Consider the following 72,089-nt stretch of genomic DNA (forward strand, 5'->3'; position numbering starts at 1 on the left):
GGTTGTAAAAAACCAGAAAGCTGTCTTATCTACAGTTGATTCTTGGTCTGTGTAGATGATGGAGCAAAACCAGACAAATGTGTGATTTACTAGCCAGGTGCAGCTCTCCCTAGTAAAACAGAGTAGGGAGGATGGACACTGACTGGACAGGATTAACCATCCAGCAACTCCAAGTCCAAAAGAAGCAAATAAGTAAGAATAAGACAACTGTTGTAAAAGACAATGGAACACATGAAAGTAACGAAAAGACAGCTAGACTGAGTAAGGAGGAAGATAGCAATGGTTACAAAGGATAGATAAGGAGGTACCATTTAGAGTTTTAGCAAGCTAAGTGAAAATTATTAGAGCTATTATGATGTGTGTATGCAATTAGATTTGGAATAAAATGATTATAGATAAGGTAGTTTTAATAACTTGTGCTTGCATGATATTATGAGATAAGGTATAAAGGATGTGTGTTTATAAAAGGGAGAGTAGAGCAATGCAGGACACCCACCAGATCAGACCAGCATGGACCTGATGATGACAGAAACAGCCTACCTGCACCCCAGGACTCAGTAACTGATAGCGCAAGATTGTTATTCTATCTGTTTCACTTATGCTTTATGCTTGATTATGGCATAAAATTTTCTTATTAAAGCTTTAAATTAGTTAAGCTTAGTAATAGGTGTGGACTGCTTTTCACTCCATAAGCCTTTCATAGGCTTAGGGGCTATATATGTGTATCTGGTTGAAATGGAGTCCTAAATAGTGTTAACCATTTTGCTGCTGCCCCTGTGCAATGTTAGAGCACAACATATGAGCAAAATGTACGGTTGGACACAATCCAGTTAATGGGACAGGAACATGCCATTGGAATATTGGCACTGCAAAGGGAGCATATTCAGTACATGCTTACTGCAGTGATAACAATGGGCCAGAGTCTGGTCTTGTCACATTTTTATCACATAGTAAAACCCAACTCTTCATGTAAAGGCATTCTTGCAGAAAATAACCAAAGCACTCAGATACTACAATGATGGGTGTCAATAAAAGTATTTAATAGAGAATAAGTCTGCTCAGAGCTGTTAGAATGAGAGGTAACATTAACAGAAACATAATGCCTAGAAATTATGCACATAGAGTACATTAAAAATGCAGACACAGATAGCAATATAGGAAGTGCATTTTATGCTAGGAACCAAAGAGAAAACCACCACGGTGGTTAACTGTATCATCTTTGGTGTCATCTTAACAGAAGTAATTTCATATAATTTACTGCAAATAACTTCTCTTCAGCAGGTTTACAGAAACAGGAGAGTCACAAACAGTTAAGAATAGCCTCTTGATTTGCATGTGGTCATCTACATCTCAAATCTCCATCATTTTGAGGAACGTGATTCATTTTACTCTCAAAGTTCCCTATGTTCCATACAATTTTCTGTATCTTCAGTTTTGTTGTTGAAAATTATTTACATAATAAACACAAATGGCTATTTACACTAAAGGAATGCACTCCAAATAATTAATTTTCCTGAATGAATGATTTGTGTGTTCCTCATTTTTTGGATCTTTGCGTTACACTACATTCCACATTTGGGCCTTAGCAGGTGTTGAGTTATACCCATGGCTGTTGGTTGTTTTGGTGAAGTACACAAAAGTTGTCTATTTAACATTAAGGGCATCTAAAAACTAAGTGTCTGAGTGAAAGCGACTCAGAACTTTACCCTAGAAAACAGCTGTTCTGAGATCAGCCTGAGTGATACATTGGTGGGTCTGAGCTCTTGGATAGTTGCCAGGTGCACCTCTTAACAGAGACAGCTGCACGAGGAAACGTTAGAAATAGTTATCAGTGAGTAGGGGTCTCATCAAACAGCGGAAGTCTTCACTTCAGGACAGAATCAAAGTACAACACTAATCTACCCAAAGGGAGAGGAGTGTGTGTGAAGGGTGTCTCTATCCTACCTTGAAGAGTTGGCGTTTGGGGAGCTGTCTTTCCTTCTTCCAGATAAGGGTAGAGTTTGGGGGAGCTGTATGTCCGTGAAGGATGTCTCTCCTGGTCCATTAGAAGGTCTGGAGGAGGGCTGGTTTGCCTTGACTCCATAGGGTTTGGGGGCCCTCTATGAATGTTTTTCTTTCCCCCTAAGACAGAGGAGGACAAGCTACGGCCCCGGGCCACTCTCAGAAGCGGCTGCCCGCATGCCCCTGCGGCCTCTGGAGGAGCGGGGGTTCGGAGTGCTCCGCGTGCTGCCTGCAGGCACCGCCCCCGCAGCTCTCATTGGCCAGGAACGTGGAAGTGCGACCAATGGGAGCTTCGGGGGAGGTACCCACAGGCGAGGGCGGCGCGTGGAGCCATCTGCCCGCCCTGCCCCAGGGACCGGCGGCTTCCCGGAGTGGGGGGGGGGCGGTAGGGCAAACGGGGAGCCTGTCTTAGCCCCGCTGCATGCCACTGCCGCCCAGGAGCCGCTCCAGATAAGCGGTGCCGGGCCGCACCCTCTGCACTCCCTCCCGCACCCCAACCCTACGTTCCTGGGCCAGAAAGTTTGCCCAGTTCTGCCCTAGGAGTTCGGGCAAGAGCTGGGTGTGAGTCGGTGTCTCTCTTTGAGAGTTAGGACGTGTGTGGGGAGGTTTTTGTCTTGTTCCCTACCAGGGTCCTGGGGAGTTGTGTATAAGGGTTTCCCTCTTTTCCCGTCTAATGCAGTTGTGTGGCTCCCCTCCCCTCTTCTCACGGTTAGGGCGGGAGCTTGTCTCCCTGTCCCCTAAAAGGGAGGGGGGGGGGATGTCTCCTTGTCAGGGTTTGGGCTGAAACCAGGAAGAGGCGCCTCGCCTCGCCTTGGGGTGGGGGAGGCCGGAGGAAGCGGCCCAGCGGCCAGAGCCCCACGCTCCGCCCCGGCTGACGAGATCGATGCGCGACAGTTCGCCCGTGCCCTGACTTCCTGCTTCTGGGCCGGGGGAGACCGACGCCGGGATGGGGCTGGAGCGGAGGCTGAGAGCGGCTCCCACGCGTGCCAGCCGGGGGTGCGGGTGCTGAGCCCCCGCCGGCGTGCGGCGACAGCACCGTCTCCCCCTGGTGCGTCGGGGGCGCGAGCCATGGGCTCCCAGGACGTGCTGAGCGAGACCACCCGGCTGGCCTCCTCCAGCGCCTTGCTGCAGGTACCCGGGCGCCTCATGTCCCCCTCCCGGCTCCTCTGCTGGGTCCCCCTCCCAGAGCCGGCAGACGCGGCTCCCGCTCCCCGCCTTATGGTGGAAGGAGGGAGTCTCCTCTGCGGTGTCAGAGCGAACTCCTCCGAGCGGGGGCTGCCGGCGGCTCACGCTCCTGCGTCTTGCCATAGCGTGTGGTGACAATTGACCGAGCGCGGAGACCAGCTGGGTTCAGTCGCCCTCTCCAGTTCCCATCCCTTTCTCTGGCTCGGCTATTTTCATAACTGAGGTTCGCCTTCTCGAGTTTTGCAGGTTCTCTCTTGTGTCATTTGTGCTTGGCTTCCTGCACTGCCCACTGCCTGCTGTTTTGAGTTCCTACTTATCTCTGGGTCTGCTACAGATGAAAACAAAGCTGTTCTGCAGGCAGCCTCAAGGCTTGTACTTTGTCCCATAATAGGTTACTGGTGAGAGGCCACAATTAAGCAACATAAGACAAGCTAAATAGATAGCGTCATGGTCACTGATCAGGAGTCAGGAGAGCTAGGGTCTTTTAGCTCTGCCACAGACCTGCTGTAGTCATCTTATGCAATCCACTTCATCTGTGAAGCGGAGAAAATGCTTTCTTCCTTGGTTAGTAAGTTTGTGTATACAGTATATTGCCATTGCACCTCCATGTTCCCTATAAGTAATTTTTATTTTCCAGACTAAGAATGCATTTAGCATGTGAGTTGTTTCTAATTTCAATTATTTCTAGGTAAATTGATGCTGTATGGGTGGTTCTCAACCTTTCCAGACTAGTGTGTGCCTTTCAGAAGTCCAAGGCCCAAACGCCGCCACTCAGGCTGAAGCATGTAATTTAGCTTCTCAAGGCCTCCTGTGGCATAGGGCCCTGGGCAATTGCCCTGCTTGCCACCCTCTAACACTGGCACTGCACTTGTGGTGCCCCTAAACCTGTCCCCTGATCCCACTGTGGAGTCACAACCCCCGCGTTGAGAAGCAATGATGTAGATGAGTTGACGTATCATTCCCTAGTTGAGACCCATTGATTTAGATAGCAAATAGTAAAAAAAATAATTGGTCATGGGGTTAATCCTGTGAGATACTGGACATCTCGTCTGAGTTGAGCACATATCCTCATCAACTTCAGTAGGAGCTGAAAGAATTCAGTATCTTTCTGAAGATGCTTGGCTCTGCACAGGATCTGATTCCTTGTTAAGATTGATATTGGCCCATATTTGAAAGTATCTAATGCAACTTATTTTGTGTGTTTTCTTCACAGATATTGTTTCGGGTGATTACTTTTGGCTTAAATGCATTTACTCTCCGCTATGTATCAAAAGAAATGATTGGCCTTGTGAATGTAAGGTAATGAAGAATAGAATTGATGGTGATGATTCAAATATAGAAGTTGTTCTTTTTCTAAATACAAATGAAGTACCCAGGCTTTCCATAATGCAAGATTTTTAAAAAGTGTGCATGGTAGCATAATGAAGATGCTGGTGTCGGTACACTTTAAAGGCTTGAAGTAAGATTATATGTCTTGTATTTAAAAACAAATTCTTACCCATGTTGCTAGTAACACTTCAGAAAAAAACCTCTAATAAAGTACTTCTTGGTATTTTATGCTGTTCGCTTGTTGGAATTCTCTAAATCTGAGCAATGGAAGTATATCAATCTATTTCACTTTCTGCCTCATGGACTAGCAGGATGACTAAGTGAAATGTTTAGAGCTGTTTCCAGTGGCATTAGAAACATTTCTGTCTGAATTTTGAACTGTACAATGGTGTGCCTGTAATTTTGTGATAAGAGTAGCTTGGTAATGTTCAGTTTTGAAGTTATGAATGAGTAACTGTCTACTAGGTTCTTAATATTCAATGTTGAACATATGGGTTTTTGCAAATCTTAAGCAAATTGGGTAGAGTATTCCTTCCAACTTCCATGGGAGTTGCTTAAACCTTACCTGGTAAGATTAGAGCATCCATTTGAAAAACGTTGCTGTACTCTCATTCTTTTCCTGCCCTTCAGGAGAACTGTATGTTAACAATTTACCACGTGAGGAAAAAAAATACAATTTGCCTCTATCTGTATTAAACCTTATCTCATGACAACACATCTTCCCCCGTTGGGGGCAAATTGGTCAACCCTCTATTATGCACAATTTTTATTATAAGATCATCTATTAGAAATAAGTTTTTGCTTCATGGTATTTAAACTATGTTTATAAGTAAAGCAGCTTTGTCAGTTTAGTTTTTAAATGTCAGTTTAGCCGCTGTAATACTATACATGAAGACAAGCCCTCAAAAGAATCACTTTATCTTTTTATCCCCTTTGTTTAGGCTAACACTGCTTTATTCTACAGTTGTTTTCTTAGCCAGAGAGGCATTCCGTAGGGCTTGTTTGAGTGGCAGCACAAAGCGAAATTGGACCAAAACTATTAATCTTTTGTGGCTAACGTAAGTTTCCTTTTGAGATTCTTATTTATTCCAGTCTGTTTGTTTATAAAAGTATTCATTGCCAGACGTCTAAGCACATATAAAGACGAAAATATGTATTTACCTAACTAGACTGCTGTTCCAGGAAGTAGCAAATTATGATCTCCTCAGTTGCAGCCTCAAGACAAAGTTTCAAGGCATTAGATTAAATGGGGTTAAAAGTGTTTTGAGATCTACTGACGAAAAGTGCTGTATGAGAGTTGAGTTAAGTATTATTGTTCATAGTATGCTCTTAATATCCATGGACTTGGCCTCTTTTGGAGCTATACCAGGGAAGTAAATTCTATAGTCAAGATACACACAAGGGAAAATTTGATTATTTAGGAACATGAACTTCAAAAGTATTAGAACTAAATTCTTTAGAAGTTCTTTATACAGCATTCATCACCATAGTACCTGTACGCCTTCTCGTAGTGCCTTAAGCTTTGTGACTAACATCTGTCGTATGTGTTTGCCTATCTTCTCCCAATGGGGAGAAGTAAAACCGAAAATGAAGGTTTTAATTTATGTGGCGGATCCAAGTTTGGATCTAGAGCTTGATCCCAAATATCTTTGGGATTTGGAGCACTGCAAAAGCATTGTGGGTGGCCCCTGAGGGCATGGCTATCTTTGGTTACTTTAGAGGCTAATTAAGTACTAGAACTGCCTGCTCCTGGAGGAAGCAGAGTACAGCTTTTGCTTAGTAGGTCCAGTACAGGACCTTGGAGTGGAAGTGCGAATAGGAGAATGAGAAATCAGAGAAACACTTTGTCCTCCCCTCACCCACAAAACTGGCATGTTTAGATAAGATCAGAGGTTTGCTTATGTTTTCAGATGTGGAAGACACAAACTTAGGTGCCTAGCAAAAATGCCTAGCAGCCGAAACGTAGTGTGTGTTGTTTTCTTAGATTCTACAGGTTTGTCTATGCAAACATTTAGTTCATGGCAAGCTGGGGTGTGAATCTAGCCGATCACTAGCCTGCTGTGCACAAAGTGTCCATGTGAACCTTGGTGACGTGCACTGACAGTTCCTTAGTGTACTTTATGGGCCCTGCTTTGAAATGGGAGTAGATCAAAGCACACTAAGGAACTGTTAGTGCTTGCCAGCAGGGTCCACATGAACACTTAGCATGCCCCAGCTTGTTGTGAACAAAGTTGTAGACTTGTTGTAGACAAGCCCTTATTTAGTATTAATTTTATTATTGTTTAACTTACATTGCAGTAGTAGCTGAAACCAGCCAGTCAGGGCCCTGTTGTACTAGGTGATGTAAAAATCTTGTTACTGTCCATATTGCTTAAATTTAATTACAAATAGTTATTTCAGATATGGTAAAGCAGATAAATAAAAAGGCTTCTGTTTGTATTAAATAAATAATTAGTGTAGTCATCCATAATTGAATTGTGGTAGTAATGATGATTTGCTGTGGTTGTAATTGTTAATGCTAAATCTCCAAGAGAAAGCAGTATTTCCTACTTATTTGTGTGTTCCAAGGGCTTTTGCTATGGCTTTGTTTCCAGTCTGGGTTATCATAGGGCAAGATAAACTGTACAAAAAGAAAAGGAGTACTTGTGGCACCGTAGAGACTAACAAATTTATTTGAGCATAAGCTTTCGTGAGCTACAGCTCACTTCATCGGATGCATTTTTTCATCGGATGTAGCTCACGAAAGCTTATGCTCAAATAAATTTGTTAGTCTCTAAGGTGCCACATGTACTTTTTTTTTTTTTTTTTTTTTTTTTTTTTGCGAATACAGACTAACACGGCTGCTACTCTGAAACCTATTTCTATACTGTTACTTTATTAGCAGCATAATGCAGTAGTCATTAGTATTTTGTAACTTATTAAAAGATTTAGTACGTCTTTCTATATCCTTACTGAAGACTGGCCTTTTCAGAAAGAAGGGTCTGTCTTACAACCATGCAAGTAGTCCCCTAGAGGTGAGGAAGTTGTTTGCAGCCTCTTATGTGATGCACTTGAAGAGGTACTGAGTGGGGTAGGCCTATAAAAAGAAGTCAAGGGAGTTTGTTAGAGATCTCTTTAAAACAACAGCAACAGTAGGCAGGGTTTTGTTTTTTTTGGTGGGGAGGAGCAGTTAAAAAGTGGGTGGTAATGGTTTGAACTTTTTCTATTAGAATGTTTAAAGTATTTTTGTAAATATAATCACCACAAAGAAATTAAATCTGAATACTTGTATCCTGTAGTATCAATTCAAATATTTTAATTTTATATAGCAAAGTGAAAACTGCATGTTTCCTTCCTCTTTTGCTTGCAATATGTGATCACTTAATTTAATTCTTTTGCCATTGAGACAAGTGCCTCTATAACTCAGAAAAACAACTTATTTGACTTTATTTAGAGTTCCTTTGGGGGTTTGTTGGTCACTGTTCCTGGGCTGGATCTGGCTACAGTTACTTGAAGTTCCTGATCCTAACGCAGTTCCCTACTATAAGACTGGAGTAGTTGCATTTGGTCTTTCTGCAGTGGTTGAACTTCTAGGAGAACCATTCTGGGTTTTGGCACAAGCACATTTGCTTATAAGGCTTAAGGTTAGTAAAATGAGCACTATACATACATATATTGGACAATGATGGAGAAAATCTTGACTGAGGTAGTCAAAGATGACTGGGGTATTCAATCAGATAACTGTGAATGAAGTTAAAGACGAGTGTGATGAGATCCCTTTGGCCTTGAAAGTCTGATACCTAATATTTAACACATGTATTTAAATGTACATACATAATAAGTGAATATGCAGTTTGTGTACACTTCAGGTCTTCTGGCTGATGCAGTTGGCAGTGAATGTGTTTTTTATTTTTTTTTTTTTTCCTTTAGGTAATTGCTGAAAGTCTTTCAATAATCTCCAAATGCATTTTGACAGTTATTTTAGTAGTTCTGTATCCACAATGGGGACTTTACATTTTTTCTTTGGCTCAGGTAAGTTTTTTTTTTTTTTTTTTTTTTTTTTTCCCTCTGTGTTCTCTACTGTATATTTGTGATTTCACCAAATGCCTGTTTGCTGCTCCCTCTTGGATTTAGCCAATTAACTAATTCTGAAAGTAAGAGAGAGATGCTTCTGCAATATTGTACAGAATACTGTTCTTGTATATTGCTGTCTCCTACACACTTAGCATTGTGACTGACCCAGTTTAGTGCTAACGGAAACACGCATCAGGTTTTATGTATGCATGCACATTATCCAAATATGGACACTTATTATTCTCTTATTTCTAATTCACTTACACATGCTAATGATTGGTATGCTTAATCATTGAATTTGTTACTTTGAATTCCTACTGTTTGCAACAGGAGATGACGATGTGTGTACCAGTTCAACAAATATGTTTTATTTTTTTCCCCCTTACTGTAGTAAAGATCAGATGAGAAATGAGTATGGAAATAAGATCTTGAGTTCTTAAGCAAAGAATTTCAATGATAAATATGACCAAATAGATCAATGTTTATATGTAATAACTTTAATAACTGGCATTTAAGATTTGAGAATTTATTCCAAACTAAGAGAGCCTTTGTGCAGACTAAGCACTACCACCCTACATAAAAATAACAGAAGTATTTAAAGGCCTGTGCCGTATTGTGATAGGCACTGTAGGAACATAACAGACCTGCCCCCAAGACTACATCAGACTGATTTATAATCATAGCAGTTGTGTGGATGGTGAAATAATCTATGGACTGAATTGAAAGATAGCTGTTCCTCTGTTAAGTACATGCTTGAACACCTTACTTTAGGGCATAACAAACTGAAGCAATTACATATTTTTATCTTCATAACTCCTTTTAATTTAGGGTCTAATCCTGCAAAACTCTACTTCACAGTAAGAATTTGTAAGAGCTGGCCCTTAGATTGCAAATACCCTGCCTTTAAATTTTCTGCAAAATGTAGTTCACACCTGTGGTGTTACATAATATTAATGCTGTCTGTCACAGTAGTTGCCATCAATCCTTCCATTTAGGTCCCCTTTTACAGAGATTAGTATAATTTGGCTGCAGATTTTAGCTGTTTTGAATAATTTATAAACCTCTTCTCCCTATGTAAGTGCTAGTGGGACAGATCAATAAAATAAAATATTCTATGAATTAATTAAAGCTTTATAATTAGATATCTACTAACTAGGACAAATGAATTGGACAACAGAAGAGGAAAACAGTGCAGTGAAATACTTCTGGGGTCTCAGAGCTTTGGCTCCAAACGTCTACACTGCACTTTTTAGCCAGGGGTGGCCAACCTGAGCCTGAGAAGGAGCCAGAATTTACCAATGTACGTTGCCAAAGAGCCACAGTAATACATCAGCAGCCCCCCATCTTGCTCCCAGCCTCTCCCACCCACCGACAGCCCTGCTGATCAGCATCTCCCCTGCCCTCCCTGCACCTCCCAATCAGCTATTTCATGGTGTGCAGGAGGCTTGGGGGGGGGGGGGAAGCAAGGGCATGGCAGGCTCAGGAGAGAGGGTGGGAATGGGTAGAGTGGGGGCAGAGCCTGTGGCAGAGCCAGGGGGTTGAGCAGTGAGCACCCCCCGGCACATTGGAAAGTTGGCGCCTGTAGCTCCAGCCCCAGACTCAGTGCCTATACAAGGAGCCACATATTAATTTCTGAAGAGCCGCATGTGGCTCCGGAGCCACAGGTTGGCCACCCCTGTTTTAGCCCTTCAGCCTGAGCCCTGCGAGCCTGTATCAATTGACCTGGGTCAGCTGCAGCCATGCTGGAAATATTTTATTGCAGTGCAAACATAACCAATTTTAGGGGTGGAGTGACACAGATCAGGGCCAGTAATGTTAAAATGTCCTGATTTTTTTAAAAAAAAAAAAAGTTATGGGATTTTTGTGTTAAGGTGACTAGTGATTAGTAGTAATTTGGTTTAGAGCATTTGTTTGTAAACTATTCCTTCACTCAGTCTACTATTTGACAATTCAGAATAATTGTGAGGTATCCAATTATTATTTAGCTGGGAATCCTAGTATGTAGTTTAGTTTATGTTTCATATCTTTTCTTTCAGCTTTTATATACCAGTATTCTGGTGCTGTGCTATGTAATGTATTTCATGAAGTTTTTGGGTTCTCCTGAAGCAACAAAGAAATCTTTTCCAGTTTCTAGAATGACAGATCTGTTACCCAACTTGATTGAAGACCAGGTAAATTGCAGAGCTTAAAGTTTTTAATATTGTAGTCTTTCATGAATGAGGGAATTTCAAAGTTGGTTTTGCTGAATAAGGAGAAACTACTTGAGTAATACCCTCTTAAGTGTGACTTTGCAGGATGTAGCCTCCTTGCAGAGGAAACCGTTGAGCAAGAACAAACAAGTTGGGTAAATTATTCTTGTAATGGTTCTCTTTGTATTAATAAAGCTTTTATTACTATTTAAAACATGGCCACCACCTCACTCTGTGGTCAACACTCTGATTCCCCCAAGCTTCTCAAGCACTATTTATTGAAGTGAGAAATGAGCTCAGTTATTAACTAGCTAATTTCTTTAATGCAGGATTGTTTCACTGAAATATATTTTCTAGTGTTTTTTGCATAGACCTTTAATAAGAATGTAGCTGCATGTAACAATGAATAGAATGAGCATTTGTGATTGAATTCCAAGCAGGTTAGTTTCTCTCCAATCGGAATGATGATCTCACTATTACGCTGTGGAGTTTTGTACCCAATACCCAAATTTTTCCAACAGCTGGGAGGCAGAAGTGGGCACCTGTGCTCACTGGTCTGGTGCTCAGTGCAGTGGTGGCAGTCTTGCCTCTCATAAAACTGGCTATTAAGTCCACTCCCGAACTGCTGCAGTTTACTGTGACTGCTGCAGACTTCTTCCATGCTCTCTTCCTGTCTCCTGCTTGGTGTCCACCTGCCTGCCAAGCTGGCTTACCTGCTACAGGCTCAGTGGCCGTTTTTATTTGAGGCAGCACTGCTGTCCTTTGGTGCATATGAACAGCTGCAGACTCAGCTGTGAGGCAGAAGTTGCATCAGCTGCTGGGTCTTTCCCTCCCTTCCCCCCCCCCCCCCCCGAAATGCTGTCCAAAATGATGCTAAAAGAAAAGGAGTACTTGTGGCACCTTAGAGACTAACAAATTTATTAGAGCATAAGCTTTCGTGAGCTACAGCTCATGCATCCGATGAAGTGAACTGCATCCGATGAAGTGAGCTGTAGCTCACGAAAGCTTATGCTCTAATAAATTTGTTAGTCTCTAAGGTGCCACAAGTACTCCTTTTCTTTTTGCGAATACAGATTAACACGGCTGCTACTCTGAAACAAAATGATGCTGTTGTCCATTACTAGCCACACCGTGCATGAGACCTGCATGCACAGATGCCTGCTTCTATCTTCCTGCTGTCAGAAAAATTGCAACAATTTAGAGGGTGGACTCGGCAGTTGGTGTGTGCTCCTGTCTCCCCAGTGAGGCTGCAGGTGCTCCAAGTGGTGGTGGCAGCATGGCCTTGCATAAAAGCAGCAGCTGAGTCTGAAGCAGATGAGCCAACTTGGCAGGCACTAAGCAGGAGAAAGGAAGAGAAGGAGGAAAAAGTCTACAGTTGCCAGAGTAAGTTGCAGTGGTTTGGGGGGTTTTGGCATCCAGTTTTATGCAAAAGGGTGAAGTAGTGACCTTTTGCTGACTGCACTTTGTGCATATCTTGTGAAAAATTTTGTAGAAAGCCTTGTTTGCTTTAAACCCTGCATATGTATTCAAGAAGTCAATGGAATGTAAAATAACACCCATTAACTTTTAGCCTAAAATGGTGCTGCCAGTAAATCTGAGCAGTAGTGTGAGCTATAGACACTAACTAAACTTTTCATGTCAGTCATGGTTATTACAAACCATTTCAGGCTGCTTCACCTGATGAGCTCTAAGGCACAGCTAAATCTGTTATTAGTAACAAAAAGTGCTCGTAAACAATATAGAACGCTGTTCGCAGTGTTACTGTAGCTGTGTTGGTCCCAGGATATTAGAGAGACAAGGTGGATGAGGTAGTATCTTCTATTGGAGCAATTTCTGTTCAGCTCTGGGCTGAAGAAGAGCTCTGTGTAAGCTCAAAAGCTTGGCTCTTTTAACAACAGAAGTTGGTCCAGTAAAAGATATTACCTCACCCACTGTATCTCTCTCTAATCTAGAGCGTTAACAGAAATAGTGTTACTCATCTCAAGAATTTAATAAATCACTATTTTAAAAAATGCATTCACAGTTAAGCAAAAGGGAATCAAAGGAGGGTTTGTCTGCTCTGTCAATATAAGACCTCAGAGTGGGAATCTTTGCTCCAACTTGTCCTTTGGCTGTGATTTAGTTAATCAGCGATGATTTGGCCACAAATCTCAATATATTAAACCTTTCATTGTTCACAATTACTGCACTAGGCATCACCTTCTTAACTAGAGAGGAATTTAAATATTAATAGTTTGCTTCCTAGGACTTGGAGCACTTGCATGCCGTTCCAATTAGATGTAGACCTTATTCTCTTCTGCTCCTAAATATGGGAAGCATGATCATCAAATCACTTTCTCCATGCTTACTAATGCTCCTACAGCAGCACTGTGTTCTCCCTTCTTTCAGCTTTTCCCAGTTGTATCCAAGGCAGAACTTTATTGAGAATGACTTACTCCAGGGGTGGGCAAACTACGGCCTGTGGGCTGGATCCAGCCCGCCAGCTGTCTTAAGCTGGCCCTCGAGCTCCTGCTGGAGCAGTGTCTGGGACTTGCCCCTCTCTGGTGCTCCAGCCAGGGAGCAGGGTGAGGGCCACTGTACGCGGCTCCCAGAAGCCGCGGCCTGGCCCCCCTCCAATGTGGATTAAGCAATGTATTCACATGTTATCTTGCAATTCTGATTCTCAAAATCAACTCCAGTGGTTAAATCACAGTACGGATTTCTTTCTTGCAGACTGTGGTTGACTGGCAAGAGGCTAGGTTGACTTGGAGCTTCTTTAAGCAATCTTTCTTGAAACAGATGTTGACAGAGGGTGAGTATTATGTGCCCTCTTCATGCCTGTCCAAGGTTGGAAAGACCTTGGTATTGCTTGATTGGCTGTCAATTCAATAGCAAGAAACCACAGATAACTTTTGGTTGAAAAGAATCACAAAAGACTAGTAGTAGTGTGGTTGTGATACTGACACCCGCAATAGGAAAGGAGTCATCAGCATATTGGTGGCTCAGTCTTATTTTCCGTGCTTTTTCTAGTAGAGTTGGGCAGAACATTTTTTGACTGCATGAAATCTGTAAGGGTAAGTGTGACTGAATATATCCCTGTACATCTACATCCCTATATACACCCTACACTATTGTGATAATGTTGTGCAAGGTATGTCTTATAAGATATTATTTAAAAATCCATAACTTGCTGATCAATAATATGGCAAAATGCATATAGCAACATTATATGTGAAGTTATGAACATAAGCTAAATCATTACTGAAGTATGTTTTCCAAATGTTTGGGGAGTGGCTAAATCAGTTTCTCAGAGACGTAGGGGAACTGATGCCAGTCAGGTGTCAGCAGGTAACGGTTCATCAGTCTTGTTAAGTGACCCTTCTTTGGCAAGGAAGGGGGTAAGGACAAAAATCTACATCTTAGCAAAAAAGCATTTTTTTTCTTCACTGGATTGCCTGTCACCTTGCTTCCATCTGGAAATGCTTCTCAAAGGAGAACAGGCCAATAAAAGAAGGGGCAGATGCTCCAAGACATCTTCCTCTCTTCACTGTAATTCTTTGGCACCACACCTAAAAAGGCAAAAGAAAACAGCTGTTGGACTCTGGAGGGTGAGGGGTAGGGTGGTAGTGGTGGTCCTGACCTGAAGAATTTTTGGTCAGTAATCTTGTTGGAAGCATGTGGTTAGAAAGTTTTTCCCCCCCCCCCCCCCCCCCCTTTGCAACTGCGTTAAAGTTTCTTAAGTAGAAGCAAGTAAGTATTTTATCTTGTAACCATTACTGACTTTTATGCCTCATTACTTCGTTGTAGTTAATAAAATTGTGTTACTGTTTAATCTAATCCAATGTGTTTAGGTTGGAGGGTCTGGGTAACTATTTAAGGTAATAAGATGGCACATTATTCCTTTAAAGGAATAATAGATTAACTGTATTTGTACTGTCCTGGAGATGGTGGGGCAATGCAGGACAGTCATTTCTGGGGGATGATCTGGGACTGTGGGTGTGTTGGAGTCACCCTGCAGTATAACCAAGGCTGGTGAGAGCCAGGGTGTAGCTGGCAGACTTCAATTGTGCACAGACATTGAGTATGTAGCTTGCCTGCTGGATGGCTGAGTGGCTCAGGTGGGAGCTACTACAGCAAGGCATTGTAAGTAAGGCTACGATTTTTGTCATGGATATTTTTAGTAAAAGTCAGGGACAGGTCATGGACAATAAACAAAAAATCACAGGAGCTGTGACCTGTCTCTGACTTTTACTAAAACATCCCTGACAAAATGGGGAGGGAGGAGGGTCCAGCACCCTGCCCCCTCCCTGCTGCAGCACCTGGGAGCTGCAAGGACTCCATTGCCCAGGGGCTGGGAGTTGCGAGATGGGGAAGAGGGAATTCCCCTGTCACCTGCTATGGCAGAGGAGCTGGGGGGGGGGGGCCTGCCAGCGACAGAGGCTGGGGAGCCTTGGGAATGGGCTGAGCAGCCCCGGGGTTCCTCTGCTACTGGAGGCTGGGAGCTGCGTGCTCTCCCTCCACCCCGCCCCGGCCTGTGGCTCCATATTAGCTCCAGGGTTCCGCTGCTGCCAGCGGCAGAAAGCTACGGGGGGCTCCGGCTGCTCATGGTGGCTGAGCTGCTGCAGCAGGGACCCCTGCTAACAGTGGTGGCTGGGCAGCTCAGGGGTTGCTGCCAAGGGCAGCAGCTGGTCAGTTGTGGGGAGTCCCGCCACTCACAGTTGCTGGGCAGCTGTAAGAGGGTCCTCTGCTGCCCATGGAGGATGGGCTGCTGTGGAGTCTCCTGCTGCCGGCAGCACAGAGGTCGCTGGAAGTTATGGATTCCATGACTTTTTCGCAACCTCCATGACATAATTTTACCCTTAATTGTAAGGCAACCAAGGTAGCAGGGCAGGGATGACATGCTGCCTCCCCCCCCCCCCAACTAGCCTGGATTGTGCCTTGATATGTCACAGTAAATTTTTAGCATTTTTTTTAAATGTATATTATAGTAAAGCATGAGAACTCCACTGTGGTAGAGCCTCTGTGCTGTACTGGTTCAGCATATGAGCCTTTTGGCCTTGGAGACTTTTTCAGATTTGTTCTAACATTAATGAACGTGAGTTTGGCCATCAGTTGTAGCTGATATTTGCCCACTCCACATTTTGTCTTTTTAAAAACAAACACACACAAACCAGATGCTTTATGTAAGAAAATAAACTCAACAAATCATGAAGAGTGGAATGTATGGAACAGAATCAATTTAAGGATTGTTTTCTCACACACCCTTAAATGTTTCATCTTGACAGTGTTCACAAATTAACTATCTATACGAGATTTGGGGATATATGTGCCACAATGTAAACCCAGGATTAGTAGAAGTCAAATTAGCAGACCCTGGGGTTGTTAACCTGGGGCTTACATATTCATGTGGATGCTCAAACCTTAGGTTAACAAACACTGCATTATACTGGCCCAAGTCCAACTATGCATATCCCAGATTTCCTAGTGCCCTCCGAACTTGTGGCTGCTTTCCCCCTTTGTTCATAGTGCAGTATGGATAAACTTGACTGTTTAGAGGACAAAAAAAGTTGGCCCGTGGGATTGTGGGATACTTCTTGGTGGAATCCCAGAGCACAAGTCCATTTTGGCTGCATCTACACTGCAAAGCAATGGGGCTTGAAGCCTGGGTCTTTGCTTGACTTAGGCTCAGACCCTCCACCCCTGTGGGGTCTTGGGACCCTGAGTCCGAGCTCTGGTTTTAGCATGATTTGTGTGTGGATGAAAGGGGTTAGGCTTGAGCCTGAGTTTGAACCCTGGGTTTACATTGCAGTGTAGACATAGCTTTAGGGTTTTCTGTGGCAGTAGAAATAAATTTAAACATTGAGCAAGTCCAGAACATCATTTACGTAATTTCAGTTTAGGTTGCTCTTTATTCCTCATTTTCTTGCCTTTTTCCTAGTTAAAGTCTCCTGTGTATATAATAATATGAGTGTCCAGCATCTCCTGCACTGAGAAGAGGAAGTAAGTCTTAAAAGATGGATCACTGCAAAATACAGATGCTGGTGATACGTATTAATTATTGTATTTTATGATTAATCTGGAGCTTGAGAAAGCTGGGTCATGTCTGATCCATTTTGGAACTGTTCTGAAAGCTTTATATTAGTCGCATTGCTGTTGATTTCTGGGATGCATTAAACATGATGGATTTAATTCAAGAACAGATAGATTTCTTTACTGATCAGTGAAGACAAAATGTTCTTAAAGTGTCCACAGATTTTGTTGTTTCTCTTCCTAGCTGTCCAACTCAACACTTTGGGCTTCACTTTCAGAGCTGCTTCCATCTTCAATTCCCATTGACTTCAGTTCATTCCAGGCCTACAGTGTAATTAGTAACCATTCTTGAAGATATTTTACCTTTTCATTTGGCTTCCTCACAATATTGCCTGCTAGAAGTATATGAATAAAAACCGGAAAAGGATATGGGTACTAACATTCATTGTAAGTTGTTAATTTCTTTGTTTTGAATTTACAGGTGAAAGATACGTGATGACTTTTTTGAATGTGCTAAATTTTGGAGACCAGGGTAAGCATGATATATTACCAAGTGGTAACAAAGTTATTTGGTTTATGCTTTTACATAAAACTTTGAAATTAAGACACCACATTGAAAAGGTATTTTGAAACTTCAGGGATGATCTCAAAGCCTTAATGACTTTGTACTGAAATGATGGGGAAGTGCGAGATGTAGAGAGAGAAGATGTTGGTAGTTTATGATCAAAGGCTTTAATTTTATGTTTCTCTTGATGAAAATTTTTCCCATAGTAATTGAGAAGGCAAGAACATTGTACATTTTACAGTGTATCTTACTTAGCACTTTTTAAAAACGGTCTTTGCCTCCTTTTGAGGCTTTTGTGCCTTCACTTCTCTCTTTGAATGTATGCATTTATTGCATTTGATTTCTCTGCTTGTTATTCCAAGGCACCAGCAACTGAAATTTAAAAATAATCAATGTTGTTGCATTAGTGTAACACTGTATTTTTCCCAGGGTTGGGAAAATAACTAGGACCATTATTTCATTCATAGGTCATGGTCCTGAAAAGAGTTATGTATGTACTTAATACACTGTGAGTAGTCATGTTGTAGTAATGAACAGTAGTTTTTGCAAGATTGGACCCTACTCAACTTCTTATTGGGGGTAGAATTGTTAGAAGTGTGCTGTAGACTGTCATTCTGGTAGCTTATATAAAATTCTTCCATTTGAATGAAAACAAAAAAGGGCCTCGCGTTTGAAGATGGCTATTCTCGTTTTTTGAGTTCCTGAAGTCCTGATATTGTACCCATTCAGTGAAACAACATTTGTTTTACGGTGTCTACTGATCTTATCTCAATGAGTTTTTCCTACAATTATCCCCTGCTAATGTTAATGTAATTTGAGGGGCATTTGCACATAAATTAAGTTTCACTCAAACTTGTCGTTCTGTCCAAAAGTGAGATTTGCATTTCCAGCGGCTTACTACTATCAATGTGTTTAGGTCCAAAATCCTTATGGATCGGAATACTGCTTCTTTTAAAAGTGTTCTACTATATATGGAGAGACAAAGTGCTGTTTTTTTATGACCATTCACCAGAAATGTCAGCTCAAAAGGAGCTTGTGTGCATATAACTTTTTATGATCTAGAACTAGGAAGCTGAAAATAAAATATTTTATAAAAGTTAATATATTGTTTCTCTGTTTTTTGTTTTGTTTAAGGTGTGTATGATATAGTGAATAACCTTGGTTCTCTGGTGGCTAGATTTATCTTTTTGCCAGTAGAGGAGAGTTTTTACATTTTCTTTGCTAAGGTGCTGGAAAGAGGGATGGATGTAAAGCTACAGAAACAAGTAGGTTGAGTGTAATTCTAAATGAGTAAACATTTGCTATAGAACTGTGCTTTAAAATAAGTAAAGAACTAATCATAAAAATCTACTATTTCCTACAGGGAGTAAGGTTTTTTTTTTTTTTTCCCTTCAATATTTAGGGGAAGGGAAAGGGTGGGAAAGTCATTGCAAAAGCGTGTTCCTCAAAGACTGTAGAAATCAGAACAGACATCTGCACTGTCAAATTTCTTAATTCATTTTGGGTAATAAGGGTGCCAAATCTAATCAAGTTTTTTTGCAGGATCACGATTAAGAATGTTTTTTGGAGGATCAGAGTTGTAAAAAGAAGTGAAATAGAAAATAAAGAAGGATTGGGGAGGGGTGAAAGAGTATTAAAATACACCAACTGCTAAAATGCTAATAGGTCATCCCATCTCAAAAAAGATGTATTAGAATTTTTGGAAAAGTACAGAGTAGGGCAACAAAAATGATTATGGGTATGGAATAGCTTTGATGTGAGGAGAGAGAAAAAAGACTGGAACTTTTCAGCTTCGAAAAGAGATGGGGGGTGGAGGGGACAGGAATGTGATAGAGGTCTATAAAATCACAAATGGAATAGAGAAAGTGAATAAGGAAGTGTTATTTACCCTTCATTTACTACAAGAACTAGGGGTCACCTGATGAAATTAATAGGCAACAGGTTTAAACCGCAAGTATTTCTTCACACAATGCTCAATCAAAGTGTTAAACTCATTGCCAAGGGATGCTGAGAAAGCCAAAAGTATCACTGGGCTCAAAAAATAATTAGATAGGTCCATCAATGGCTGTTATGGTCAGGAATGCCAACTCCATGCTCAAGATGTTCCAGAAGCTGTGACTGGATGAAAGGGGGTGGACCATTCAATTATTATTCTGCTCTGTTCATTTCCTCTTAAGCATCTGGCACTGGCCACTATGGGAAGATAGGATACTGGGGTAGATGAACCATTGGTCTGGCCCAGAATGGCCACTCTTGCGTTCTTAAGTAAAAATCAATAAAGGGAATAAAACTACATAGTATGATATTTCCCAGAATGTTCGCTTCAATGTTAATACACTGCGAAATAGTTTTACATAAACCTTACCCAACTCATTTGCACACACCCCATTTAGGTTGTCTTATTCTAGGTTAACTGACAAAAATGCTCATAGTTACTTTGTGCAATGCTTTGAAAATATATGGAACTCAACAAGTACTATATAGTCGTATTGCCACTTACTACACTACAAAAAATAGGTTTTTTTTTTTTTTCAGTTTTGAAAAGAGAATAATCAGATGGGACTATAACTGAGCTATTTGAGATTATGAAGTGCATAGTAAAAACTGCCTTGTACTGCCTTTTCATGGTGGTAAATAACAATACAACAAGGGAAGTGGGAAGTAAATTATAGATGCAAGTCTATGTAAGAAATACTTCATAAAATATGAAGTTCAGCTTCTGGAATTTACAAATAATTTAATTGGATATTTTCAGTAGTACTTGTTGGTACACATGATAAAACAGGGTTAATAAAATCTCTTGCTTCAGGGCATTGGTTGATTGGTGCATGAGGTAACAAATGTATATTTTCTCATGTTCAGAATTGTATAATTAGACAAGTGCCTTATAAATTTTCACATTTCTGTCATCTATCTAATATAGGCCACTGTTACGGAAGGGACCCTAGAGTTAACAGACTGTTCTGGTATGGCAAATGCTGTGTTCCTGCACAGCAGTAAAAATCCTACCTCTGCCGCTCAATCACTGTGGCCTTGGGAAAATACTTTGCCCTTCTCAGTTTACCACTAATTCAGTGAGGCTTAATGTAGTGTACAGAGCTTTGAACATATAAAATGCCAGGTAGATGACAAGTATGTCAAGATTGAAAGTGTATGTTGTACACAAAATGTATAAAGATAACTCAAAACTTAACAAAAAAAAAAAAGAGGAGTATTGTGGCACCTTAGACTAACGCATTTTTTTGGGCATAAGCTTTCGTGGGCTAAAACCCACTTCATCGGATACATGCAGTGGAAAACACAGTAGGAAATATAGTAGTAGTGTGTATTTTTTATACACACACAACATGGAAAAAATGGGTGTTGCCATACCAACTGTAGCGAGACCAATTAATTAAGGTGGGCTATTATCAGCAGGAGGAAAAAAACTTTTGTCGTGATAATCAGGATGGCCCATTTCAAACAGTTGACAAGAAGGTGTGAGGGATTTTTTTTGTTTTTGTTTTTGTTTTTTTCTGATACAGACTAACACGGCTACCACTCTAAAAGCTTAAAGAAACCTTTACCATCTCTGTAAAGCAGTAGAAAAATGCTGTTCTTTTTTAAAAGTAATTCTTTGTGAAAATGTCCATGAAAATAAACTGCAGAATTCTGTAGCTTCTGATTCATGTAGATCATAAAATTCTTTCCTTAGGATGATATCGCAATGGCTGCAGCAGTGTTAGAGTCACTGTTAAAACTCATGCTTCTGGTTGGCCTGAGCATTACAGTTTTTGGCTACGCCTATTCTCAACTGGCTCTGGATATTTATGGAGGTTCAATGCTCAGTTCGGGATCAGGTAACTAATCACTTTTTGCCAGTTTTAGAAGTCTTTCTGAACAGAAGATGCAGATTTATTGAGTTATTTTACAAATCACACGTTGTCAGTCAAGAGCAAAATTATCTGATAAGTAGAAAAGCACTTCTATCTGCTTGTGCATGAGAAACTGAAGTACTTAAAATCCTGCGGAGTTTCTGCATTGCAGTCTACAGTATCATTTACTGACCTCACTTTGGATAATCTGCTACATCCGTTTGTTCAGTTATACACACCTAATTTCAGAATTTAACGGCACTAGGGAACCAACTTGCCAGGTAGCCATTGAGAACTGCCATGAAAGATAGACCATTGCTTAGAAGCACTATGTAATTACATTTGGCTCTAGACACATTTGAAGCTAATAATTTGTAGGGTTCTATTTTATTCTTTTTGCAGGGTAATCCTTTGGGAGGGGAGCGTTCCATGTGTTGCATTTTCAGATTTATGTAGCAATTAACTGGTATATTTATAATAATGGATATCTTTATGAGAATGGTGTTACAGATATATACAGTTTTGTGTGTGTCCAGTTCATCAGTGCAGCTGTAGGTTTCAATGATAACCTATTGTTATCCTTCATTTCAAGTCACATTTGACAGGGATTTAGAGCCAAATTCCTCCCTTGTGCATACGTATCCAGGTCCCATGGAGGCCTGTGGGTTAGTTTTATCTATTTGAGTCCAGAATTTGGTCTTTAGTATTCAAGCTCTTTATATATAAGTAGTTATCTTCAGTTTTAATCTGCTGGAGAGTTTAATTAGTGATCACATAATTTTTTTCAAGATTTCCCATGGTTGAAAGTTACTTTAAAAGGTAATGTGCGTTTGGTTCTTCCATAATGCAGTATTACCAGCCCCAAGAGATCAAAAATCATGAGTCAATCCTCCCCAGTCCCAACAAAAAAATTATTGTGGGTTCTTTTTATTGGTTTTCCAGCTTCTGAATCTTTAGGGTCACGTTATGAAGCCTTTCTTTGCAACCATGAGGGCTACAAACTTACTTATTTTTAAACATGGAAAGCGGAGATGCTTGCTTCATTACATGATTCCACGAGCCAAAGGTTGAAAAAAGCACCAAGTATTATGAGACTTGTGATAAGTGTCAGAGCTGTTGTCAAAACAAAGAAGGGTGTGTTTGCGTCTTGTGTGTGGCTTTTTTTTTTTTTTTAGACTAGCAAAAACATTTATTGGAAAACTGCTTCTGTACTGAGCATACTATTATTTGTAAATCTATAAAATTATGATGCAGGTCTGTGCAATCATATGTATTATTCAAAGCTGTTAGATTATTCAAAACAGTAATCACTGTCTCAGTACTAATCACTGGGGGTGATTTGGGTTTAAGATTTAACAGTTTCAGTGCAGCTTTACATGTTAAAGGGTAAAATGTACAACTGGAAAATAATTTCTATAGGCTGTTGGCTTTTCTTCATAGCCCAGAAGAACTGACACTACTCCTAGAGACTGGTACAGGTTCTTTTCCTCCTGGCTTTCTTCTACCTAACACAAAATCAGCACACCAACTGTCCCTGCCCCTAATCTGGGATTTGCTGGAGGGGCCAATGCATTCCCTATGTGTTACCTATCTACTGGCCACTTGCCTGAGAGTCACCCTGCTCCAGTGCCTGATACAGGTGTCAACCTGCTTCCTGTAACTTTCCTTCCCCCACCCTATCCATGGGTTTACTGCCAGAGCCTCCCCACTCCTGGCAGATCTCTTCCCAGCTGAGCTACCTGTTAGGTTTTCTAATCGCCTGATTCCTAGCTGATCTCTCTCAGTTGGGAGGTAGCTGATCTGTCAGTTGAGGCTGGGCGCAATTCCAGTTAAAAGGTCAGCCTTCCTGAGACATTTCACTTCAATCTGGAGACACTGATAGTGCCACAATGGGATATTAATAGTCTGACTGACAAACACTTATATCTTTAATACTGAAAAATTACAAGGAAAATGGAAAACCTTCCAACACAATTTATTACATGGAATATATAGGAGCTTTATAGTGTGAAACATTGTCCTTTGAATACCGCTAATTGAATAACAGGAAGAAAGTTGCAATTACTTTATTTAATTTCAAGATAATTAATTTGAGAGACATTGTAGCTCCATGAAGACCCTTGCTTATCTTTAAGGAGGTAGGTCGGACACAGGCTTGTAACAATTGCTGTTGCTTCTGCTGTCCCTTAATCTGCAATTTGATAGTATGGTGCAAAATACAGTCAAAGAAGGTGAGCAATAAATATAAGCACTTAAATATTACCACCTGTTCCTCAAGAACTTTGGACTCTTGACAGATTAAGATGCATGTTTGGAAGCCCACATTGGTTTTTATAGAGTATTTTTAGCAATAAAGAAACATGACATGCATCAGTTGCCAATACATCTGTTCTGAGTACATATTTTATCACTAATCCTCTTAGATTTTTATTAATTTCAGGAAAATGAAATTTCTGAAAGTGTGTTGTTATAGAATAGCAGCAGTTAGCCTTTTTTATCAAGAGAGCATTTTCTATCCCCTTGCTTGCATCACTTGCTATCCTATTTCCCCCTCTAAAATGTAAATCGTCAGTTATGGGGAAATGAAAACGGGTGTTACTCACTGTGGGCCAAATCTATCAAACATTAACTGTACTTAAGGTATTAGCCTCTTCACTTCAGGAGGACTACTCGTATGTGTTAAGTCACTCTCAAGTATATTCACAGGATTGGGGCCTATCAAAGTGAATTCCTAAATGTGACATGCTGGCATTTGTATCTACCCTGATTTTCCTTGAGTATCTGTCAGTTGTGTTAAATTATTTCATTTACCTTTTTTCTCGCGTGCTTGTAGCCTGACTTTGATTGCCTGTATGTGCATCTGCATAGAGTTGAAGACTTTGTCTTCACCTCAAAGAAATGTGCTGTACAGTGGCTGCTCAGGAAATTACTCCTGAGAACTGAGACAGAGGGATAGTGCACAGTGTAATAACCCTGATCAATTAAGTCTGTTTCTGGGATATGAATTCATTTGCCAATATTCATTTTTTGCTACCAAAGCAAACTGAAATTTAGCTGCAATTTTGTAATTTTCTCACCTTTACGAGTTCACATGGGAATCTTTCTTTTTTTAAAGGACATTAAACCAGTTTCCAAAACAGGGTGTAGAATTTTAACTCCTTTATAAATCACCTATGTCCCATTAAAAATATTCATGTAACTCCCAGTTAGCACAGTTTCTATCTGTTTCTTATGACAATATATCTTGGCTGGAGTACATATCTTCTCCCTTGCTTCTACATCTTGAGGATTGGCCGCAGACTTATTCCCCAAGTCCTCTACAATAGTCAATGCTGGATTTAACAAGCTTTCTTCTTTATTAAAGAAATCTCAACTATTAAAATATCCTTTTGACTATGGGGAAAAAAAGATCTGAGCTACAAGTGGTGTCCTTGGCTTTTTGTTTAGTCTACTCATTGTCTTGTAATGGTATTATAGGAACATGTCTGTGTAATTTAGCTTCAAGATTGAACTTGAAAGTAGCTGTAATGGTAAAATCATCATTGAAAACATTTGTGGGATTGATCTTTGAGCACCAGGAGATATAAGAAGTATATACATGAGCCTTCATTATAAGAATATTGGTTCATTTATTATTTTATTGTTGTTTTTTAGGTCCCGGTCTCCTGCGCTGCTATTCTTTATATGTCCTCCTACTTGCCGTCAATGGAGTAACAGAATGTTTTGCATTTGCTTCTATGTGCAAAGAGGAGGTAGACAGGTAGGCAAGAAGGCTTGTGGATCCATTAATAGCCCCTAAAGTGTTCCTGAAAAACAAATTTGCTGCAGGTGCGACTCTGTCAGTCTACAGTGCATCTGTACCTAGAGGGAAGGCTTAAGGGGGGGGAGGGCAGGAAAAACACTTTGGAAATTCAAGTGCCTTTTTACACACTATTGTTTCACCACTTAAGCTTCAGTTTTGATTTTCACATTTTCAGTGCCAGTTCTAAAGCAGTGATACATTCTCAACTAATATAAATATGATCAAAATGTTCAGACTCTGGTTCCTAAGATTACACACCTAAATCCATATGTAGGTGTTTCAGTAAGTGACTTGATTTACGCTTTGCAGCCAGCACCCACTCTTCCCTTTGAGGTTAAAGGGTGTCCATAGCTCCTCAGCACTGCTGAAAAACAGGCTACTTATTTAGCAGTCTAAATATAGATTAGATGGATAATCTTGGGCACATACAAGTTTGGACATTATATACACAGAATACATATCTAGTCTAAGTATGAAATGGAAGAAAATATTTGAGGGGGGGGAAAAATCCTAAACCTTAGTTTCCATACATGTGCACATTGAGTAGTTTTAAAAGTATCTTCCAATAATAGCAATAATTTTTTATTATAAAGTATATTGCTTTAGTAATCTCATTTAAAAATTTCAGTTATAAAAATATTCCATCTCAGGTATTTTTCTGAATGAATGAAATTCCTGTCTATATCTTCTTATATTTCGTTGACTATTTTAATAGCTAATTATTTCCTATTTTTCTGAAATCTGTGCTGATGTGCAGCAGAGGCTGTTTTTGTTGACTGGGAGAAGGGTTGATGCATAATACTTATGACTACCAGCTTTGGTCACTGTTAAGTGGCACTAGAAAAAAATGTTTGGTTCCAAACTTTTTCAAGGAGAGGGTTTGACTATAAAGCATTTGCCAATCTCAATTATAGATTTGACTCTCCTTTAAAGAAAAATATATAAGCACTAAATACTGTATTGTACAGCATGTCTTATCTTATTAATTCTAGACAAGTGAACATAAATATTTGGCAGCACAGAAGACGGTGTATTAGGCAGTATATCAGTTAATTAGGTTCAGGGTTTTTATAATACATCATGAAATAGCTGTCTTGTTAAATAATATACGTAAGACTCATTGAACTTCAAGTTTTGTCAAAAGTTTGTCAAAGGACTCTTTCATGGAAAAATCTAGGTCCATCCCCCACCCCCATCAGCTCAATTTCTGTGGCATATTGGTGAGTTTAAAAGTGACATGGTTATCAATATAAGAGGACTGCCAAAATAGTGTAGTAATATAAGAATATTCATGAGACTATTTTTGGATTGGCAAACATCCTGCCTTGAGGAAACAGGTTTGTATGTCATGTGACTTGGCATGGAGAAAATTTTCACATTATATTTTAAACATGTATACTGTTTTGACCAAAGTCTTTATTAGATTAAATGATCAGACTTTACAGGTTTGAATGTCTGAGCCACTGATCCATTTTAAATGTCAATTTAATTAAAAGTTTAATTTTCCAACTGTGAACTTTTTATTTCACTTCATCAAAATAATCCCCAAAATTGAAACTTTAAAATTCGTTGCTGCTATTAGATTTTTAAAGCTAACTTTTAACACATTTTGTGATGATTATCTGCTTTAGTGAGACTGTATGCCTATCATGTCTCTTTGGCAATCTAGGCAAAAATATGGCAGCATACACTGCATTTTAACCACAACCTTATGGCAGAATAATTGCTGTCACGGTATAATAATTTTCTGTTGATTTGAAAAAGTGCTATATTAATTGCATCTCATTTTAAATTTTGCAGTTTTTGTCAGATGTACAATGTGCATTTTAAAGCTGCAGATTCGTGATCTGTGCTTAATTGGGAAATACAACAGCTGCAGAGTGCTCATCTAATGGAAGACAGCAGAACTTGACATTATCAGCTGTACTAATGCTGCCTTGAAGTTATTCACTGTAGTCTTTTAGACTAGGGCTGTAATGTTGAATTAATCCCTATTTTCCTGAATTAGTTCACATCTATTTTAGCTGTCTTTCTGGGTGTGACTTTGAACTAACGAACTTGTTGCAATTCAGGATGATCATGTGTCAACTGGATATTTTTCTATGGATACTATAAAGAAATAGAAGTTGGATCAAGTGAAGTGAATTTTCATCTAAGTTTCTGTAGGGGCAAAATGGTTGGTATAGCTCTCTGCACACTGATTGCACGTATACTTCATGTTGGAGTAACCACATGTCCAGCAATCCGGGAGACTGTTCCAATGCATAAGTGCTTGCTGAAAATTAGTAGATGTTACACACATGCAGAGAGTGGTGTGTATAATATAAAATATTGAACTGTGCCATATTAAAAATTACTACTGCACTTTAGTTCAAATTAAAATAGATTAATATTGCTTGCCAAAAGTGTTTTTATTTAGACTATAGCCCTTTCCCAAAATTGGTTATTTTAAAAAACTATATAATCTCAGAAATTAAGTAGGCTATAACTATCCAGTTATATATAAAGTTTTAATGACCATCTGGCTTTGTTTTTTTAAATCAGAATCTTGTTCTGTTCTGTTAGGAGGTGGGCTTCATCTCCCAACTTCCTTCACCCTCTCTATTTATAAAGGCTAACACACTGCTGGCCTTACTAAAACTAGCAACAGGCCTTTATTCAGCAGTGTGCAACAACTCCCTGTTACAAGACTTTTGAACTCTTGCTTTTCATATACCGAGAGAGATTTTAGACTGAATCAGCTGACTTGCATGATCTTTTCAAAGTGCTGATTTGTAAGTGAAGTAAAATTTTTAACCAAGGTTTACAGAAGTTTACGAATGTGCCTTCTTGTTTAAGAATTTTTAATATAGGGTAGAAATCTTCGGATTTTGCCACCTTAATTAGTCTGTCAAATCTGGTAAGAGAAATTGGAAATGTATGGTTCACTATTAAAAATAAAAATCTCACACTTAATGTGGCTCCTCCTTTGTTTTTCTCCACACGCTTCAGTGAGCCTCTTTTATGAACACCTCTTAATTTGACCCCTACCCTACTGTTTATGTTCAAAATTAACCATAATTTGGTTTCTTCTTTTAGGGGAAAAAAATTGTGGGACTCTTGCTGACATGGGTGTTAATGGATAAATATTTTCACTGCATACATTGCTTAACTCAGACTAACAAATTTATTAGAGCGTAAGCTTGCATGAGCTACAGCTCACTTCATCTGATGTCTCTAAGGTGCCTCAAGTACTCCTTTTCTTTTTGCGAATACAGACTAACACAGCTGCTACTCTGAAACATTGCTTAACTTGTTTCTCTTTTTTTCCTTTAGGTTCAATTTTGTTATGCTGGCCTTGTCCTTCACATTCTTGTGCGTATCTTATTTCTTGACTCAGTGGCAAGGCAGTGTAGGCTTTATCCTTGCAAACTGCTTCAATATGAGTATTCGAATAGCACACAGCATTCACTATATCTACAATTACTTCAAAGAGAGCTCTTACAGACCTTTGAAAGGGCTGCTACTCTCGCCATCACTAATTTTTGTTTATATTATAAGTGGAGTAGTCACTGTTTTTTCAGAGGTGAGTGTTTCTCAGATTTCACTATCATTCTTGTAAAAGTTTGCTCATATCAAGTAATTAGAAAATATAATTAGTGAGATTCTGATAATAAAAAAACTAAAGGACATGCAAGTAGAGTATGAGCATAGGCTAATAAAATGTTACAATTTTGCAAGGCTGATTATATTGTATATACGTATATGAGACAAAGGCGCATGATGATAAATGCAATTTATCACTTGGGTATTACCATACATAATGGTGTGTATGTACACCTGTGTTTGTACAGAATATCTATCAATGCCACGTGGCAGGGGTCTGATAGATTAATGAATCATACCATCTGTTCTCTGCTTACTAATCAGTCTTCATGGATCTTATTTCAATATCTCCAATCTCCCAACAGCTTCAAACAGCAATCAATAAAAAAAAAAACTTGCCACAAAAATATTCCCTCTTTTTTGCCCCTGCCCCGGCACTCCCTCACCAGTATGTGACATTCCTCCCCCATTCACACCTACCTAGGGTAGAAGATGGGCAAGGTTCAGTCCTGCACCAGCTGCAGATTTTCTGTGGCAATGATTACATGAATTAAGTCGAATATCCCATGGCTCTGAGGGGTAGAAACTATATTGGAGTTTATATTGGAAAGGGAGATTCTTCTTCGAGTGCTTGCTCATGTCGATTACGTTCTAGGTATGTGCATGCCCATGTACACGGTCATCAGAGATTTTTACCAACTGCAGGGTCAGCTCTGGTGCCCCCTTGAGTGCTGCGCTCATGCATTGGTATATCAGGTGCCGCCAGCCCTATGCCCTCTGTTCTTTCTTACCGGCCATGAAGGTTGGTCGGATCACCTTGTCTTGCACAGCAAGAGTGTTAGCAGTTCTTAACAGCCCATTGTTATTCCCTTTCTATATAGTTTGTAGGTACACTTTAAACAAGTGTTTAGTGGTTAGAGTCCTGGCTGGAACTTCACCCTGGAGTGGGTTATGCTCTGTTCTCCAGGCTTTAAGCTGTGTTCATCGTGCAACAGGCCGATGCCTCTCAGTGATCCTCCCAGCAGCTGTTTGAAGTGCTTGGGGGAAGCACATATAAAGAAGTGCAGGATTTGCAAAAACTTTCATCCCAGAACCCAAAAGGAGAAGGACATCTGCTTGAGAGCCCTCCTAATGGAGACCATGCTGTGCCTGACGTCGGAGCCCTCCCCACTGGATTTCACTCCTAGCACCTTGACATTGGTGTGACGGCCCTGCTGGCATTGGGATCCTCCCAGCACTGATTTGCCCCCTCGCCGGTGCCCAAGAAGTGTCCAAAGAAAAAGGGCTCCCTGGCACTGTCCAAGGAGGGGAAGGGGGCTCTGGGCAAAGGACCTAGTTCAGGCCACGTGCCTGCCCCAGAGCTACATGCTACGGTTGGACCCCCTAGCCGAGCCAAGGATCTGACTCTCTGGAGCGGTAGAGGATCCTGACTTCTAGGGGACCTTCATCGCCTGAGACAGCCCAAGTGGCTAAAGACCTGGTGGGCCTACTAGTATCTCAAATGCCACGCTAGGTGCTGGCAGTGACTAAGGCCCTACAGCCCAATGACAAGCCAATCATGGAACCACCCCAAAGGGTAGGGGAGCACCTTTGGTCCCTGAATCACAGGCATTCACCCCTGTCCCCACAGCCCAGGACATCAGTCTCTGGCTAGAAGGCACAGGTCCCTGGTGCCGCACTCTCCTTCCATAAGACACAGATCACCGGAACCGACACACAGGTCCCCACGCTCCTGGTACCAGCCAGCCTCCCACCTACGATCACCTTAGCACAGATCTCTATCACCCAGGCTCAACCCGACTCAACCCGGACCTTTGAAACACCCGGGGCCCAAAGACGGGCGTTTTGAAGGTGCGACCTAGTACAGTTCCCCAATCAAGTACCTGGATTTACCCTCCTGTTCTTTCCTCAACTGCGTGTTCCCCTTTCGGTTGACATGGTCACGAGTGGCATCTGACTGTTGGATGCTCAACACAATATCCTTGGCCATATCCTACAGTTCTCGACTGCTCCCCCACCTCCCTTCTCTGTCTCTCTTTAGGGGCCCTTCTCATGAGCAACTCCTCGCTCGGGGGTGGGAAAACCTCCTAATGTTGGGACTGGTTGAGGAGGTCCCTCGGGATATGAAGGGAAAAGGATTCTACTCCCAATATTTCCTAATCCTGAAAGCAAAAGGGGGCCCAAGACTCATCCTGGACCTGCCGCACCTCAACAAGCATCAAGCAACAAACATCTCAAAAAGTTGAAATTTCACATGCCCTCCGTGGCCTCCATCATCACTTCCCTGGATCCGGGTATACTGCCCTCGACTTGAATGACACACACTTCCATTTTCCCAGGACACAGACAGTTCCTCTGTTTTGTGTTGGGCCAGCGCCATCTCCAATTCACGGCACAGCCCTTTGGTCTCTCATCAGCCCGGAGAATATTTACAAAGTGCATGGAGCCAGTAGCCGCTTACCTGAGGTGGTGTGGTGTTCAAATTTACCCATGCCTCAATGTCTGGCTGATCAAGGGCTGGTCTCAGCATCAGGTGTGGCGGCACCACATATCACAATCTAGGTCTATTGATAAATGAGAAAAAAAATTGATATTAGTTCTGGTGCAGCGCATAATGTTCATAGGAGTGAGCCTTGACCCTACTCGGGCCACGGCCTTCCTCCCTGAAGCCTGATTCTGTGCTATGTCAAACCTAATCTCATATATGCAAGACCACTCTCTCACCACCGCTCTCTCATACTTGAGGCTGTTGGCACATGTGGCAGATTGCACTTATGTGGTCTGGCATGCACGGCTCCATCCCAGGCCCCTACAGGCATGGCTGGCATCGGTCTATGTCCTCAGGCACAACATAGACCAGGTAGTCAAGGTTCTGGACCACATATTGTTGTCACTTGCTGGTGGTTGTACCCCGCATCGGTGTTGGAGAGAGTCCCCTTTGTGGCCCCATCAGTTATCCTGGTTTGGATCTGGGGTGGGGAGCCCATCTGGGCATTCATGGTATGCAAGATCATTGGTCAAGTTGCGATCGCTCTTTACATATAAATGTCAGGGAGCTCAGAGCGGTACGTTTGGCCTGTCAATATTTTCTGCCTCATATAAAAGGCAGGATGGTTCAAGTCCTGACGGGCAATACTTCAGCTATGTTCTATATCAACAAGCAAGGTGGAGCCTGGTCCTCAGCTCTTTGCCAAGAAGCCCTCAGGGTCTGGAACATTTGTTCAGCCTGTCATTCATCTCATGGCCACACACCTCCCTGGGATGAGAAATACTTTGGCAGATCGCCTCAGCAGGACCTTCTCATCTTGCCACGTGTGGTTGCTCTCTCCGGAGATAGTCAGCATAATTTTCCAAAGGTGGGAGACTCCCCAGGTGGACTTGTTTGCATCCAGGCACAATAGAAAGTCTCATTTTCTGTTCGATTCGGGGGACTGACAGAGGCTCCCTGTCAGACACTTTCCTGCTTTCGGGGGCTCTGAAGTACACCTTCCCTTCAGTACCGTTAATCTAGAAGATCTCTAGTTAACCTCATGAAGATCAAGCAGGACAGAGGGAAGGTAATCCTGACAGTGTCATCTTGGCCGCACCAGCACTGGTTTGGCACGTTGCTGGACCTCTCGGTGGCTGCCCTGTTACAGCTACTGCTCCAGCCGGCCCTGTTGTCTCAGAACCATGGCAGACTATTGCAGCTGAACCTGATGGCGCTGCACCTGAATGCCTGGATGCTACATGGTTGAATACAGATGAGCAGCTGTGCTCGGCCGGTGTCCAACAGGTTCTGCTGGGTAGCAGAAAGCCCTCTACCAGAGCAACCTACGTGGCCAAATGGAAACGGTTTACATGCTGGACTTCAGATAAAGGTATTCGACCCCGAGAGGGCCTCACTGCAGTTAATCCTGGATTACCTCCTGCATTTCAAACTCTAGGGTCTCTCTCTTTCATCTATTAAGGACCACTTGGCCGATATTTCTGCCTTTCATCCTCCAATCAAGAGCAGGTCGGTTTTTGCCCATGACATGACTGCCAAGGTCCTCAAGGGCCCTCGCACCAGAGACCCTATTCCTCTGTGGGACCTAAATCTTGTGCTGTTGCGGACCACGGGAGCTCCCTCCTCTCCTGAAAGGTCGCTTTCTTGGTGGTAATAATATCTGCCCACAGGGTCTCTGAGATTAGGGCACTTACCTTGGAGCCACCCTACACAGTGTTTACAATGACCAGGTTCAACTGTGACCACATCTGGCCTTCCAATGCAAGGTTGTTTCACAGTTTCATATGACTCAGGATATATTCTTGCCTGTCGTCTTCCCTAAACCTCATAAGTCAGAGGAGGAAGCACAGGTTGCACTCTGGACATCAGAAGGGCACTAGTTTTTTCTACATTGAGAGGACCAAGTCTTTTCATAAATCGCCACAGTTATTTGTCGCAGTGGCTGACAGGATGAAAGGTTGTCCAGTGTTGACCCAGAGAATCTCATCTTGGATTAGTGCCTATATCTGCTACTGTTACAATGCTGCCTTTGGTGGACCAGTATTGCAAGCTGTACGACCATGAACTCTGAGTCCACCTCCATAGATACTGCTTGTGAGTCACCTAGAATGGAGTCGACATGAGCAAGCACTAGAAGAAAAAATGGTTACCTATCCACCTTTCATATCTGGTGTTCTTTGAGATTGTGTTGCTCATGTCCATTCCATTACCCACCCTCCTGCCCCTCTGTCGGAGTTGTCAGCAAGAAGGAACTGAGAGGGCATAGGGCTGGTGGCACCTGATGTGCCAACACATGAGCGCAGCACTCAAGAGGGTATCACTGCCAACCCTATGGATACTGCGAAGGCAAAAATCTCCAATGGCTGTGCATGTGGGCACGCACACAGCTAGAATGGAATTGACATGAGCAACACATCTCGAAGAATAACAGTTAACAAAAAGTAGGTAACCATTTTTCCCCAGATTTCTAATATGTCCATTTTTTAAACATAGGTGGATATATGGTTGCAAAAATGAAGGAATGTGTAGCCTTAATCTTAACACACATAACAAGAAAATAGTTTTCCTAAGTGTATCAATTAATTTCATGTGTGCATATTGAATGCTATATGATGGCGTATAACTTCTACAATGATCAGGTATATATCAAATGTTTTTGTTTTTCATAGAAATTGTATTCTAAAAATATTAATAGGGCCATTATTGGCTATAATATTTTGTAAGTTCAAATTATGCTAGCCAAATCTATCTGATTGCCTTGCCTGAGACTGGCAGCCAGGTGACCACCTCAGTAGTACTGGTATTGTGGTCAAGAGAAGTATTAGAGCCTACTTGTCATCGATGTAGAGCATCCACCTCTCTATCAGTAATCTTTCTACAACTGCTTGCTTACTTTGTTTTCTTTGTAGGTATTCTTGTGCTGTGATAAAGGCTGGCTGACAAGGCTGATTCACATCACTGTGGGAGCTCTGTGCTTCGCAGCAACACTTATCACTATATTCTTCACAGAGACCAAGCTGATTAACTTTGTTAGAACTCAGTTCCTGTCACGATATACCAAGAAAGAAACTTAAAAAGATCATGTACGGAATAATTATGTATTTTTATGTTTGCTACAAAGGTATATTTTATATATGAAATATGCACAGGATAAGTTTTACACTGTGTAGCTGAAATGGAAATATTTGGCAACCAGATACTATTTCCATTTTCAAATAATTTAAACTCATAACAGCTTCGAACATAAATTATACCAACCCTGAGCCAGGTAATTCTCCTTGTCATTCTTATCAAAGCTTTTTCCTTCATAACAGTATTGCCTAACTTTTGTTTTTTAGCAGAATGAAATAACTAGGACTTACACTGATGCAAATCTTCCTTTTGTGGGATGCTCCCATTGTTACAAATGGGACTACAAAGTGTGATGGTGTTTAAAAAATAGACTTTACCCACTTTTACACAACTATCAAATATTAAAATGGATGAATGACCCTTCAGAGTAAAAATAAAATGAGTACTTGTGGCACCTTAGAGACTAACAAATTTATTTGAGCATAAGCTTTCGTGAGCTACAGCTCACTTCATCATCGGATGCATGACCAAATGCATCCGATGAAGTGAGCTGTAGCTTACGAAAGCTTATGCTCAAATAAATTTGTTATTCTCTAAGGTGCCACAAGTACTCATTTTATTTTTGTGAATACAGACTAATACGGCTGCTACTCTGAAACCTTCAAAGTAAGTGAGACCACTTAATTATTAAGAAAAAATTATATATACTGTGTTCAAGGAGAACAGCACTGGACAGTTGAGCATGAACTAATAGTAACTTAATAGTATACAGAAACAACATTATTCAGTACAAAGAAATTGACTTACTAATGTTGGGAAACATGAAACAATTTGGAACAGAAAACTTCAGACATTTTATGTTATAAACAAATAAATGGAATACACAAACTTGTATACATATGCATGTGGATTGTGCAAGAGAGCTTGTTTTTTTGCATACTGTTTACTTACCAGAGTATTGACTAGTATGCCAAAAATATACTTCAATGTTCACTAAAGTACACAATATTGTATTTTGGAAGGAAGTTCTGCAAAACGTAAGCCCTCTCTGTTTTTTCTCCTGGGTGCAAGTCACAGCTGAAATTTCCCAAAGTCCAGAAGCTCAATAGAGTTAAACTTAAATTCTATAACTTTTATTTTATCTCTATTTTTAGATAATTTTATAAATACTAGTGCAAACAAAAATTTAAATAAAAATATTCCCCCATAATCTTCATGTGTGAAATATGTCCCAAATGGATGGCGCGTGTGTGTGTAAAATATATAAATAAGCTTCATTGTTAGATGGAAGTTTATCTTTTCACTTGCTCAGAACTTTCTGAATAGTTTCCATGGATAGACTCATGGGTTAACCGCAACCCATATGTGACTTTTTTTTGTTGTTGAAAACTGGAGGCTTTGGAATTAGATAAATACTAATGAAGCTTAAAACACATTTAGCATACTTCTAAGAATTGAACTCTGAAATTTCAGATTTCGTAAGTGGCAGGTTTTTAATGATCAACATTAATTTTGCTAAGTTTGGGCAGATCAAAAAAATCAAGTGATGAAAAATATGTGCTGGTGCATGTACAGTGTGTGGTTCTTACTGAATTTTTAATTGTTAGTTGTCTGAGACACACTGGAGTTGTGTAAAATCCAGTATGGTAATGTTATGAACTTAACTCAAAACTACAAAAACACAAGCTTAGAACTAAGCTATAGAGTCCAAATTGTCATCTCCATTTCTAGAGAAAGATACGTGAAAATGTCATTAACCGTCAATTGTGCAAAAGCATACATTTTTGGCTAATTGCGCTTTGGAAGACTTGGCCAGAATACACTTTGACATGCATGTTATCCCAGGTTAGTTTATGAAATTCCTGCAAAAGTTAAAGCTGAGCCTGTCACAGTTTACACCCTGATTAAGTAAAGCATTATTAAGCACTATGCTTAACTTCAAGCACATGTTTAAGTCCTTTGTTGAAATTCAGCTTCTGTTCAGCACATGCTTAAATGCTTTGAAGTGGGGCCTAAATATCACAAGTACTTGGCCCTTGCTGTTGACCCGCCATCCCTTGAGGGTGATATGGTAATCTTATGGTGTGGGTGAGAGGCAGGGGGAGTAGACCTGCTAATAAGGCTGTGCTGCCAGTAGGAAGAAGTCTAGGGACCAATGTGTGGATTTCTTGGTCCTCCATTTAGTTGTTCTAAAATCCCTGATGCTTCCCAATGATTCATTGGAATAGCAAAGGGTTTGAAGGCAATGGGCCTCATCCCAATCCCTCTTCGGGAAAGGAACTCCTTCTGACACTATCTCCAGCTGCACCAGTTTGAACTCTCAGGTTTTACTAAATTATTTTGCTTTCCTCTGGAGGTTTTTCTGTAAGAGGGCAGGATTTGGCTTGTAATAAAGTAGCATATACCATAAAAATACTTCGGCAAAATGTCATGGATTTGAGAGAGAGACCTTTACAGACCTAAAAATATATTTTTTCAGAAACTTGGGTGCATAGGGTCTTTCCTTCTGTTGTTGGTGGTGTTTTCAACTCTTAGCTGGAAGGTGGTAGAAGCCTAGTGCTCTGCTGCTTCTGTCTTTCTGGGTACAAAGTTCTTCTGATTAAAATGAATGCAACAGCTTCATTTAAATGTGTCCCTTTGAATAGGTTTGGCTTATTTTTGTTTGTTTGTTTGTTTTTCCCTCTCTATTCTCTTACAACTTTTTTCCTGGCTTCTAGCTTATTACAAATACATTGTGGAGTACCGGGCCTTGGATTGCAGAATGTCTAGATGTTTTACATTTTGTTACATATTTGTAGAGTTTTATTACCTTTGGGTATTACTTCATCATTTTAAAAGCACAAGACAGGAGTCAGACTTCAGGATTCTATTCCAGGCACTGTCATTTTATTGTTGTATGACTTGTGACTTCACTGTGTTTTCAGCATCCTAGTCTGTAAAGTGAACTATAACTACATCGAGTATTGTGAAGTCTGAAAAATTCGTGTTTATGTAAAGTATTCTGAGTACCTCTGATATAAGATGCTTTAAAAGTATGAATAAGTTGTTGTTGTGTTTTTTTTTTTTTTTTTTTTTTTTTTTTTTTACCCTAATCTTGCCTGCTTTCTCCAGTGTGCCACAAAAGCTTTTCTTCACATCTGGCATTTTACCTTTGCTACTAACCATTTTCCATTGATGAGATGAGGGTGGGAGACCTTAACATTGTTCAGGAGAGATGATGTGCTATTTCTAACAATTTTGTCTAAAATAAGTAGTATACAGTTTGTAGTTGAAATTCTGAGTAATTTTCTTAAAAAGAATCATTGCTTTGATTTCCTACTGGAAAGGCTTTGGAAGGTTCTCTTTTTAACAATTAAACACGTCTTGCCTCCGAGTTAAGTAGTTCAGGTCCTGACTGTAAATATTTACTGCAGGTTTAACCACTATTGATGACCAAACCAGAGGATCTTTAATTTAATTTTGTCAGTCAGCATTGATCAGTTATTCTTGTCTTTTATAATACCGTATCTATTTCATAGATTTTCAAAAATTTAAAAAATTAGGTCACCTGGTCCATACCCTGGCCAAAGAACATTTGATTTGCAACTCTGATTCTTCGTTCAGTCTTTTTAAATGACACTAACCTTCATAGGTTCTGATGTGGGAAAAAATATTGTGGAGTGTATATGGGGATAGGATTGAGTAGAATACATTAATAGTGATCGGCCAGTTGCCTTCAGGAAAACATTAATATGGTTCAATAAACTGTTGCTCAGTTACAGGCTTGGAATATATTCCTTTTTACGTTAAAAGTGTGAGAAAATTGTGAGAAACTGTGAGGCTGAGAGATAGGAAGTGTAGGCCTTTGAAGCTGCCTGCTTCAGTTCCTTGATTTTTGCTGGCTTTTAATGTGAATGCTGTTCATAACTTTCCTGTATAAAGTAAATGATAAATTTTTGTTGCAAAAGTAGTGGTTAAAATTTCAACCAGGTGCTGCAACTTATTTTCAGTCCCCCTGTTGTGGATCCCTGGTGCCTCAGATGCTCATAATGCCTATGTCTTTGGTTCCTTGACTTTTAGACAGGTTTCAGAGTAGCAGCCGTGTTAGTCTGTATTCACAAAAAGAAAAGGAGTACTTGTGACACCTTAGAGACTAACAAATTTATTAGAGCATAAGCTTTCGTGAGCTACAGCTCACTTCATCGGATGCATTTGGTGGAAAAAACAGAGGAGAGATTTATATACACACACACAGAACATGAAACAATGGGTTTATCATACACACTGTAAGGAGAGTGATCACTTAAGATAAGCCATCACCTACAGCAGGGGGGGGAAAGGAGGAAAACCTTCCATGGTGACAAGCAGGTAGGCTAATTCCAGCAGTTAACAAGAATATCAGAGGAACAGTGGGGGGTGGGGTGGGGGGGAGAAATACCATGGGGAAATAGTTTTACTTTGTGTAATGACTCATCCATTCCCAGTCTCTATTCAAGCCTAAGTTAATTGTATCCAGTTTGCAAATTAATTCCAATTCAGCAGTCTCTCGTTGGAGTCTGTTTTTGAAGCTTTTTTGTTGAAGTATAGCCACTCTTAGGTCTGTGATCGAGTGACCAGAGAGATTGAAGTGTTCTCCAACTGGTTTTTGAATGTTATAATTCTTGACGTCTGATTTGTGTCCATTCATTCTTTTACGTAGAGACTGTCCAGTTTGGCCAATGTACATGGCAGAGGGGCATTGCTGGCACATGATGGCATATATCACATTGGTAGATGCGCAGGTGAACGAGCCTCTGATAGTGTGGCTGATGTGATTAGGCCCTATGATGGTATCCCCTGAATAGATATGTGGACAGAGTTGGCAACGGGCTTTGTTGCAAGGATAGGTTCCTGGGTTAGTGGTTCTGTTGTGTGGTGTGTGGTTGCTGGTGAGTATTTGCTTCAGATTGGGGGGCTGTCTGTAAGCAAGGACTGGTCTATCTCCCAAGATCTGAGAGAGCGATGGCTCGTCCTTCAGGATAGGTTGTAGATCCTTGATGATGCGTTGGAGAGGTTTTAGTTGGGGGCTGAAGGTGATGGCTAGTGGCGTTCTGTTGTTTTCTTTGTTGGGCCTGTCCTGTAGTAGGTGACTTCTGGGTACTCTTCTGGCTCTGTCAATCTGTTTCTTCACTTCAGCAGGTGGGTATTGTAGTTGTAGGAATGCATGATAGAGATCTTGTAGGTGTTTGTCTCTGTCTGAGGGGTTGGAGCAAATGCGGTTATATCGTAGAGCTTGGCTGTAGACAATGGATCGAGTGGTATGATCTGGATGAAAGCTAGAGGCATGTAGGTAGGACTAGCGGTCAGTAGGTTTCCGATATAGGGTGGTGTTTATGTGACCATCGCGTATTAGCACCGTAGTGTCCAGGAAGTGGATCTCTTGGGTGGACTGGTCCAGGCTGAGGTTGATGGTGGGATGGAAATTGTTGAAATCATGGTGGAATTCCTCAAGAGCTTCTTTTCCATGGGTCCAGATGATGAAGATGTCATCAATGTAGCGCAAGTAGAGTAGGGGCATTAGGGGACGAGAGCTGAGGAAGCGTTGTTCTAAGTCAGCCATAAAAATGTTGGCATACTGTGGGGCCATGCGGGTACCCATCGCAGTGCCGCTGATTTGAAGGTATACATTGTCACCAAATGTGAAATAGTTATGGGTCAGGACAAAGTCACAAAGTTCTGCCACCAGGTTAGCCGTGACAGTATCGGGGATACTCTTCCTGACGGCTTGTAGTCCATCTTTGTGTGGAATGTTGGTGTAGAGGGCTTCTACATCCATAGTGGCTAGGATGGTGTTTTTAGGAATTTCCATCCCACCTACAAGATCTCTATCATACATTCCTACAACTACAATACCCACCTGCTGAAGTGAAGAAACAGATTGACAGAGCCAGAAGAGTACCCAGAAGTCACCTACTACAGGACAGGCCCAACAAAGAAAACAACAGAACGCCACTAGCCATCACCTTCAGCCCCCAACTAAAACCTCTCCAACGCATCATCAAGGATCTACAACCTATCCTGAAGGACGAGCCATCGCTCTCTCAGATCTTGGGAGATAGACCAGTCCTTGCTTACAGACAGCCCCCCAATCTGAAGCAAATACTCACCAGCAACCACACACCACACAACAGAACCACTAACCCAGGAACCTATCCTTGCAACAAAGCCCGTTGCCAACTCTGTCCACATATCTATTCAGGGGATACCATCATAGGGCCTAATCACATCAGCCACACTATCAGAGGCTCGTTCACCTGCGCATCTACCAATGTGATATATGCCATCATGTGCCAGCAATGCCCCTCTGCCATGTACATTGGCCAAACTGGACAGTCTCTACGTAAAAGAATGAATGGACACAAATCAGACGTCAAGAATGATAACATTCAAAAACCAGTTGGAGAACACTTCAATCTCTCTGGTCACTCGATCACAGATCTTAGAGTGGCTATACTTCAACAAAAAAGCTTCAAAAACAGACTCCAACGAGAGACTGCTGAATTGGAATTAATTTGCAAACTGGATACAATTAACTTAGGCTTGAATAGAGACTGGGAATGGATGAGTCATTACACAAAGTAAAACTATTTCCCCATGGTATTTCTCCCCCCCCACCCCACCCCCCACTGTTCCTCTGATATTCTTGTTAACTGCTGGAATTAGCCTACCTGCTTGTCACCATGGAAGGGTTTCCTCCTTTCCCCCCCCTGCTGTAGGTGATGGCTTATCTTAAGTGATCACTCTCCTTACAGTGTGTATGATAAACCCATTGTTTCATGTTCTCTGTGTGTGTGTGTATATAAATCTCCCCTCTGTTTTTTCCACCAAATGCATCCGATGAAGTGAGCTGTAGCTCACGAAAGCTTATGCTCTAATAAATTTGTTAGTCTCTAAGGTGCCACAAGTACTCCTTTTCTTTTTGACTTTTAGAGAGGCTCAAATTATTTTGCAGATATGCCGCAAAGACCTGAGGCTGAGCCTGGAGGAGGGCTAGTTTGCCTCTTTCTCTTCTGAAAATAGAATAATTATGTTGTGTGCTGATATCAGATTGCATTGAGAGGAATGAGGTTGAAGCAGTTGTTGCATTCTAAGGGTGTAAAATAAGGATACTATTAAATAATTTTTTTTACTGTTTTTGTCTTAGTGCATATTCCAAAGAGCTTACAGTTTCTTATATTTATGTACAATACCTAACACAAAGAAGACCTGAATGTAGTTGAGATATCTAGGTACGGTTATACAAATGAATCCATTTTCACACATGAAGTCACCCCGCAGACTTGGAAAATTGCATAACTTTTCCAATGGAATTTAATGGGAAAATACATTTTGTAGTATTCCTGTGAGAAGCATGTTGAGCATATTTGCTCTATTTTCCCTTTTGCTTCTGCCTAACTTCATGGACTTATATATATAACTTATATATATAAGTCCATGAAGTGTGTGTGTGTGTGTGTGTGTGTGTATATATATATATATATATATATATATATATATATATATATATATACTAATATTTTCATAACTAAAAATAAGTCCAAGTTTTTTATATTATTTATATATAATAAAAAACTTGGACTTATTTTTAGTTATGAAAATATTAGAATTTATTAAAAAATTTAATCTATGCTTAATGTTTTTAGCAAGAGTCTTATGTAAAGTCACCTTGATTTACATAACTCATAATGAGTTTACATACTCTAAGGAATTTGAGGTTGCTGACATATTTTAGTTGGATTATACAGAAATCTTTTTTGTGTAGAGCCCAATCCTGTTCCTGATGACTAAAGGAGCAGGACTGATTGCCAAATATGAAACTGTTTTCTAGTGTTCTGTTCTGTGTTTTACCCATAGCAGGTCAGATCCTGCTTGTCCTGCTCCCAATGAAATCATATATTGTGATGAAAGTGATCAAGATTTGTCCTTATATAAGTAACAACTGAAAGCCCAAAACTGTTGTGAATTAACCTTCTGAGCCAGTCAGATGCAGGTTAAATATTATTCCTATGACTGTGCACATAGTTAAATTGCCAGACTCTCTTCTTTCTGACATGTGTTTGCAGATGAATTAGTCCTTAATATTATAAATATCTCCTTTGCTAATTAAATCTCAAGGATAGCAGGAAATATGTTGTTTACAAGAATGTGAAATTAAGGTGGAAAAATTCATAATATTGATTTGCATCATCAGTCAGTGCTCAATTACTTCAGTGCAATCAGTTCCACTACTTAATATTCATTTTTAACTGAAAAATCATGGTATATCAGAGCCGTATAACATTAATGGAATAAATGGATTCATCAATGAAGTGCTACCTCATTTTTGTACCTAATCAGCAATATTACAGAAGTCACATTAAGGCTTTTAATAATCTTCAAGATAAATGGACAGAAATTGTCTTTAAATTTTGTATCAAATGCTGCCCACTTTTTGTATCATTTTCTTTTCTTACACAGTGCATTGTATTGAAATTTAAATTTCACTGAAATAGCTGCTGTTAGTGCACAAATTGGCTTTCAGGGTGGGGAATAGGGCTGTGTGATCCAAGGAGAGTCCTGCTGGTTGTTCATGTAGGGCTGCCAGGAACACTTTGTTCTTTTTTTTTTTTTTTTTTTTTTAAATTCCCCTAAATACTGTTGATTAAACAATTATATCTATTTAGTGTTTGCTTTTCTTGACTGGACAGCAAGTGCCTTTGTGAACACAATGTTCTATTTGTACAGTGTTAAGCACACTTGGTGATCAAATAATAAATGATAATGATTCAAATACAGTAGGAATACCTAAAAAGTAATACAGAGCCGCACTTGTCATGAAAAATGTATGTCCTGAAGGCAGGGGAGGTTCATAATATTTAATATATTTTATACTGTGATGTTTTAAATTATATTTTCTGGTAGGTACACATCCAAATTTATAATTTGGTATGGAGATTGATGAAAATGACGCAAGGAGGTATGTATACAGATGAATGTTGTATCAAAAGAAGTAGTGCAACTACTTAACTTATCATGTAAATATATGCAGTTAAGAACAGGTGATTAGTGCAGTGTTGAAATATCTTTGCAGGAAAGTAGGTTTTTGGTGTAGAATAGTATAAATCACAAGGTATAGAGGCCTTTTTTAATAATTTTTTTCTACAGATTGACTGTGTGTTCCAGAATGCGTGTTTCAGGGTGAATAATAGAGGCACTCATTGTGTGTGAGTGGTATGGGTCTTTGTGCTAGTGCTCTTATTTTTGTAGAATATTAGCTAAAGCCAAATGGTGTTTGAACTGATCTTGGAACTTTCAGATTCAGTGATTAGTTCCATATTATTTCATCACATCTGTCACACGGGGTAGGAAGGGAGCTGGTGTCACAGAGATAAAGTGACTCTCCCAAGATCATAAAGAAGGCCAGTAGCAGAGCTGGGAAGTAGAACTTCTCTCTGAAGTCCTAGTCCAATGTCCTGTTCACTAGATCATGCTGCCTCTACTCTAGACAGTATCTGAACAGTTTTTTTTCCAGATCACGATTCAAGAAATCATGACACATATTAACTCTTAGGCATCCGATGAAGTGAGCTGTAGCTCACGAAAGCTTATGCTCTAATAAATTTGTTAGTCTTTAAGATGCCACAAGTACTCTTTTTCTTTTTAATAACTCTTCTGTTAAGGGTGTTGGTGTAATGACCACAGACTATTCAAGTAATCTGGTTCATTCTACACCTCAAAAGCTTATTCTTCTTGCCTTTATCATTTACATTTCTGTGGACATCTACTGAGAGTATAAAGGGCAGGCATTGCTGGGCTAAGGATTCACTTTCGTTCTGGACTGCTGTAGACCTAGCAAAAGCTTTAATTCCGGTGCTTAGGGAGAATGGTCTAATGCAATTTCAGGAATGTGATTTCTATAAATGTAAAATCCTTCACTATTTAAGACAGTATTCTTTAGATAATTCAAGAGCCATAGGAGAATAAAGTTTAAGGTTTTGCTGAATTCAAGCTTCAGAAAGGTTGAATGAAATATATAGTTAACATGTCATTCATATACTCTGGCATAAATGGTTGTCAGTACCTTGTTTATAATGGTAGATGGTGTCAGTGGAGTTACAGTAGCGATAAAGTTGTGATTTTTAAGAAATGACTGAAGTAGTACGCTTCTTACAGTTGCATTGCTAAATATGAAGTCCATCCAGACAAAGCTTGCTCACCAGTTGGGGTAGTAATGCAAACCACACACCTGTGGGCACTGACTTTCCCTGCCTTACACTCCATGTAGTTATTTAGACTTGTGCAGCTGATGTAAAACCCTGCGATTTTGATTTTGGAAGTTACGTATATACTTTGCATTCACTTCGCATTGGAATAATTTACTCTACCATGTGCAAGGCAGAGCCTCTACTACCTCAGTCCCTTTTTCTTTAAAAAGGTTCGTGTTCTGTTTGGTTTGTAAGTTATTTTGTTGAGCAGACCCTTTACATTTGTTGCATTTTGCAGCTAGGGAAGGAAACATTGGAATGTGCTGAGTCTGGGCCCCTGGTGCTAGGGAAGGGTGCAGTCCAGAGAAGATAGGGAGAGCCCAAGGTAGCCTGCGGCTCCATGGGGTCTCAGTGCCCCTACTCCCTGTGGAAAGCCCCACCATCCAGGCTGCAGTCTCTCTCTCTCTCTGCTGCTCTGCCTACAGTCTTTGCTTCCAGTCTGCAGTGCCAGGACTCTGGCATGGGCTCCAAATTTGGTGGGGATGTGGGTGCCCCAGCCCCTTACCTCCTGTGGTTTCTGGTCAGAGGTAAGTTTGCAGCAGGGCTGCAGCCAGGGAAGACATATTCCAGCGCTTCCTTGCATGAGTGCAGCCCTGAAAACCTGCCTGTGGCCAAGGACTTTCTTCCAAAAATTAGTTGCTATGAAGTATCATGCCTGTTGCCAATATCTGAGTTCCATTAACATTAAAGTCAAGGGGCCGGGTCATTTCTAAGCAAAGTGCTGCTATTAAGTGAAAGCTGTTAACATCAAGATTGCTATTAAGTGGTATGCACTGTACCTTAGATAGATAGAAACCAGAAAACACCTCCCCCCCCCAGCTTATTTTAAATCATAATTAATCTTAAACCAGTCTCCAGAATCAGGCTCCTTCACAACATCATGAGTGGTGAACACGTGGGGTTGGAGATCTATAGGGCTGAGTTGCAACGTGCAACACTTCAGTCAGAGCTTGGTAGAATGTGGCCATTGCCTATGGAAAGCGGTAGGGGCGCTGCCTTCTCAGCTGGCATCGGAATTTTAAACCCTGCATTTCCTGCCTCCCGCCAGTGGAGAGAGTTGAGCTGCGGGCTTGGCTCAGCGGCGAGCTGCACACTCTACTCTTGGTCTCAGGGGAACAGTCCCAAGGAGCCACGACCCCTCAACCATGGTGGGGCATGTGAGGTACGAGGGGGTGGACTGGGGGGGCTGAAGGGCAGTGGGGTGCAGAGAAGAGCTGGGGGTGAGGGTGGAATGGCTGGGGGGGCTGAAGGGCAGTGGGGTGCAGAGAGGAGCTGGTGGTGAGGGTGGAATGGCTGGGGGGGCTGAAGGGCAGTGGGGTGCAGAGAAGAGCTGGGGGTGTGGTTGGCATGGCTGGAGGGGCCTGAAGGGCAGTGGGGTGCAGAGAAGAGCTGGGGGTGTGGTTGGCATGGCTGGAGGGGCCTGAAGGGCAGTGGGGTGCAGAGAGGAGCTGGGGGTGAGGGTGGAATGGCTGCGGGGGGCTAAAGGTTGATGGAGTGCAGAGAGGAGCAGGAGGGTGGTTGTGGTGGTGGCATCATGGCTGGGGGACTGAAGGGTGGTGGGATGCAGAGGAGCTAGAGGCCCCTAGGAGGGCAGTGCGGTGCAGAGGAGGCTTTAGAGCAGTGAGCTGTTCGGATTGAATGCCAAGGGGAGAGGATCCCAACACAACAGGGGAAGTCGGTGGAAATAACTCAGGATGAGTAGAGAGATATATTCAGGAATGGAAGAGAGTGGGGCAGTGAGGGATGGAGCTAGCTTAGGAAGACTACAGGGAGGAGGGTAGATGGTAACTGGGGAGAGAGAGAGAGAGAAAAGGAAAGAAAGGTAAGTGAGGAGAGCTAAGCAAAACCTGAGGCAGGCAAAGTTGATTACTTGTATTTTATGGAAAATTAAGGGCCAAAACATTTATAAACCATGCACATCAACCCTGATTTAATTTTTAAATGTCACTGGACAACAGGAGGCATGATTCTTTAAGATGGAGGTGGACAGGCAGAAGGGAGAGCTGGTAGAACTTGGTTGTGAATGGAAGGTGGGCAGGAGCCTAGTGTTCCTATATTCGAGCTGTTGTCTTTGGATTTTGTCCATGTTGATTGCATATTTGTGAATATATATACTTTTCTGTAACTGCATTTGGAGGTTGTGTGTATAATATATATGTTATATACACACAGAGCTTTGCATCTACATGTGATGCAAACTACATGAAGGTGATTGGGACATGCTGGCTATGATGGGGTTCATGTATGCACTTGTGTAATGAATGGACCCTAGCTTGCCACGTGCTGGTTATCCCCGTGCTGTAGTGCAGTCAAATACTAGATGGGCTTTTACACTTTTTTTTAGCATCAAATGTTTTATGATGTTATATTCTTCTAAAATGCAGGAAATTGCATGAGGTGTTACAATTTTTTTTTCTGAGGGAGGGCTTTACATTTTCCTAGAGTTTCCCCTCATGGTTCATCCTTTCAATCATGAAGTCTCTCTCATCACTCCCCAGCCAGCTACCTTCCGCCTTCGCTTGTTCTGCATTTAGAAAAGGACTCCCGCCACCCCCAGAAAGCGCTCCTCTTTGTTCCTCTGTCCTCCCCAAGTTTCCTCTGTTTCTCTGAGTGTTTTCACTGCAAACAAAGGTGCGTTCTTAACTTGGGCTAGCTAAAATAGTAGCGAAGACATGGCAACTCAGCTTTTAACTTGGGTCAGCCCCTTGAGTTAAACCCTATAGGGGACCTAGGGTTGAACTTGAGCTACTATGCTGATCAAGCACTCGCTTTCCCAGAGCTCCAATCCAACCCCTTTGCAGACAGAGAATTTGGAGAAAACTGGCTTCACATAGGATGCAGTTACTCTTGCTCTTGCCAGGTGAGATCTGTGCAGGTGCTGATGGTCTTTATTGATCATCCTCTTCATGGGTAGACAAGCAGGGTACCACTCCCATTCTCTTTAGCACAATGAATGAGGCAGAACACAGTAAAAGACCGTCATAAGACAAGGATACAGACTTAATAAAATCAAATAGTAATTTGTAAGTTTTACGTAGATTCTTGAAATCGTCATACTATCTCTTTTTGTCTTATCTATTTGTATCTGGGGAGCAATGATGGCCTTTGGGAATGTACTAAAAATTGTCAGTAAGGCAGGGTTGAACAAAGGGAGTATGACAAGTGCTGATTGCACAGTGACAAAAGGCAAATGTACTCCTTGAGAGGATGCATCTCCCCTTTCTATTGCAACATGCTCCTTGGGTCAAGTGTAAAGTTGCCCAGCCTTTTTGTTATGTGGACAAACCAATTTTTCTTCTTCGAGTGCTGTCCCTGTGGGTGCTCCACTGTAGGTGAGGGTGCATCCCGGCGCCGTGGATCCGAGATCTTCGGTAGCAGTGCCTGGTCGGGATGCGTGCGCGCAGTTGGTATCTCCCGTCTTGTTGGAATCTTCCTGAATGCATGCATCCCGCACCCTCCTCAGTGTCTTCTCAACCATCCTCGGCTGAAGATGGGATTCGGGGCAGTGCTGCTTCTCCTCTTTGTTACTGTTTCCTACAGAGACCAGGGACCATAGAAATAGTTATTAGTTACATCCCAGTTGTTTCCCTTCCTTTAGAATGGTTACATAGTTTAGTTACTTAGTTTAAAAAGTAACAAACAAACAAAACACCACTTTTCGCCTCAGGCTTGTTTCCCGCTGAGACACTTTCCGCTGCCATTTCTAATTCAATATGCCAAGGGCTACAGGATTCAAGAAGTGTGTTTCCACTCAGGACTCCATGCCAAGATCTGATGGGCGCTCACAATGTGTGAAGTGCCTTGGCGAAACGCGCGTCCCTGCAAAATGCCTTCACTGTGCAAGCCTCAAGACCAGAGCTCGTCGCGACAGGGACCTGCGGCTTAAAATGTTACTAATGGAAAAATCTCTGCAGCCGCCTTTGGAGACGGGGAAAGTTTAAACCCTCTCCCTCACGCTCCACAACCGGATCCGAGCCAATTGGGAGCGTGGCTTCACCCTCTCTGTAGCAGATGCAAGAAGCCCAACAGTCTCCGAGGAGAGACTTCCACGTGATCCTTACCCTCTGTATTGACAGCGCAGAAGGCAGGTGCCTCGGGCTGTCACAGCACTTCAGCGGTGCTGAGAAGGCTTCTGCGGCCCCGCGCGCTTCAGCGCTGAAGATAGCGATGGTGTGGACTGCGCGCTCTGCTCCGGTGCCGCCAGAAACACTGGCACCGACCCCCTCCAGGCTAAAAATAGCCGCAGTGCGGACTGCGCGCTTTGCCCCAGTGCTGGGAAGAAAGTCGGCACCGAACCTGCCTTCCGCCCCCCGGCCCCAGCCGCGGACCCCCCTGCAGGGCTGCTCCACACACCCCGGGGCACCGGTGAGGCTTTCAATTGACAATGTGCTGGAGCACAGTTCAGGCTCAGCGCAGCCCAGGGAGCAGGAGCAACAGTTTCTCACTCAAGGTGACCACTCAGTACCATTTGAGTCTAACTCCCCGCTCCTGGACACACAGGGCTCATTTTTTTGAACAGCCGCTCTCCCCACCTGAACTGGCTACCTTTTACTGATAGCGAACCTGATGTACAGCAGCAGGCGGAGTTCTCCCCACCTGCCTCTCCTTCTCCAGTGGAACCTTTTCCACCTCAGGTCATGGCTCACAACCACCAGTCTCAGTTTCCCTACTTCACCCCTCCGCGGACGGCACCTGGGTTCTCCTACCCTATGCCTTGGCATCAGTGGTACCCTTGGCCACATCCTCCGACTGCTCACCCTAGACCTCTTCTGCCAAACCAGTACCTCCTTCTGTGCCTCGATCTCCAGCTCAGTCCACTTCTAGAGTGCCTGAACCCCCTCCTGAGAACATGAGCTACGGACCATATCCTGACTCACCGACCCCTGACTCTCCATCAGCTCCAGACGGAGCCCTCTTCCCTCCGCCTCCACAGAACGTGGACGACTGTAAACAATTTCAAGAACTTTTCAAGAGGGTGGCACTCTGTCAAGACATCCCCTTTAGAAGTGGTTCAGGAAACACAACACAAACTCCTCAGAATCCTTCAACCCTCTGCACCCTCAAAGATCGCGCTTCCCATAAACGAGGCACTTTTGGAGCCTGCTGACACTCTCTGGCAGACTCCAGCTTCTTTATTACCAACTTGCAAAAGGCTGAACGTAAATACTGTGTTTCCACTAAGGATGCTGACTTCCTATTTTCTCATCCACAACCGAACTCTCCTGTCATGGATGCAGTTGCACAATGGACAAAACAGCCGCAATTTCAGCCCACTCCTCAAGACAAGGACCTTAAACGCCTCGACGTCTTCGGTTGCAAGATTTACACGTCCTCCACTCTACAATTCAGAATTGCAAATTATTCTGCCCTCCTTGCCAGCTATGATTTCGATAATTACAATAAACATTTCAAATTTGCCTTCTACATTTCAGAGGACAGGAGAGCAGACTTCAAATCAATCCTGGTTGAGGGCCAATTTAATTTCCAGAACGGCCCTACAAGCAGCTCTAGACACAGCAGCTTGTACTACTGCAACTGCTGTGGTTATGCGCAGATCTTCATGCCTCTCTGCATCTGGCATCCCTAAAGATCTGCAGACCACACCACTAAAGATCTTTCCTCCACACCATTAAAGGTTCTAGAGCAATGCTGTGCACCCTGGGCATTCACCCATCTTTTCCCAGGAGACGACAATACCAACCCTACCAAAGACCACTCACACAACAGTATTATCAGCCTCAACCCAAATCATCCGACATAACTAGGAGTCGCAGTAGACCCCCTAAGCGCAGACAAAATCAAGCTAAAGCAACCACCTCCCACCCACCTGGGAATAAACAACAATTTTGAAACGTTGGTCGAGGGTCTGCAGGACCTCCCCTTGAATTCACCACCTACTTGGCCGTTTGGCCACCACCTCCAATGTTTCCAACATGCCTGGCAGCGGATTACACAGGACCTCGAAACAGTTCAGTCCAGTTACTCTATCCCCTTTATATCCTACCCTTCCCCATCCCTCTTCCTCTCACGAGCACTTACTTTGCGTAGAAGTGGCTCATCTTCTACAACTAGGCGCAGTGGAAACTATGCTGACACAACATTGAGGGAAAGGGTTCTACTCCCATTACTTTCTGACCCAGAAAAAGGGGGATGGAGGCCTATACTGGACCTACGCCGACTGAACAAATTCGTGAGGATACAAAAATTCAAGATGGTCACACTGAGCACAATAATTCCTGCACTGGATCAAGGGGACTGGTTCACAGCCCTCGACCTACAGGATGCTTATTTTCATATAGCTCACAGACACTTCCTTCGATTCACGATTGGTCACAACCATTTTCAATACAGAGTTCTTCCTTTCTGATTCTCCACAGCACCGAGAGTCTTTTTTCCAAGACTCTAGCCATGTTTCTGATTCACCTCAACAGACATGGAATCACGCTTTTACCCTACCTGGAAAATTGCCTCATCAAGGGCAACTCCTTTGGTGAGACACTTCAAGTTACCCATTTCGCCATCTCCCTCCTTTCACAGCCTAGGCCTCCAGATAAACGTCCAGAAATCCACCCTGATGCCTACACAACAGATCGAGTTCATTGGAGTTCATCTGGACTCAATCCAAGGCAGAGCCTCACTCCCAAATCGCAGATTCCTCGCTATCACATGCTCTCTCTTTGTCCCAGGACACAGGCAAGAATCTGCCTACAGCTCCTTGGTCACATGGCAGCCACCACCTTCATGGTCCAGCATGCCAGGCTACACATGAGATGTCTTCAGGGCTGGCTCAACTCCAACTTCAAACCCAACAGATACTCCTTAGGGATGCTGCTAACTCCTCCTCCCAATGTTCTAGCTTCCCTACACTGGTGGACAAAACCAGAAAACCTCTGCACAGGCATTCCCTTCCAGCAACGATCCCCAATTCTCACGCTTACGGATGCTTCCCTAATCGCCTGGGGAGCGCCTCTAGGGGGACACAGGGCACAAGGCTGATGGTCTGCATCAGAGACGTGCCTACCCATAAATCTCTTAGAGCTCAGAGCAGTGCAATGTTCATGCCTTCACTTTCTTCCCCTCATAAAGAACAAATCTATTCGGGTCTTAACAGACAAAATAGTATGTATGTTTTACATCAGCAGACAAGGGGAAGCCCGATCACATTCCCTAGGCATGGAAGCCATCTGACTATGGAATTGGTGCATACAACATCAAATACAAATCATTGCCTCATACCTGCTGGGCTGCCACAATACTACTGCCGACCCACTCAGCAGTCACTTTTTGACAGAACATGAATGGGAACTGCACCCTGCAATATTTCAACAGCTCTTCTTCCTCCGGGGCACCCTATCAATAGACCTCTTTGCCACAACCCAGAATCGAAAATGTCACCTGTTTCGCTCCAGAGCGGGACTCGGGACTGCATCCCTAGGAGACTTGTTCCTCATCCCATGGAACAACTCTCTCCTGTATGCCTTCCCACCAATCCCTCTGCTACACAGGGTTCTTCAGAAGATCATAGATGATAATGCGTGGGTCATACTTATTGCCCCGGCTTGGCCCAGACAGTCGTGGTATCCTTACTACTCTGCATGTCCTCCCGTTATCCACGGACTCCCCACCATAAAGTGATTTCTCATGGGCCTGCAAAATCTCTACCCTGAAATTTACCTGACGGCAGCTACATGGAAGTAGTTCTTCACTAAGTTTTCTGTACTGGTGAATTTCTTTCCTCCCACCTTCCTCTTTGAATTTGTTTAGATGGTGACCTAGGAGATACTGGCAAGTCATTTGATGAATTTCTTTGCTGATTCCCAATTATAGCTGAAGTTGTTTTGTTTCCATCCCATACTGGACCTTAACAAACCTTAACTGTTCATATTTTCCTCCAAGTCCCTTTGTTGTGTGATCCAGGGGGTAAACCTAAGAGGAGTTTCTTTGTGCTCTAGGTCTGAAGAATGCCATCCTGCACCTTCCCATTCATCCGCTAGCTAACTGGATTATTTGTTTGGTAGTTCAGGGCCAAGCTTTCAGTTTGCCATAGCCCCTTGCATTGTTGCTAAGGAGCCTGTTTATCCATTTATAGATTAAAATAAAAAGCAAAGTCAGTTATCTTTTTTCTTTTTCTTTTTTTTTAAAAGGTAATTTACCCATGCTGGTGTAAACTCCAGCTCATGATTTGTTTGACATATTAGTATTTCTCTTCTGATCTAGTGCTGAAATATGAACTCTAAAAATGATATAACTTAGCCACTAGGTGCTAAGCAAACACACTTTCCCGAAAGGAAGTTGATTTAGTCACCTGGATTGAAATATGATGCTTAAAACTGTTAGCCTAATAATTTTGTAAATTACTTCGGCTGGTGGTTTAGATTTTCCTGCAGCTGTGAATTAGGTGGAAAAATAGTGCAGCTGAACATAATGTTGCTTTGTCAGTAGAGCACTCATTGCTGGCAGGATGTCAAGCCTGGAAAAGTAAAGAGGTCATGACTCCACATCTGTTTTGTGGAGAACATAGTTATTAGCACTAGTATTACAGTGAACACTGGAGTGGAAAACAAATAACTCCCGAGCTGAGTTGCTAGTAATGATACCTTTTAGAGTTGTTCCATAGATTGCATTGGCTAGATTCCTCCTAGCCAAACACTCTAGGAAACAAGTTTTGGATAAAATGCTCAAACATAAGGTGGAGTTATTTCAGTTAGTCTACAAAATCTGAGGTTTTTCCCCTTTACTCTGTCACCTTTTCTCCTTCTCTGGTGGTTAGCTGAGGCTCTTCTTCAGGCCTGGTGCTAGACTACAGCTCTTTCGTTTGTATAGTTTTCTGCTATCTCTTACTGATATTTGTTGAAAGGTTAAAGAACCTTGTTTAATGTAACTGGAATTCATTACATTGCTTGGATTTTTGTTGTAATACTATTAAATAAGTTTACCCTAACACTTGCCTTTGATACAGAACAAACTGCTAGTCTGAACAGGCTGTGACACTCCTGTGTACTATTACCTAGCACTAACAGAAATAATAATGACACATTATACGCTGGTTAGGATGGGGACTATCTTTACTACGTGTAAACCACAATGGGGCACCGGGTTCATTTGGGCCTGTAGGCACTACTGTACTGTAATAGAAAACTAACGCTGTCTGTTTTGTTTAATTTTTTCAAAACCTGCTTTTCCATTCTAAGCATCTAATTTGTAACCAAAAATACGCAGCATTTTTATATTGCCTTGAATGTTTGAAGCATTGATGGTCACAATTTAAGCACCCTTTTAATTCCTAAGCCTTGTCAACTCCTTCTTACCCCTCCAAATTATCCCCAAACAGGGATTTGACCCTGTAGAGACTCCATGAAGTCCACTAGAGATTTTTGCAGTTGCTATTAATTTTATGTGGAAGGATCCCAATAGTATGGTGATGGGTGGCAGTATAAGATAGTGTACAGAAAACTAATCATCTCCACCCTACTGCCAGGTAAGTAGCTGTTCTTCTTTGAGTAGTATCCCTGTGGGTGCTCCACTTCAGGAGTCGGTTCGTCCCTGCGCTGCAGATTGGAGATTTTCAGTAGCAGTGCTCAGTTGGGGCGCATGTGTGCAGTAGTCATCTTGCGGTGCTGTTGGCATCTCATGTAGCTCGCGCACAACCTGATTCATTCAGTTCCTTCTAAAACATCCTCGGCTGCAGACGGAGTTCAGTGGGAGTGCCTCTTCATTTTTATCTAGAGAAATAATTAGATTAGTTGTTGTGATGTTGCACTCCATATGTTTTATGGAAATATGTTTGTTAGTGTGAATATGATGTAACTGGAATATGGTTTATGCACAAGGTCTCTTGTAAGGTATCGTTACAAAGCTTATGATCTCCTGAATGTGTTCATCCTGTTTGTTTGCATGTATTATTTCAATGTGTGGAGTTAGGAGAATAAGATATAAACTTGTATAACTGATGTAAACATGTTAAGTGGAAGCCATTAAGGGTGCTTCAGAATCAATTAACTGTGAATGGGTTTGTTTACCTGCAAGCCTTCCTATATACATGCTTCTAACTACTAGGTAATGAAGAAGGAGGTCTTACAGTGACATGTGATCATGCCACCTGAACTGGAATCCATCTGAAACCTGGTGCTTTTCCATTTAGAAGGAGGGGTGGGGGATCGAGAGATGAAAGATTCCCGCTTTGTGCCAAAGCTATAAAAGGGGGTGGAACAGAACAAAGGAGGCTGCCAGTCATGAGAAATCCCCTAGTTACCATCTGAGCTGGAGCTGATAAGGACTGTACCAGGGGAAAGGATCGGGCCCAGACTAAGGAGGAGTGTAGTCTGTGAAAGAAGCTTATTGAACATCTCTGAAGGCAAGATTTACCTGTATTCAGTTTCTTAAATGTATTAGGTTTAGACTTGCATGTTTTGTTTTATTTTGCTTGGTAACTTACTTTGTTCTGTTTATTACCTGAAACCACTTAAATCCTACTTTTTATACTTAATAAAATCACTTTTTTGTTAACTCGTAAACCCAGAGTAAGTGATTAATATCTGGGGCAGCAAACAGCTGTGCCTATCTCTCTGTCAGTGTTATAGAGGGCGGACAATTTGAGTTTACCCTGTATAAGCTTTATACAGAGTAAAATGGGTTTATTTGGGGTTTCAATCCCATTGGGAGCTGGGTGCTGGAGACAGGAGTACTTGCTGAGCTGTTTTCAGTTAAGTCTGCAGGTTTGGGGATGTGGTTCAGACCCTGGGTCTGTGTTGCAGCAGGCTAGCATGTCCGGCTCAACAAGACAGGCTTCTAGAGTCCCAAGCCATCAGAGAAAATGGGCTCAGAGGTAGTTTCAGCACATCAGGTGACAGTCCCAAGGGGGTCTCTGTGACCGAACCTGTCACAGTTGTAATTTAGTAAGTCTCATTTTTTGTAGTTAGATATTGTTTCTTCCCCCAAAAATAAAAATTCTTCCTCCCAGCTTGCGCCCGTCCATCTCCCAGGCTTTCCAATAAGCCTGTCCTACCACTCTGAGTGGCATGGTAAGGGTGTGGGGGTTGGATAAGGGGCAGGAGGTCTCGGGGGGCAGTCAGGGGATGGGGTGGTTGAATGGGGCAGAGGTTTGGGGGGGTTGGGGGCGGTCAGGAGACAGGGAGCAGGGGAGTTGGGGTCCTGGGGGATTGGGGGGTCCCAGGAGGGGGGGACGGTGCAGGGGGGGTTGGATAGGGGGTGGGGTCCTGGGGGGCAGTCAGGGACGAGGTCCTGGGAGGGGTCAGGCAGGGGACAAGGAGTGGTGGGGGTGGTTGGATGGGTCAGGGCTCCTGGGAGGCCTGTTGGGGGGCGGGGCTGTGCATAGGGGTTGGGGCAGTCAGGGGACAGGGAGCAGGGGGGGTGGATAGGGGGTGGAATCTGGGGGGGTGGTTAGTGGACAAGGAGCGGTGGGGGGGGTTAGATGGGTTGGGAGTTCTGAGGGGGGAAGTTGGAGGGGGCGGATGGGGGTAGGGGCCAGGCTGTTTGCAGAGGCACAGCCTTCCCTACCCGGCCTTCCATACCATTTTGCAACCCTTATGTGGCCCTCGGGCCAAAAAGTTTGCTCACCCCTGCACTAGACCCTTCCTTACTGGTGTACAAAACGTGTACCTGGAAGTTCGACAATCTATACCTCCATGAGACTTGAAATTTGTACTCCAATTTCTCCCCAGAGTACCTTTTGAACCTTTAGCAACTTGTTCCTTCATTCATATATCCATGAAAGTGGTGTTTTTGGTAGCGATGACCTCTGCTAGGCAGGTCTGCAAAATGGGGGCACTGATGGCTGAGCCTCCTTATACCGTGTTCACTAAAGATAAGGTCACATTGTTGTCACACCCCAAATTTTTGCCTAAAGTATCGACATCCTTCCATTTAAGCCAACCCATATACTATCCTACCTTTTACCCAAAATCATGTGGGAACTCTCAAGAGGCCATCCTACATATACTTGATGTCAGGTGCACCATACAGACAGAAGACTTAAGTGATTTTTTTGTTTTTTTTTTTTGTTTTGTTTTGCTTTTTGGCAGCAATCCTCTAGGTAGGGCTTAGAGACCTTGGTGTTTGCCTCCAGAGACAAAACCAGAGTGAAATTTACCTCTTCAGAAATCAATAGTGTTTGAATAATAAATACATTAATTATTTCTGCTTTGTTGGTATATCACGAGGAGCAGCTATTACACAGAAGCACTATCTTTTGGAATCTTTGAGAATAAGTATATGAATACTCATGACAGACAATTCTGGATCTCTAGCTGGAGAGCTGAAAAGTTTAACACAAAGTGGCTTAATGTGCAGTGACAGATTGCAGTATTTATAACATTACTATAATGGCAGGCTTCTAAAATTCACACAAAGATATTCTAAGGAGAGTTGGTTCCCATATTTGTGACCATTTCAAATGCAGAAACAATACCAAGTTATGAATAAAATATAAGAAGCTTGCCAACTTAACTCAAGTATTGTAAATTTCACACAAACAATAACTTCTAAAGAATTATAGAAATTAAGTAACTGCAAAAGCATTCATTCCTTAAATGAAATGTAAAATGCCATGGTCTGACTTTAATAAAAATTTCTAAAATCGATTAGCCAATGTTAACAGTATTTAAAATGATCTGAATATGCACAAACTGAAATAACATTCATTTAAAAAGGTGTAAATTATGTAGCAAACAACTAAGGTCTGGATCCTGCAAATACGGTATCACACATGCGAGTCATTTTATACAGGTGAATTGTCTGATAGAACAGGGAGTCTTGAGGATTGCACCCTGGGACATCACAGCCAGGACAAATATCCTGTGACAAACTTAAATTTAAGGAAGGGACAGAAACAGATTTGATGTCTATTATAACAGGAGTTAAAGTATTTTTACATGGTTTAAGAAAGATTTATTTTATGCTTTAGTTGTAAAAATGGTGTCTTAATGCTGTGTTTTTTTAAATTTAGTCTGTTTCTATTAAAAAATATTAACTGACTGTTTTTGTTAGTAGCATGGGGGAATCTGTCTCCCTTGCAGGATCTAAGGTTTTTTGCAGGTGGGAGAAAGCAAGAAACAATGCAGGGGCATGTGGGAGTGGGTATTGCAGAGTGGGATGGGAGTGGAATTAAAAAAAAAATCCTGTGCAGGGCTCTATTATAAACCCTCATGCTTCAGAGCAAAAGTCAACCATTGTGCCTCCTTGCATGAGCAGGCTTGCACTGAACATTAACATCAGCATTCTTGTAACGGGATACCATTACTGAAATCCATAATTTGTGTGAGGACTGACTGCAGTGCATGTTTGTTTGGCACCTGTCCACAATCTACAAATTATGTGTTTAGAACAGTAAGTGTACATGTTGTTTTAGTAAAATGTGAAAGAACATCAGAGTTTTCAAAATAAGGGCAAAATTCTACACTCAGCAGGTATAACTGATATCTGACCTTTTAAAAAAAAGTATATGGAATAATTACTTTACCACCACTTTTGATAGTTGAAGCATCCAATACCTGAAGTCTTTTAAATCATATATTTAAATTCATCTAAAGGATTTTATTTTTCTGTTTTTTTCCTAGTTCACTCTTGTCACATGTTCAGTTTGGAAATTGGAAAGTTAACCCCATTTATCCCTGTTTGAAAAGAAATTCACATTGCATTCTCTCTTTTCTCTCTCCCCCTTTCAGATTAGTCAAAGTTCCTTTTATTTCATTAGTTTACTCCATAAACCAATTACATAACTGTTACCACAATAGAACTAGAATAGTGAATTACATTTACTGAAAATAACTGCAATTAATTTCAAATGATCTTCATGCAGTCATCTCCTACACATTATAGAATTATTCAAATGTCTCTGAACATTTTACATGCAGTACTGGAGTGAGTTAGATCAATCAAAAATTAATTGCTTCCAAGGTATCAGTGCAGTCTTCTGGGATCAGTTGAATCCCAATATGTCACAATAAAGTCATAATAATTGATGTAGCATAGAATCATGCATTTGCCACTCACTTATAATAGGTTTCAGAGTAGCAGCCGTGTTAGTCTGTATTCGCAAAAAGAAAAGGAGTACTTGTGGCACCTTAGAGACTAACAAATTTATTAGAGCATAAGCTTTCGTGAGCTACAGCTCACTTCATCGGATGCATTTGGTGGCTACCAGATGCATCCGATGAAGTGAGCTGTAGCTCACGAAAGCTTATGCTCTAATAAATTTGTTAGTCTCTAAGGTGCCACAAGTACTCCTTTTCTTTTCACTTATAATAGAAGTTTTATTAGCCAAGCAGACTGGGTGGAAAAATGAAAAGAAAAAAGAAATGAAAATAAGTTAAATACCGGATAGTAGCCATTAATATTGATTTGATTCTGTGCTAACACAGTTCATCATCTTGACACTTTCCTTATGCTTAAAATAGCTGCTCTTGTTTTGCACAATTGCTTTTTCAGCGTACTATGTATATTGACAGTGAACTCTGGCATTCAATTTGTCAGCCCCAAATATTTCTCTTTAACTTTGCTGTAATGGCTTGGACACTTATGTACTACTCAGTGTCTGTGAGAATTTCCTTTTTGTTAATGGCTTGAATGTTGCATGATGCATTTTGTTATACTGGGTACAAAACAGGACTAGGGTACTGAAAGACTAAATGTGTTTTTTTTTCCCCTCCATTTAAAAGCATTTTCACCTAATTTTTCCGGGTCTTTGTTCGAAGTTATAAGCCATGGTTACTGTAGTAATATAACTATTTGAACATTAATTGTACTGGTATAATATTTCTGATTCTTTTGGCTTTGTATTAGTGGATGTAAAGTAATTATTTAGATTCAAATTTGATTTCAAAGGGTGAATTTATTTTCATTGATTCTGTGAATGGTATTAAGTCTTCTTTCCTTAGGATTCTTTTTTTTTTTTTAAGATACATTGAGAGATTCACCAGAGAGAGAAAAACTGGCTTAAGAAAAGTCCTGTAGATTCAGAAGAAGAGATGGGATGATTTGCCTGTTTAATACCCTTTTGTAATGCTGCAGCAAAGATAACTGAAGTTCATATTGTCTTATTCTTTCTTGTTTCCGTACCTGATCCATTCTCTCTTGTTACATTCACTTGCTGCATAATTAACACCTTGTTCAACTGTGCCCTTGCAACAGCTTTTGCCTCACTGTATCCATTTTCCCTGTTACTTCTTTGCTCATTTTGCATGAAAGTTGGTGTGATCTCTTTGTTGTGACAGTTGCTGAAATTATCAGTGAATGGTCTGGTTTTACATTGAGCTGTTACTAGAGGAATGACAAGTAAAGGCAGTCATCTATGAAGAAGCAACAAGAGGACGGGTTTTTAAAATGATCACTTTGGGGAATTATCGGTGGAACATCTGCAGCTAAGTATGGAAAAAGGTATAGAGACTTAAAGCCCTCATATTAATCAAGATGGCACATGGAGACTAGGCAGTGGAATGTGATGGGTTGAAGGAATAAAAAGATGACTTCATATTTTGTCTGAAAATGGCTTGATAGGACTCTGCAGGAGCACTTGTATGGCAGAGTATTCACTGGACTCAATAGGAATCACAGGTGAATTATGTAGCTTTTATTGAGAAGGACCAAGGAGACGAGTACATTTTATACCTATCTTCAAGTCATATCTGTGATGCTTTAAATGTTTGTTTTTTCCCAGCGAGCCTCCAGTGGGTCAGCAGTGTGGGTCAGATAAACACCCACAACATTGGAAAGTTCAAGATAAGCATCAAAACTTTTAGCATTTCTTCTGAGCAATGCTCCGTCACAGAATCTCCAAACAGGCTTCAGCTGCAGTAGATAGCTGGGTCTGTGTGACATAAACTCAAGGAATCACATGCTACAGGCCATAGGATAATGCTGTATCACTATTGCTGGGTGACCAATCTCTTTCTAGGTATTTTAGAGCAGTAGGGTTATCCCTGCCACCACCCACGCTGAGTAGGACCAGAATTTTAAAGACCATTCACCCTCATGGCCCCTTCTGTGATCAGCAATGGCTTAAGGAAGAGACCAGAAAGCTTTTACCCATTCTGAGAGGACACCATTTCTTATATGCTTAAGCAAATCTTGTATAAGGATACTATCCTCTACATTTCTTTTGCAATGTGTTTGCCATTTCCTACCATTATGAAATGACTTAGCATGCCATTTGTTACTTTTAATATCCTGTGTTCACATTGTTAAGTCTCCCTCTTTAATGATTTATACTGCATGTGATTAATCACAATTTCAAATGGGGGACAGGTGCATTTAAAACCGGATGTGACTTGAATTGGTGCATTTCCTTACTCAAATTTGCTATGAATCCTTGAAAAGCCAAAGCCTACTTTAGCATCTCTGAAGTGCAGAAACTTTTTTTTTCTTTTTGAGATCCCCAATGAAGGTAGAAGTGTGATAAGGATAACTTCTGAAAGGAAGGGGATGGGAGAGAGCATCCCCCTGCACTATTTGAACTTTCAAAAGTACACATACTCTAATGAGACTTTAGGCCTCAAGTTATGACTTTTGCTCTGTAGAAAAATGACTGGCTTGCGTGCTACTGAGTTTCCTAGTGAGAATGGGTTCAGTCCAGATTTATTATTGTCATTAGGTTCATGGTATGCCACTTTTTGTTTTAAAGCTGAATATTATTAATGCAGTAGAGATGCTGATAGGCATGACAAGACTGTCTGACAGGTCAATCTCTAATATGTAGAACACAACGCAATTAGAGAAAGTAATGGACAGTTGCTTCCTCAGAGACACATAGGAAGTCTGTGGTGGAGCTGTGTCTTCTGAGTCCCAGTACAGTGCCTCTTGAATACAGTGCTGAGGCTGCATCTAGGGTTCTGCTTTCAGTTTTGGGCACCTCTTTACCAGAAAGTTGACAAAATGGGGGAATTTGGAGAAGAGCAGCTAAAATTAATTATGGGGTTAGGGAAAATGACTTGAAAGATTAAAAGAAACTATAAGCTTCTCAGGGCTAGGATTGTTTGTTTGTTGCATAATGAGCAAACTGGCACTTATAATAAATGATCATTAATACAAAATGCCTGATTAAATAATTTTGGAACATATTCTCAGTATCTTTTTTTTTTTTCTTTGCTTGGAGCTTTCACCAGAATATATTTGGCCTATGTTTTTTTAATATATATTTCATTGTGTGGAGTAAGTCTTATTAGTTACATAATCTTCAGACCATCTCTCCCATTTGTAATCCCATAGTATCCTTATGACATCTATCACAACTGCTTATTAGAAAAACAGCTACTTTTTTTTTTTAGTGGCTTTAAGTGATGTATTTAGTTCTCTTTGAAACAGTTAGTCATGTGGTTACTTTTCTCTTCATTTTCCCAGCTCATCTGTTGTGTTTCCCTCTTCCTTCTTTATACCTCTTCCCCTCATTCTTCCACTCATCTCTTTTAGCCTGTCCCCCTTCTCTATTGCTGTATATATTTGCCTGCCATTTGTTTCCCTTGTCTTTCACATGTTTTGCATTGCTTTTTTAGTTCTCTTCTTCCCTTGTTGCTAAGGAGTTACTGCCTACCTGTAACCTGCCTGTGAAATAACTATTTTAAATAACGTTTGATTTCTGTATAACTATGATGGGTTCAATGACTTGTTTATTGGTTACTGTGTTCATTTTAGTGTGAAGACCTATGTGTTTTGTTGATTTCATATATGTGGTATGGTTCAATGATTTACCTGTGTTGTGTGACCACTGATTTTTTTTTTAATGTACATTCTGCTACTCAGCTTTTTATTTTTACACATTTTGATAAACAAAAACGTTTTTGACTTTTGTAACTAAAAAGCTTCTGTGCTGAACAAACGATGAAGAAAACAATGGAAGATATCCATATAAACTGTTTATTTGCTATGGAGGATCATAAATTGTATTAATATGCCAATGTGAATACAATAAAATGTACTGTTAACCATATTAAAATATTTCCCATGGCTGTGAAAGGAGGTATTTTTCTTTATTTATTTGCCCTTGGAGTTTCTATAATTTTACTGACTTTTTTAAAGGGCCGATTTCAGCCATGTATTGATCTTTAAACAGTGATGGAATTCAAGATGTTTGTCTCTTTGTGAAGTCCTCTATGATTTTGAGTCTGCCATCTCATTGTCATATCAAAAATCCTTAGACTTGACCTAGATGCTGTTTTAAAGAAACAGTAATAGTGTTAGAAGGCACGTGTGCTGCTAAACAAAAGGGGATAGAGGGGCAAAAAATAACCAAGTATGGCTAAATAGCAAGGCGGGGTATTCAAGCCACATGGAGATCCTTCAGAATTTGGAAACTTAAACCTAGTGAAGCCAGTGATAAAGTGAAATTCAAAGAGCCAGTAGTTATACACATAAAACAAAAATGATTTGTTTAAATATAACAGAAGCAGGAAGCCCATGAAAGAATCTGAGGGTCTGCTCCATCACTGTTTAAAGATCAATACATGGCTGAATTCTCTGCATCACTCTTTGCCACAGAGGATTTTGGGGAGATTCTACCCTGGACATGTATATCTCTAGCAATAAGATGAGATACTATCAGGAACTGAGGTGTCATAAGATAATTTGATGTAACAAACTCATAATTAAAAATACAAAAAGTCCCCGGGCCCAGATGGTATACACAGAGTTCTGATAGAAGCTGAGAATGAAGTGACTGCATATTTTTGCTAGTATCTCAATCTTTCAAAAACTGTTATTGTACCTGAGGATTGAAGGTTACCAATAAAAAAAAAAAGGAGTACTTGTGGCACCTTAGAGACTAACAAATTTATTTGAGCATAAGCTTTCGTGAGCTACAGCTCACTTCTTCGGATGCATTTCGTAAGGATACCAATGTTAGCTTTTATTTTAGAAAAGCTATAGGAGCGATCCAGAGAATTACTGATCATAAGCTTTACAATTGTACCTGGTAGATTGGTCAAAATTATAATTAAAAGATAATAAAATACCTAGAAGATAATTATAAGACTTTCTCTAAAGGAGCAAAAGAAAATTGTCTCTCACTAATCTATTAGAATTTTTTTGAAAATGCCAACGTAGCAGGTAAAGGAAAATGGTTGACATTCTTATCAAGATACAGATTCTCTTACTAACCAGCATTTTGCCCTATTGACATCTCTTTTCAGTCATTGGAAATTCTTTTCTTTCTGATTGTGCGCATTTCTTTTAACTGATGTGACGGCAGTAGTTCTCAATATTTTACAAAGACACCAAATCAGAAACAAGAAAAATGCAGAAAGATTGAAATGATGGGGTTTGTGCCAGGGAAATGGGTCAGTTTCTGTGCTGTGAATAAAACCTAAGACTTTAGTTTCACGATTAGGCAATTCTGAGGGCAGTATGAAAAACAGATTTGGGTAAGGATCTACACCAAAATTTAGTGTTTTAGTTTAATTTAAAATTATAAAGAGGGACAAAATCCAAATGATTTAATCTGAGCCCATTTGAATTTGTGGAATGGGGCTAGAATTTGAATCTTGAGATCTGAATCCATGGCTTTGGCTTCAGGACAAACCAAACCAAGATAAGCAGGCACCTGTTTACTCAGTGTGGTTCAGATGTGACTCTTGTTTTCAGAAAACACATAATCCTGCAAGATTTTTACAAACTGCACTAGCAAACACTAGTACCTGGTGAAATCTTCCATTAGAATTGTCAAAATGATATAAAATGCATTTAGGCTGGAGCTCTTTTATTTTGCACTTGTTTGCTAAATCCCAAATTTAAATCCCTGGCAGGGGGTCTGCCACTCCTAACTATGGATAAGCAAATTTATTTTGTAATTTTTTTGTCTCAGGGAAAAGACTGGAGTGGCCAGAAACTGTGCGGTAAAGACTAATATTATCTGTTACTTTTTATTTGTAAATTAATGATGTGCCTCATGTCTCTCAATGAGAACACATTTCTGTGTCCTGGTCATGAATGACAGCTGCCTGACTCAGCAGTGATCAATTTGCTGCTCTATACTTTATAGCTCCTATTGTTCACTATAATTACAGCAAATTAAGTTATTTTTAAGTAGTTATGCAATGAATTTTGCCATTTTTGAATAGATTATTCATGAAAAAATTATTTCACTAGCTCTGACTATATTAATGCAGATAGGCTCAAATCCTGCACACCTAATTTTATTTTCTGAGTATGACAAATAAGGTGTTCAGTGCTAAGCTTGCAAATAGTAGGACTTAGTATTGTCATTGCTTCTTTTGTATATTAAGCAGGCTTGGTTTCCAGCAACTGATAAACAGAATAGGAAAATACAATAGAACTGCTATCCCTCCTTTTGCCAAAAGGTAGAGCTAGTGATCCGTAAAATAGTCTTGGTTGCTAACTGGTCTTCTAGGCAAATTGGACTAGTGTAATATAGGCAAGGCTTTCTGTTGGCTTACACTTTAAGTCAGGGGTTCGCAACTGAGGGGCAGGTATGTGCGCCCGCAGGCTTTCTTGGTGGCACTTTGATGGCGAGATGTGTGGCGCCCTCCACAGTCTCGTGGGAATAGGAATGTGCTATTCCCACAGAAAGGTTGGGGACCACTGCTTTAAGTGCTTGGTATTTTTCATATGTGTCTGATATAATGAGACAGGCCATCTTTAATGAAGTGGCCAAACTTGTTAGTGACAAATCGGTTAAATAGGAATCTATTGGTTTCTTTTATTTAAATTATTTTGTGTCTGTGTGTAAAAGGGGTGGGGGTTTTGGGGGGTGAGGGGATTTCCCTATAGAAAAAACACATGTTGCTGGAGGAATAAACTGTCTCTTGTGCTACTACAGCATTTTGGACCACTACTATAGCATGTTGTGTTTCTTTGACAAGGAAAATGATTCATTTGCTGTAATACAGTGGGACAGACATTGACTTTCTCTGAAAAGTTTTACATTTCCTTCATTTATTTCTAGACCTGTCAGATTTTGGCAAACAAGTATCCTCGCATGAAAGATGTGGGCTTCCCTCCTCTCTTGACTTGTTAGGATCATGTTTGTCTTACTTAGCGCCTTTAGCACTCTCAGGTGTGTCAAAATGGGACTGCTTTCAGTATTACTAAACCTTCTCAGTCAGCTGCTCTCAATTTGAGGCAGTGGGTTATGAATGATAGGAAGGCAAAGCAAGATTAGTTTAATGGGGGGAAGCACGCGTGAGAGGCTGGGTATTTTATATTTTTTCATGCAAACAAACTAGGCTGGCACATGGTTTGTAGTATGCGTAAGATAGGCCCAAGGATCTCTTTCTGCTCTGCAGTGCTACTTCTGTATTTCAGAGGAGCAAGATAGTGGGACTGCAGTCTCGGTGAGTAATTTACAGTAGTGTTTGAAATATGCACTGTATAAAACCCTACCTCCCCAATATTGTGGACAACAAGTTGGGTGAACAGATGATGAAGAATGACTGATACATGCAGAGAGTTTTATGCAGTATAGTTGCAGCTGTGTCAGTCACAGGATATTAGAGAGACTAGGTGGGTGAGGTAATATCTTTGAAGTTGGTCCAATAAAAGATATTGCATGTAAAGAGTGGCAAATCTATAAATGTTAGCTGCTTCTGTTGTAAGGTTTTTATTTAACTGAAAATTAAATGGAAATACAACTTTTGTACACACTTTTATATCAGATTTAAGATGTAGCTTCATGATTACTTATAGCTAGATGGCTGGAATTGGGTGAAGCACTAAATGGGTTCACGTATTAGACATTCATATACAGTAGATGTGGAAAATTTGTATTTAGTTTTATATTAAAGGTAACCAATTTCTCCAAGAGATTACAGTATCACATTTGCATACGATTTACCCCTTTCCAAAAAAAGCTTTTTTAGTGGTGTTGTCATGACATTTTTCCGCATGGAATATAGAATATTTTGGCTTTGTCATGTATCCTATGCAAGATGTAACTGGTTGGATAAATCAACTTAAACATTAATAGATTCAAATGCTTGACTTGTGTGTCAAGATGGAAGGAAGAAAAAGGGATGAAAGGAGAGAAAACGGTAGAATGAATGGTGTAATTTGATGTATATATTACTTTTAAAATCAGATTTTCATTTGGATATCTGTTTGAATGGTCATTTGAGCAGTCTTTGAGATGGTTCTGTTAACACATAGATTAGCAAAATCTTTGGATTAGTTAGAAAAATATGGTGCTGACTGGTTTTAAACAGACAAACAAAAACCCCTCAGTCTAACAATCTTGGGGGGACGGGGAAAGGAAATAGATTTAAATTAAAGTTTTAAAGAAAAAGACAACTGAAAAACTGACCCATGAAGTTAACCATTTTATGTGACGTCACAAAATTGTCTGGGATGATTGCAAAGCCCCAGAACCCATGAAGTAGCATATAGCTAATTCCAATTCCCCTTTTTTTTCCTTTGCATATTTTTGGGTTTTGGAGGAATGTAGTGCATGGGAAATGTTTGCTGGAATGGAGATCATTAGTATAGTATATTTGACATAGAGGTCATAACCATTGCAAATCTAGAAAAAAATTACCTTTCCAGTGACGTATAGCATGACATTCAATTCTTGGTAGTCCAGAGGTAGTTGACAGCTGTCTGTTTAAATTTTCTGGCTCAGCAGATTAGTGTGTATATACAGTTGTGATAGTGACCACAGTAGGATAAATGCTATATAAAATTGTATTCTATTTTAGTTCTGCTCTGTCCTTTGCCTGACTAACTTGTGTCAAGCAGAGGGATCACTTCAGAAAAATTCAGGGGGAGGGGAAGTGGTGTGAGCGTTAAAGAACATTGTCTTTTTCATCAAATAGCATCATGAATGAGAAAAATTAGGAAAACAATAATTGTCTAGTCACCATGTCCAAAATCTTGGAGAGGCAAAACAAGGTAGGGGGTGGGGGGGGGGAGGAGATGAGAACTTGTCCACCTTGCCCTATAGCAAATGATTCATTTTGTGTCTAGAAGAGCAAAATCGAAGACATGGATTTGCCTATTGCAGTACTTAGTATAATACTGGGCTGTATTAGCACTGGTTGGGCTGGCTATCTGAGGGATGTATTTTGGTCTCTCTAACATAATAGTGGTAGTGTCACTTAGTTACTGTAAGCAGCATACAAGCAATCTCATTTCAGTGTGTGGATGGAATGGGCAGTATAACACCTAACTTTCTTCACATACATTGAGATGAAAGTTTCAGAGTAGCAGCCGTGTTGGTCTGTATTCGCAAGAAGAAAAGGAGTACTTGTGGCACCTTAGAGACTAACAAATTTATTTGAGCATAAGCTTTCGTGAGCTACATGTAGATTTGTTAGTCTCTAAGGTGCCATAAGTACTCCTTTTCTTTTTATTGAGATGAAGATTTAACTCCTTGTGCTTCATCAACTTCCAATTTCTGCCTAAGTAGGTATATTTGGAAATTGACCTGAAGCTTTGACAAGACATTGTAGAAGTGATGTGATTGAAGAGACTATCTTAGCAAAATATGTGTATTTTATTGCATTTTTTTCTCCCAAAGCATTTCACACCCTGTGGCTAGATAAATGTGCTTCAGATACAAAACTAGGATCTGGGTGTTCAGAACTGGAGCTTAAGACTAACAGCAACATTCTGATTTTGATCCTAGTTTGAATTCTGAACATCTCTCCCTTGCAAAACTTAAAGAATGTCTAGGGCAAAGCTTTTAATTTTGGTCTATAATACGTAGATAAGAATTTCTGCCACTGAGATATAGCTGCAGTGGCAGTGGGGGTGAGAGAGCACATCAGTGATTTTAACAGCACCCAGCAATATTATACCATGGTATATGGGCCTGATCCTGCCCTCATTGAAATAATGCAGCTTTGCCTTTGAATTTAAGCAGGATCAGACCAAAAGAAAGTTGTATTTTAAATATGGAATATGGGGTGTGTGTGTGTGTGTGTGTGTGTGTGTGTGTGTGTGTGTGTGTGTAAAATGTACCTAGAGACAAAAGGTCAGATTGTTGGCATCTTTTTTTAAGGGATATTGCAATATTTATGGTGCAATTTAAAATGTGGTATTTGTTTGTAGTAAGGATGTGAGTGAATGCCCAAGTCTGTCTTCGCAAAAAGAAAAGGAGTACTTGTGGCACCTTAGAGACTAACAAATTTATTAGAGCATAAGCTTTCGTGAGCTACAGCTCACTTCATTGGATGCATGAAATGAGCTGTAGCTCACGAAAGCTTATGCTCTAATAAATTTGTTAGTCTCTAAGGTGCCACAAGTACTCCTTTTCTTTTTGGGAATACAGACTAACACGGCTGCTACTCTGAAACAAGTCTGTCTTGTAAACCTAAATATTGACAATGTAATTCCTTATATTTTGTAGCAAGTTTCCTGAGGTTATCCCTCTGAACATGTTAAATGTGAATATCTTCCTCATCTCATTTCAGACATGCAGCTGTCTCATGTAGAATGAGATCCTTCTAGTTGCTCACTTTTCTGTTTGCTTACTTTTCTGATTTTTCAAGACCTGTGTGGATATTTGTTATTGGGTGTGTGGTGGGGAGGATAAAAAGGAATGTTGCATGGAAGTCTCTCCTGTGTCTTTTTGTCTTTGTAGCCTGCTTATCTGTTCTTAATAATCTTCATCTCCATACACTGTTGTCTTTTTTTTTTTTTTGTCTTAGTTTTTTAGAACAGAATTCAAAAGGAACCATTTGAGGCTCTGAAAGAGAGTGTTCATTCAGAAGTTAGAATTTGCTCTTCAAAATGTATGATTGGTCACTTAGGTCATATGGTATAGTTTATGTTCCCTGACTGGATGACTCTGCCTTCACCCACTACTTAGGCTTCTGCATGAACTGTGTTTGGTTTAATTCCAAAACTAGTTTCTTGATTATGCCTGTAATAGAAGACTATTTGATCATCTACTTTCTGCGAATAGTTATATGGAGAACATTTAATGTGTGTAAATGTGAAAAACACACATTGCTAAATCAAAGTGCCATTCAGTATTTGCACAAATGTTTGCAAATACTCTTCTCCATTTATCCAGCACTGGTGTCTAGTTTAAATTTAAATAGCTCTGTCACTGAAAGCATTTTCAAGGACTATTGTCCCAAATGAATGGTGTTAAGTCTATGAATTTTTTCTAACACCTTTATTTGCATTTGAGGTTGTCTGATGCACTTATTATTTAAAGAAGTGCACAAGCAATTGTGGTAGGAGTCTCTGTAGCATGTTTAACAGCGAGTACAAAGCTGCAAGATAACTCATAAACAGCTTTTCTAACTGTATTCGATAAACAAGTGTACAATTTACAAGTGAAGGTACTTCTAACCATACATAACTCAACTCAGTTGTTCATCAACCCTCTACAAGTTCTATGTTGTCATATAGATTTTTTTAAACCAGATTTGTACTCATCCTTCCTCACAGAAAAATAAACCACTTCTGAGCTGAAAACTTTAAAAAAATATCCTTTTAACCTAATATGCTCCATGCCACTAAATACAGTTTGTGTATTTTTAAAATTTTTCCTGATTTGATCAAAAACTATAGAAAAATGCTTATTTCCCTTCAAAAATATAGACAAAAGCCATTCTCCTCCATTTATTTACCCTAGAGCTGGTTTGTGTTAGTTCCTGCTCAGGTTTGAGAATGTAACCAAAATATTAAGTTGGTAATGAACCCCAAAAACTATTTCAGGTATTCTTTACAAAAGGTTTATTCTCAAATGAACAGAACAACTCAGTTCATCCTCCCTCTATCCCCGCAAGTCCCACCAAATACTGTGAACCAAGCATGCTTGCCTGTTTTACGCTGCATCCTGGAAAGCAACCTCCAGAACATTGCCCTTCCCCCATGCAGGGGAAGGAAGTTGAACACTCAACAAATTATTGTGCCCATCCACTGTAAAAGAAAACAACAAAGTTATTAAGCTGAGGTGTTTCTGTAAGATGCAGAGAATTCAAGGAGTGTGCAGTGACCTTCATACTCACCCTGCCATGTGGTTTAGTATTGGCAGAAAAGGCTGTGCTTCCAGTGGTACCTGCCTGGTAACACTGTTATGTCTATGTGTCTGTAAAAGTTTCCTTTAGAACAGGGGTGGGCAAACTATTGCTAGTGGTTTGGATCTGGCCTGCCAGCCATTTTAAGCTGGCCCTCGAGCTCGGCTGGGGAGTGGGGTCTGGGGCTTGCCCTGCTCCGGTGCTCCAGCCAGGGAGCAGGATTGGGGGCCACTCCATGCGGCTCCTAGAAACTGCGGCATGGCCCTGCTCCGGCACTCCAATGGGAGCTGCAGGGGTAGTGCCTGCAGATGGAGCAGTGTGCAGAGCTGCCTGATCGCACCTCCACATAGGAGCCAGGGAGGGACGTGCTGCTGCTTCCAGGAACCGCTTGAGGTAAGGGCTGCCCAGAGTCTGTACCCCGAGCCTCTCCCCAAACTCCAACTCCCTGCCCCAGCCCTGATCTCCCCCTCCCACTCTCCGAACCCCTTAATCCCAGCTTGGAGCACCCTCCTGGACCCCAAACACATCATCCCTAGCCCCACCCCAGCGGCTGCACCCCCAGCTGGAGCCTGCACCCCTTCCTGCACCCCTGCTCCAGCCCTGATCTCCCTCCTGCCCTCTGAACCCCTTGGTCCCAGCAATGCATCTTCCTACACCCCAAACTCCTCATCCCCAGAGCCCTTACCCCACCCCAGAGTCCACACCCCCATCCAGAACCCTCACCTTCTCCTGCACCCCAACCCCAATTTTGTGTAAAGTGTAAGACTGTGTTGGCTAGGAGAACTGAACTATATTTCAGACTGTCATTGACTTCTGAATTATCTTGGGCCAGTCATTTAACCTCTGTGCCTCAGTTTCCCTGTCTATAAAATGGATGCAATAAAATTTCCCCAGCTCCTATAGGATTTTTGTGATAGTCAAATTTATAATAATTTAAAACTTTTGTGATTTTCATAAAGCAGGAGCTCTGTATTACTAATACAACTATTAACAGACTCCTGTCACTACCAAGTAGCTGTTTTGGAGATAATTATGGAATGAATATATCTCTGTCCTGTATACAATTTATGACTTAATCACCATTTTAAGGTGACTTGATTTATTTGAATAAAAAGAATAAGTACATGATGTTATCAATTATGATTAAGGCTAAGATTTTCGTCACGGATATTTTTAGAAAAAATCAGACAGGTCACAGGCAAAAAAGAAAAATTCACAGAATCAGTGACCTGTCCATGATTTTACGTCCTTGCGGCCCGTGCCACTTCCCGCAGTTCCCAGGAACGGCCAGGAACGGCGAATCGTGCCCCCTGGGAGCTGTGGGGGGCCATGCCTGCAGATGGTCAATGTAAACAATGTAATCTACTTGCGGCCTACCAGTGGATTAACCTGATGGGCCGCATGCTGAAGGTTGCCGACCCCTGTACTAGCAGTACTTTGTACCTCATTCTCTCTCACATCAGTGACTGCAGTAGAGTTACTCCTGATTCACAGCAATAGAAGTTAGCAGAGAATCAGCCCTTTCTCTATATTATACCACAGTGTATCTATAAAATATTTAATCATGGCTAAAATGGTATTTCTTCTGTTTGTACTGAAGTTAAAGGTGCATTAGGTTATCAGGAGTCTAGTTTAAGTTCACCTAGATGTGAAGAGAGATGTTGTGACAATTGGGCCTACACACTTAATGATTTTAGTTGTAAAAACGAGTCCAGTGGCACCTTAAAGACTAACCGATTTATTTGGGCATAAGCTTTCATGGGTAAA

At 41.1% G+C, this 72,089-nt stretch overlaps 1 protein-coding gene and 1 long non-coding RNA gene across 2 annotated transcripts; both read left to right on the forward strand.

Moving 5' to 3' along the window:
* Nucleotides 1-2,809: 2,809 nt before the first annotated feature.
* RFT1 (RFT1 homolog) lies at nucleotides 2,810-35,342 on the forward strand. Its single transcript, XM_038408493.2, has 13 exons — nucleotides 2,810-3,132; nucleotides 4,400-4,485; nucleotides 5,457-5,573; nucleotides 7,949-8,138; nucleotides 8,425-8,526; nucleotides 10,605-10,739; nucleotides 13,470-13,548; nucleotides 17,248-17,298; nucleotides 18,466-18,596; nucleotides 21,026-21,170; nucleotides 24,840-24,945; nucleotides 28,303-28,552; nucleotides 33,970-35,342. The coding sequence occupies exons 1-13, from the start codon at nucleotides 3,070-3,072 to the stop codon at nucleotides 34,132-34,134; spliced, it is 1,620 nt and encodes a 539-aa protein (XP_038264421.1). The 5' UTR covers nucleotides 2,810-3,069; the 3' UTR covers nucleotides 34,135-35,342.
* Nucleotides 35,343-43,380: 8,038 nt separating this feature from the next.
* LOC122460912 lies at nucleotides 43,381-53,592 on the forward strand. The gene is made up of 3 exons (XR_006282526.1): nucleotides 43,381-43,392; nucleotides 45,902-45,911; nucleotides 52,462-53,592. It is a non-coding gene; the product is annotated as an uncharacterized LOC122460912 (long non-coding RNA).
* The last annotated feature ends 18,497 nt before the right edge of the window (nucleotides 53,593-72,089 follow it).

The sequence above is a fragment of the Dermochelys coriacea genome, chromosome 7 (assembly GCF_009764565.3).
Source record: "Dermochelys coriacea isolate rDerCor1 chromosome 7, rDerCor1.pri.v4, whole genome shotgun sequence".
Lineage (NCBI taxonomy): Eukaryota > Metazoa > Chordata > Testudines > Dermochelyidae > Dermochelys > Dermochelys coriacea.

Bases quoted from the DNA above. Each gene is read 5' to 3' on its own strand.
- RFT1 (XM_038408493.2), top strand. From the start codon at position 3,070: ATGGGCTCCCAGGACGTGCTGAGCGAGACCACCCGGCTGGCCTCCTCC. The intron at 8,139-8,424 runs GTTAGTAAAATG...TTTTTCCTTTAG, and splicing joins ATTTGCTTATAAGGCTTAAG to GTAATTGCTGAAAGTCTTTC. The intron at 28,553-33,969 runs GTGAGTGTTTCT...TTTTCTTTGTAG, and splicing joins TAGTCACTGTTTTTTCAGAG to GTATTCTTGTGCTGTGATAA.